General features: G+C 43.2%; 5 protein-coding genes and 1 pseudogene across 10 annotated transcripts; 4 read left to right on the top strand and 2 right to left on the bottom strand.

The window, feature by feature from the left end:
- The first annotated feature begins 2,167 nt into the window (after window positions 1–2,167).
- On the top strand, window positions 2,168–3,344 carry LOC136546688 (uncharacterized). The gene is made up of 2 exons (XM_066538647.1): window positions 2,168–2,928; window positions 3,032–3,344. Exons 1-2 carry the CDS (start codon window positions 2,200–2,202, stop codon window positions 3,122–3,124), a joined length of 822 nt encoding a protein of 273 aa, XP_066394744.1. The 5' UTR covers window positions 2,168–2,199; the 3' UTR covers window positions 3,125–3,344.
- A 1,135-nt stretch (window positions 3,345–4,479) lies between these two features.
- LOC136542219 (putative gamma-glutamylcyclotransferase At3g02910) lies at window positions 4,480–5,397 on the top strand. Its single transcript, XM_066534556.1, has 2 exons — window positions 4,480–4,795; window positions 4,883–5,397. The coding sequence occupies exons 1-2, from the start codon at window positions 4,541–4,543 to the stop codon at window positions 5,144–5,146; spliced, it is 519 nt and encodes a 172-aa protein (XP_066390653.1). The 5' UTR covers window positions 4,480–4,540; the 3' UTR covers window positions 5,147–5,397.
- A 909-nt stretch (window positions 5,398–6,306) lies between these two features.
- LOC136542217 (uncharacterized) lies at window positions 6,307–10,979 on the top strand. The gene is made up of 9 exons (XM_066534555.1): window positions 6,307–6,921; window positions 7,032–7,238; window positions 7,395–7,610; window positions 8,229–8,295; window positions 8,383–8,529; window positions 8,616–8,707; window positions 9,195–9,380; window positions 9,450–9,586; window positions 10,404–10,979. The coding sequence occupies exons 1-9, from the start codon at window positions 6,391–6,393 to the stop codon at window positions 10,708–10,710; spliced, it is 1,890 nt and encodes a 629-aa protein (XP_066390652.1). The 5' UTR covers window positions 6,307–6,390; the 3' UTR covers window positions 10,711–10,979.
- A 657-nt stretch (window positions 10,980–11,636) lies between these two features.
- LOC136544289 (uncharacterized) lies at window positions 11,637–13,152 on the top strand. The gene is made up of 6 exons (XM_066536507.1): window positions 11,637–11,687; window positions 11,838–12,260; window positions 12,346–12,426; window positions 12,507–12,572; window positions 12,734–12,888; window positions 12,959–13,152. Exons 1-6 carry the CDS (start codon window positions 11,637–11,639, stop codon window positions 12,978–12,980), a joined length of 798 nt encoding a protein of 265 aa, XP_066392604.1. The 3' UTR covers window positions 12,981–13,152.
- An 8,711-nt stretch (window positions 13,153–21,863) lies between these two features.
- On the bottom strand, window positions 21,864–37,473 carry LOC136542216 (uncharacterized). Of its 6 annotated transcripts, none has more exons than XM_066534549.1 (16): window positions 37,250–37,473; window positions 37,093–37,144; window positions 29,899–35,202; window positions 29,298–29,795; window positions 28,781–29,197; window positions 28,340–28,711; window positions 27,856–28,200; window positions 27,161–27,748; window positions 26,732–26,863; window positions 26,109–26,624; window positions 25,578–26,003; window positions 24,895–25,470; window positions 24,364–24,789; window positions 23,694–24,257; window positions 22,983–23,588; window positions 21,864–22,634 (listed from the first exon to the last, which is right to left on the bottom strand). In XM_066534549.1, the coding sequence occupies exons 1-16, from the start codon at window positions 37,403–37,405 to the stop codon at window positions 22,192–22,194; spliced, it is 11,421 nt and encodes a 3,806-aa protein (XP_066390646.1). In that variant the 5' UTR covers window positions 37,406–37,473; the 3' UTR covers window positions 21,864–22,191. The 6 variants fall into 6 exon arrangements, with proteins under 6 accessions (XP_066390646.1, XP_066390649.1, XP_066390648.1 ...); XM_066534552.1 differs by having other exon boundaries at window positions 24,907–25,470; XM_066534551.1 differs by having other exon boundaries at window positions 26,121–26,624.
- Window positions 37,474–38,818: 1,345 nt separating this feature from the next.
- Window positions 38,819–40,248, bottom strand: LOC136546686 (uncharacterized; annotated as a pseudogene).
- Window positions 40,249–60,948: the final 20,700 nt, after the last annotated feature.

The following is a 60,948-nucleotide window of genomic DNA, read 5'->3' as shown; positions in this document are numbered from 1 at the left end:
AGTTGGCCGGGTCTGGAGACCGACCACGAAGCCGAGTAGCTCACCTCAGGTCGGGAGTCGATAAGTATAAAGTACATCTCGGAAGGGAGCCATAGGCGTGAGTCCAAGGGCAGGTGATTTAAAAGTCCTGATCGTCCTGGCAGAAGGGTAATCCCTGAGAGTGCTGGCGCTGATCGAACCCGCGAATTTGGTTCCTGAGTTGTACCAAATGTGACCCACGGCTACCCTTGCAAAGTATGCCAGGGTGAGAGTTAGGAATACCCCCTCAGCTGAGTTGTAATTCGATTCGAGTCGTCGTCTCTCCTGGTTAGTGAGAACTTGACGGGCTTATCTCCAAAGTAGATACACTAAATAACATAATGGTTCAGAAATGATGATATGATGATGACAACCTTATTATACCTGCTATGGTTAATATTGTTTGCTCCTAATAAGTGAGTGCTCTAGTACAGGTGCTAATCTAGTGGACAGGTAAATGATGATAAACTTGATGCTAAGTTTAAATTGGTCACTATATTCATAAGCTCTTTTATGCAACTGTGTCAAGCTAGCCCACCTCATAAGCCTTGCATGGCCTTGGTGTCTATTAATTCTGGTTTTGACGGGTAAATCTAGCTGAGTACCTTCTCGTACTCAGGGTTTATCCCACCATGTTGCAGGTGAAGTTCTCGGCCTGTGAAGATGGTGGCTAACCGCCGGTGGCTCGGTGATTCTATAGTTACTTCTCATCTATATACTTTTGTCGGATGATGTCGCTTATACTAGCAATGTATTTGGAACATATAGTAATGTAATCTTTTGAAAGATATGTTGTTTTCACTAATCGATTTTGAAACCCAAACTGGTACTTTTAATTGTGAACCCATTTGTAATATTATTTCTGCTGCAACCCTGTGTATGTGATGTGTATTTGCTTAATCACACGATCTTGGTTGTGATGTTGATTTACCGAGGTCTTTCGGGACACTCGGTGGACTACCGGGTTTATATGAGTGAATGTATGTGTGTGTCAACGTGTTAGCAGGGACAGTCATACCTGATCTTATATAAATTGAGCGGTTCTGTTACAGTAGGGTCTCTTCGGAGCATTCAACGCGCCACCGGAGGGCCGCCTTTCTTCGGCGAGAAAAGAAAATCTGTGTGTACAACAATAAATTACTCATCTGCATGCATGCGAATGGCTATCGCACTAAATTCCTGAAACTCAACGCAAACCATCCTAATTAATGGCACCCCATGATAATAATAATTATTCCGATGCCTGATCTTCAGCTGCCTGTTAGTTTTTTTTATATGCATGTTGATGAATTTGATCGGGTCCTCTTTATTGCTTAGACTGACTCCAATAAGAAGACCCAAAGTTAAAATGGGTAGCGAGAGACCCAAAATCAGCCTCCAACAGACTACCTATACGTGAGACCTATTTTGGGTTGCCTGAGAGACCCAACCCAAATATGGGTATACTCTCTCCTGAAAACCCATTTGCAGAAAGGATTCTCTTTGGGTCTTGTCGTTGGAGAAGATGTCGAATATGTATTGAACTTTTTGTCTGTAACGCTACCCAAAGGACGAATGAGTCTTGTATTTTGGGTGTCGTTGCTGGAGATAGCCTTACTACCGGTGTATTGAGAGTTGCTGAGCCAGTTCCTCCGCGGTCCATCTGCCAGTGAGCCAGCTGCACAGCAGTCGACTTCAGAGAGGCGATGACCTAGCTGACTCACATGTTGCTCGTTCACTGGTGCTTTTAGCATCCAGATGAGATCTAGATGTGTCAAATGATAAATTGGCACACTATTTGTTCATGCGGGTAATCAAATCCAGCTGACAAATAGTCAGATCTCTTCTCTCTCTTTGCTCTGCACTGCAAGTCTGCAAATGGTCGGAGTACTATCTAATCTCCAGCTTCTGCGTGGAGGGAGTAAAGGACGCCTTGTTCCAGATTCTTACGGCAACGTTACCAAACCCTCAGGTGAAAGCAGCATGCTTCAACGACAGATATACCAAGCCGCCTCCCTTCGTCTCCGATCACCTCCAGAGTCCATACGGAGCATCATCTTTCTTCTCCTTCCACGGCAAGTTTGGCAACCGGACAGAGACAGTGCACAGTATAAGTATCTTGGCCGCGGCCACGTACAACACAAGCAAAGAAGCTCTGCAGTTCTCCACATCAAACAGACCAAGCCAGCACCAGCCGCGGCAATGGCGTCCACGACGGCACCTACAGACGCGAAGCCGGCGCCGGCCGCTGGCGGTCCGCAGCTGAAGCTGCTGGTGGACCGGCGTTCGCGGCGCGTGCTGTACGCGGAGGCCCGCAAGGACGCGGTGGACTTCCTGATCGGCCTGCTGCGCGTGCCCGCGGGCCTGGCGGCGCGCGCGCTGGCCAAGCATGACGAGCCCGCGCCGGGCTCCCTGGGCTCGCTCTACGCGGGCGCGCTGGCGCTGGACGACGCGTTCTTCGCTTCCGGTTCGCCCAACCGTGACGCGCTGCTCAGCCCCGCGGCGCTGCCCTCCGCCGCGCTCCCGCTGCTGCTCGGCGGCGACGGCGCGGTCTCGGCGCAGCCGGCGCCGGCGCCTCCGCCGCCGCAGCGGTACTTCCGGTGCAGCGCGTACATGAACCCGTGCCGCGGGAACCCGACGAGCGTGACGGACGTGTCGGGCCTGCCGTGCCCGGGGTGCCGGCAGCCGATGACCGTGGAGATGCGGCTGGCGCCCGGGGACGCGCACGGCAAGCTGGCGCTTGCGAAGGCGCAGGAGGCCGCGGGGCTCGGCGCCGGCGGGTACGTGAGGGAGGTGGTGACGTACCTGGTGATGGACGACCTCACCGTGGCGCCCATGTCCACCATCTCCGCCGTCATGCTGCTCAAGAAGTTCGACGTCAAGGACTGCTCCACGTTGGAGGAGATGACCGTCGAGCTGGGCACAAAAGAGGTGAACGCTAGCTCATGCACTAGTACTGCTGCTATTCAAACTCGCAAGCATGCGCGCAGACATGTACCTGACGAGTCGTTCTCAACTCTTGATCGCCGGACAGGCCGTGATGCTCCTCAAGGCGTCGCTGCAGTCGTCGACGGCGCTGACGGACGTCTTCAGTGGTGGCGTCTCCATTGACAGGATTGGCGGTTAACGAGCGAGTCGTCGAACAGGAACATCGGCTCACCTTGGATTGGAAGGACTCGTCATGATCAGTCAACCCAATAGAACCCATATATAGCCACGGCACACGGGTATCAATGTGTACATAAGTCATGGGAACGAATCAAAGCAACCATGATCTCCTAATCTGGAACTCGGTGTTTATGTGTAACGGTGTATGGATGACTATCATTGCCAACAAAATAATGCAGTAAAATGGATCAATGGCTCATGTCCGATGCGTGAATGCTGAGATGGCTCGACATGGCCATGGCGGGCAGAAACGATGCATCAATAGTGATGTGCTGGACGCAGTGGTGAGAACCGCATGTGTAAAAAATCAAAATGTTTTATTTGTCACTTAAGAACCTCCTATGTGTAAATATAAACAAGTGATGTATTCCTTTTGTATTCACTAATACATTTGAGACCCTAAATGAAAAAAGTTTGAACTAGATCTCTGCGAGTATTACATCGGTTTAGGTCATTTCTCCATCCGATGTTATTTGAAAAACTATAAAAAATATTAATTTCAAAATCATTAATCTCAAAACAGAATTCTAGACTCTAATAAAATTTAATAGAAAATTATTGTTGGGGACGCCTTACCCTTTCGCACCCCCTTCTCTATTGGCGAAAGGGCAAACCAAGATGTTCGCGCAGACGGGGTCACGTGTCATCAAAATCGACAAAGAGGTGACAGCTAAAACCAAGTCTAGTGTGAAAGGAGGTCACCTGTTTATAGTTCTCGTAGTATGGATTGCTTACGCTATTCGAGCAGTTTCCTTTTCACTTGTAGGAGCGAAAGGGAGGTGAAGGATTCGTCACCAAAGGAGCGCTGGTCTCCATTCTCCGGTGCGGGTGGCCCAATGCCGGCACGGGGGGACCACACGACCGCAAGAGGGCAGCTTCAACCGGAGGAGGCCGTGTGCATAAGGACCAGAAGGCCCCCAGCAAACAGGAATATTCTCTAGGGTTGAAGTAGTTGGAGAGGCAAACACGTCCATGTAAAAGATACGACAGAGTATAAATAGTGTCGCATCCATGATGTAAGGGGGAGGAGGAATGAAAAACCTAATTCTTCCAAGTGAAATGAGTTTGTTGTTGCGTTGATTATCCTTTCGCTACCCCATTTTCTTCCGTTCGTGAACTTGAGGAGCATTCGGTGTTCGAAGGCTGAGGCCTAGAACAACATTGGCGATTATAAACTAATAAAATGTTGTAGATCTTTTCGAGTGCTATGACTTCAGTTTTGATCATTTTTCTATCTGAGTTCCTTTGATACCTTTTTAAAAATAAATTCCTTATTATTTGTACTGATCGTTTATTCTAGCTTTAAGATAACTGCCCGTGCCACACAGAGGCGGTAGGTTTGGGTCTGCTCTAATCCCGGAAGCCGGAAGCAACGATGGCGGAGGCGACGCCGACGATGGTGTTCGTCTACGGCACACTGAAGCGCGGGTTCCCTAACCACCCGCTCCTCGTCGCCTCCGCCACCCCCTTCGTCGGAGCCGCCTCTACGGCCGGCTCGGCCTCCCTCGTCATCGGCCCCTACTCGGTCCCCTTCCTCCTCCCCACTCCCTCCGCCTCCTCCGGTCGCGTCGTCTCCGGCGAGCTCTACGCCCCATCCCCCGCTGCTCTCGCCGAGCTCGACGCCTTCGAGGCAAGCGCGCCGTCTCCTCATTAGACTCGTTGTCCCATGTCGACTGGTTTGGTTTTCCCCCAATCTCAGCCTCCCATTTTGTCGCAGGGCACCCACATCGGTGTCTACGAGCGGCGCCCGATCACCGTCGTGGCCGACGGGTCGGGCGAGGCGGTGCAGGCGGAGGCGTACTTCGCGCACCCGAGCTACGCGGAGGCGCTCTGGCGGCGCTGCGGCGGTGAGGCGGCCGAGATTGGGGAGTACACCGTGGACCATGCCGGCGGGTACGTCCCGAAGAGTGAGCGTGCTGCCGGCGTTGCTGGGCTCATTGACGCCGTCCATAGGTTCCTCGCCACTGCCCCGGACAACTGACGTGGTGCGCACGGATTGCTACCATAGTTCAGTGAATTTGTCACCTGTCGTTTCCTGGGCTAGTGCTTCGGTATTCATGCTGCAAATTTGCAGACACTGCTTTTAGGCTATGCAAGTCATCGTATTCAGCATGACTGGATCCAATTTTTTCGAATAATCATTCAAGGTTTGCATACCGAGCCATTTTGTCTTGTTCAGTGTACATTGCATACAGCGCCATTCAAGTTTATCTAAGCATCGCAGTTGTAAAATCCTGAATTCTTTTGTAGTTTGGATAAATAAATGTACTTGCTGTTGGACAAGAAAATTTTCACAAGTGCTAATCCCATCCGCTGTTCAATGCAAAATGCATCCTTGCATTTGCATTCTCAAATGAGATGCTGACTATAATATAGCAACGGCTATTAGAAGAACACAATGATCTTGGTGTCAGTTAAATAATATATGGTGACAGTTAGAAGAACGCAATTAATTAGCCCTTTTTTTGTGACGATGGCCATGTTCCATAGGGAAATTTTCAGAAACCTGAAAGAAGGAGTTCTGTGCAACCTTTAGAGATGAGGATATTTTGACAGCTGAGTTGCTAGTAAGAGTTCTTGGACTGCATAGATGCATTTCCGGTAAGGGCCGTGTTGTTATTAGCAGACTCTGCTGTCCTTTTAGTTAGATGGGTTCGGAGAATTTATGCTCACTATTTTCAACAAACTGAGATTTGTTTCCTTGGTGGTCAGCACACAGTTCTTGAATTTCATCTGTTCCATCTAGTTTCGATGGACTGGACCAGCAGACTGGGAAATCGTCGAGTATTGGCCCCCTGTTTCATTTCATATCATGCTGTGCAGGGCAACAAACCTGAACCTGGCAATGGAGTTGGTATTCTTTTCTTCTTCTTTTGGTTTCTTTTGATAAATAGAATGTTTTTTTTTAAAAAAAAACAGGAGTTGGATATATGCTTGGCTTGCTGAAAGGAAACAGGGACGTGTCGAGAAGCCATGCTGAATCCTTGAATCTCAGCCATTCTAAAAATAAATAAATAAAATTCTCAGCCTGTGCTTTCCTCGTACATTGTTTTGTTTGGGCCAATGCAGCCCATCACATCTCATTTCTCTATCTTTGGGCTGGGCCCGGATGGACTTAGGCACCCGTGACTGGTGGACTAGACAGGGAAATCCCAAGTCACGACGACTTCCCCGAGACGACGGCGAAACAAGGGGAAGGGGAAGAAAGGAAGGAAGGGGATCGCCATGGCGGCGTCGCCGCAGCAGCAAGGCCAGGGCGGCCCCGGCGGCGGCGGCGGCGGCGGGTGGACTCCCGAGCAGTTCTGGTCGCTGCTGGACAAGGCGGACCGCCGCTTCGCCCGGGTGCGGGACCTGCCCCCTCTCGGCCGCCAGGAGCCCGACGCGTTCGCCAAGGCCTTCCGCGCCTACACCCAGCTCTGGCGGATGCAGCAGGAGCACAGGCACCGCCTCCTCGACGCGGGCCTCCGCCGCTGGCAGGTCGGCGAGATCGCCGCCCGCATCGCCCACCTCTACTACGCCCAATACCAGCGCACCGCCGACACCGCGCTCCTCTCCGAGGCGTTCGTCTTCTACCACGCCGTCCTCGACCGCGCCTACTTCCAGGACGCCGACCACCACCTCTCCCCAGCTAAGCACCTCCGCTTCCTCGCCAGGTTCCTCCTCGTCGCGCTCCTGCTCGCCAGGCGCTCCCACACCGTCCCGCGCCTCGCCTCGGACATACGCACGCTCCTCGATGACTCCAAAAAGTCCTTCCAGGTGCGTCCCACTGCAATTCCAGTTTCCACACTCAAATTCGATTGATCCAGTTGACCTGATCGTCATATTAATTCAATCTTCACTCTCGTATCTCATGCTGCACTGTGCAGGATGCCGAATACAAGGAGTGGAAGCATGTCGTGCAAGAGATCGCGAGGTTCCTGCGAGTTGACTCACCGTTTATGAACATGAGGCCGCTCAGGTACAGCTACGCATTCGATCCGCCCCCAGATACACTTCGTACTGTACCACCTACTGTCAAGAAGCGAGGTCTCGTCTTAAGTGACACCATACTTTGCAGCTACTATCCTAACGAGGTAATGCTTCCACATCTGCCTTGCATACATCAACTTATGCTTGTGCTTCATTGTTCTATTTTTTGGTTGGGGGGTGGGGAGGGGGGGGGGGGGGGGGGGGGGGGGGGGGGGAGTTAGTATAGTACCGAGGAAATAATTTCACTGTGGTTCATCCAGGTCAAATTTACAGACCTCTCCATAGATGTATTCAGAATGGTTCAGTGCCTCGAATGGGAACCATGTGGTTCATTTGCGCTAAACAATGGTTACAGCGCCCATGATGAAAGTGGACAAAATCAACCCAATCTATTGAAAGATTTAAGAGATGCTGCACTGCCTCCGAATCCACTTAAGACAATTCTCTATCGCCCTTCAGTGACACATTTCCTAACGGTAAGTTCATCTTTCAGTTTTTGTTTCTCATTTGGCATTGCCTTTCTCCTATTTTTCTAGAATTAATCTGTATCCACTAGTGCACATATCTTGCATCTGAGTAAAAGAAAACTACTATGATCACTACCATATTTGGAAGCTCTGTGGTATATGCAATTTGTTAGTCCTGAGAATACTATCACAGTATGTGTTTGTGCGTCAATCTAGTGTAACCTGTGTAACAGTTAATCTGTGTTGCTTGTAAATATGCAATTGGTTAGTTGGAGGGTTAAAACTGCAGGGATCTGCAATTTATCGTACGAACTTAGTGATCTGAATTATCTGACAAGGAAGCATGATGCTAAGGGACACTGCGTAACTCCACTTTTCTGGTCCACCATTTGTGCACCCATTAGTTCATGGCATGAGTGGCTGCAAATTTTCTTAGAAAGTGTGATAACACAGAAGCTTGAACATGGAACTTAAGTTGGTCTGTGTTTGCGATTTTGCTTAGCAATACTAATTCAACTCTACCCATGGTTTCAAAATTTCAAGAGAAAATAGTTATATGCAGCTGTTATTATTTGTCCATTTAATCATATAAAATATTTTTTCTAAAATGTGTTTGTTTAAATCCAGGTCCTCGCCACAAAATGCGAGGAGCTTCCTTCAAATGGTATCATGTTAATATATCTTTCAGCTACAGGTTAGTGCCCCAGGGTTGTTTGCTTCAATGTTGTAACATTTCTGTGTATGTCAAGGACATTTCAGTTAATATTAAAAAATCTTTCAGGGGAGATCGGAACTTCTGGATTTTGTCCTGATACTGGTGAAAAAGTTTTGAGCAACTTTAATAAGTTTGACATATCCAGTGCTAGTCATGCTAGTTCAAAGGAAAACAAAGAACCTTGTCTATGGTTAGGCTGCCGTGAAACTGAAGGTATTGTCTTTTCATTTTTATTATAAGTTGCCTTTTGATCTCCTTTTCAATAAGAGTATTGTTTCTGCCATATCTGAAATATCTAGGTTCAAATTGCATATACCCTGGTGATCTAATCCCATTTACAAGACGACCCTTATTTTTGGTGATTGACAGTAGCACCAGCTATGCTTTCAAGGCAGGTTTGATCTTTTTTCCCTCCGAGCAACCACTATCTGGACAACGAGGGTTGGTGATCTTTTCCTTTTCTTTTCTGGCCTACCTCAACTTTGCTTGGGACTAAAGGGCTGGTCGCTGGTATTCACTGTCTAATGCTTTGTACTGAATTGTGTAGTTTTTAGGCAAAGCACAAGTACACTTGTCATATGCAAATAAGCCATATTATGTGGCAATTTTTTTTTTGTATTTTGTTCAGTTTTGAAGTTTTTGAATCTGTTCGTCTATCTTAAAAGCTTAGTTCAAATGTGACCTGTGGTTCGTATTTCCATCTTGACAGGACAGTTTCTTCTGTGCCCTTATTTTGCGGTGGTACCTTGTGCTTTGTGTAATTTTGTTCATTCAATTTCTTTCTGCGTATTGAGATATCTGGACTATTTGTTTTATTTTCCTATAGTCTTGACTATCTCGCATCTACTGTCAAACATAACGTTCCTTTATAACTGCAGTCTATTCATGGTACTGAAAGGGGGGAGACTGCTGCCATGCTACTTTCACCAAGTTCTCGATCTTCAGCTGCGGGATTCAGTGGTGATTCTACTCGGCACAGTGGTAGCCAATTTACTATGTTCCTCACAGCTCCATTGCAAGCTTTCTGCCTTCTGATTGGCAACAACGGGACAGATATCGACAGGGTAACCATATTTTTAATGAATTTCTTCAGACATTAGAGTATATTTAAAGCCTTGACATGAGTTTTGTAGGATGCATATAACAAAGCTGAGGAGTTATTGTTATTGTCCCTAAATGAATGGGCCACGACTTTAGTTTCATCGTCTTCACTTCATCCTGTTTGGGTTGAAGTTTTAGGCGACCCACTCCTAAGAAGGCTACTTCTCAGGTGAACTTGTCAAATCTTGTCATGAATCTCTACTCTGTCAAAAGTAGTCCTTTTTGTCTGGAACTATGAATGATTGATTTTGGGCTGCCTTTGCTTTATGAACATCACTATACTGTGCTCGCTTGTAAGTGGTTTCTTGTTACTCCCTCTGTTCCAAAATGTAGATCGTTTTAGTTTTGTCCTATTCAGTCAAAGTTCTCTAATTTTTGCAAAGTTTATAGAAAAGTACACCTACATCTACAAAATCAATTTAGTAAATCCAACCTGAAGTATATCTTGATAGTGCATTTATTTGGTATTGTAGATGTTAATGTACTTCTCTATAAACTTGATGAAAGTTAATTTGGCTTGGGACAAAACTAAAGCGACTACTCCATGTTCTTAAAGAAAGTCGTTTTGAGGTTGTCTTAAGTCAAATATTTTAAGTTTTGACTATAAATAAATTCTTTTGAGTTGAGTTTGAAAATATGAAAGTGATGTAAATAGATTCATCTCGAAATGTAGTTTTATAAAAGTATATATTGACTATATTCTATAAATATTTTAAAGCAAAAAGTAGTGGTCAAAGTCTTTTTGGAGACCGTGTCAATGTCCAAAACGACTTTCTTTAGGGACATGGAGGGAGTACAATTTAGAACGGAAGGAGTAGGTTATTAATTAGTTCACATCTGCAGGAATGCAATATGTTGAACTGGCCTTCCAAAATTCTACTAATTGTATCTTCCAGTCTGCTCCATAGATGAGGCCCTGATACACATATATTTGATACAGTCCAACTATTTTATTGGCTGAAAGTTTAGTTCGACTGTTTCTGCAGGTTCATCTTCTGCCGAGCAACCCATTCCCTGTTCAAACCAACAAACCATAAGGCAGAGTTCCTTCCGACCTGCATGCCTCCTCTGCCTGAGTCTGTTGATGCTGAGAGCATGCTCTCCCAAAGCTGTGTGATGCGAGTCGCATCATACTTTGGTGCTGTCAGCCAGTTCTCATTTGCTGAGGTTACGACATGGCCTGATGTTGACCCTGAGGAGACTGTTGTCACCAGTTCATCTGGCAGTGCCAACAAAGGAGTGCCTGAGACAGCCAGAGATTCAGACATTTCAAACTCATCTTCATCTTTTTGATTGATGATTAGGTTGCTGCGGTGACCATCGGGCTACCTTCGTCCGCTTGTGTTATGTTACTCATCTGCATATGCGGATCCATTTTGTAATTACTTGTGCTCCTTAATGCTTGATATTACACACATCAAGCAGGACTGCCTTGCCTCTTATTTTTCTTTTTTACTTACTGAATTGTTAGTCACTAGAACATTTTGTTATCCCTTACTCAGTTTGGAGACGTGGTGCTGTGTGAGAAAGTTAGTATGGTATAAGAATCTTTTGTTCCGTTACTCTCCATAGCTCGATAGAATATACTCTCTCCATTTCAAATTGGAAGTCATTTTGGCTTTCGTAGATACATAGTTTTCTATACATCTAGATATGCATTATGCATTATGCCTAATATATAGTAAAATCTATATATCTATCTATATTATAAAGGAGTGAAGGAATTGAAAATATTTTTCACCCAAAAAATTTTGTACCCACATGATGTCTAAACCGTTGATGTCTTAATTTCTTCAGATCTAATGGTTAGTGTTAACCTGAGAGTGGGCCCACAGAAAGATCTTACGTGTAAGATCTTACACGCAAGTTCGTGTTTCTGCCTCGACGTGGTTTTTTTAGTTTGTCTAGTGCATAACCATGTGTTTTATATAATTTCAACACATGAATTTTTTTGCATCATATGATTAAGATCCAACAGCCTTCATCTTTTTTTTACCTCTAGCCTTCTTCTACCTTCAAATAATTATAAAATCACAGATTCATATATCACAAATTACATATCATAGAAAATATTTTTTTTTCTATGGAAGGATAAAATACAGAGGGTTGGTTTCATTGCCTTTCCATTCGTCATTCGCCGGTGACGGTCTCTCCTATGTGCCAGCTACGGCGAGGAGGACACAACACGACACACACCGGCGTAATGGCGCTGTAAAGAAATGCAACAGAGGGATGAGCAGCAGCAGCAGCAGAAGCAAGGCAATAATCCGGTGGGCTAAAATCTATGTGTTTTTTATTACTAAAACACACGTCATTTCTGTTTTTTTTTCACCGACAGCGGCTCTTACCCGCCCGCTATACCCGCCTTAGATTCGCGCCACGCTCTTTCCACCGTGAAACGTCGCATCCCGCTGCCGTAGTGTCATACGGAGGATAGGCCGTATAGGCGCCGGCGGCACCGTCTCCTCCAGGACGTCCACATCGCTTTCCCGCGCCGCCTCGCGGTTTTTTTTCCCTTTCACCAAGTAAACGCCCGCTCCCGTAGCGCTGCCCCATATTCTCCCGCGTCGCGCCGAGAAGATCACGCTGTTCCGGAGGATCCCGCGCGTCGTGGAGTCTTCTTCCCGCGCGCCGAGAAGATCACGTTCTTCCACGTCCTGGAGGATCCCGCGCGTAGTGCACTCGTCTTCCCCGCGCCGCCTGCAAGTTTCGCGTCCTCCCTTGTCGCGCCGAGAAGATCACGTTCTTCCCGGAGGACTGCTCTCCCGCGCGGCGTGGATAGGCCGTATAGGCGCGGCGAGCAAATCTTTCGTAGAGCAATTCAGGAGCAAGGGCGAGGAAGGGTACTAATTCTTTCAGCCTATATAACTGCAAGAATTTCAGCCTGGATGCTGACAAAGCTGGATGGTGAATTTCTCGCATTTGCAGGTACTGGACACACTGCAGGAGATCCAGGAGCGCCATGACACGGTGAAAGAGATCGAGAGGAAGCTTCTTGATCTGCAGCAGGTAATGAATTGTCAATCTCCCAAGATTCAGGTTTCTAGGACTCCACACTTGTTCCTCGTATTAAATTCTCCTTAATGCAGATCTTCCTCGACTTGGCTGTATTGGTTGAAGCCCAAGGTGAGATGGTGGACAACATTGAGACGCAGGTATGATGATTGATGCTTTGTCACTCAATTGTTATTTTTCTTGATACCTGCAATCACATATTTCATTAAACATTAAAAGAAGGGAACTGGCCACATAATTATTAGCACTGTATTTATTGAAGGATTCAATTTTTTCTGACTTTTGATATATCTATACTCAGGTCACAGGTGCACTTGAACATAGTGTCATACGGAGGATAGGCGCCGGTGGCCCCGTCTCCTCCAGGACGTCCACAGGCGAGAGTCCATGGCAAGCATCCTCGACGTGTCCAGTGTCCTCCATCCGCGTCTTCGCCTGCAGAAACTCTACCGATAGGTAATCCTTGACGACAAGTTCACACTTCATAGCTAGCACTCTTGCCTGTGCCCGAACAACTGCATTGCAGGAGGCCACCACGGCGACGCTAGCCTGTAGAAGCACGCACAGCCGTCCACCGCACCGTCTGCAGCAGGCGAGAGCAACAGGCGCCTGAAACTTAAGCAACCCATAATTCCTTGCATGTGCAGAAGAATTTAAATTGGAAATTCGTTTGGAGAATCGTGCCAATGGGATTTTATTGAAGATATTTGACACCGCACCTGTTTATCACCTGTCGCACGGCATATTTCTTTCTTCAATACAGTGTCCATTTGTGTCTATTTGACCTGTAAACATAATGTCAAGACAGTAACTTTAAGAGTTTTATATTCCTTGATTGCAGTGCTCCAACCTAAATATTATTATGACTTCGACCACGAGATCAGATGGTAATCTGCCCACAAAACCACATGGCGATATGTCATCGGCTAAAAGGAAATTTGAAGCACAAACTACTAATTTAAAGACTTGTGATAAAGATGATGAAAGACGGGCTAGAAATCAAGAATATCAGCGTAATTACCTTGCAAGGCTACAGGCCAAGGTTGATGGTATAATAAAAAAAATAGCCTGATGCAAGCACTATAATAGCAAAGCAACCAGGTTTGATAATAAGCAATGTTACTACAATACTATTTATATGTTATATATACCGAACATACTTGTTTTAAATTTTAATCTTTGATCTTTACATATTTACAGGTGAGGCCACAGAAAAAACTCCAATGATGAATAATCTAGAGAATCTAGATTCTACTGATGTAATGACTTGTGAAAAGGATGATAAAAGACGGGCTAGAAACCGAGAATATCAATTCAAGTACCGTGCAAGGTTACCGGCAAAAGCTGATGATAACCAAAAAGAACAGCCTGATCCACACACATCAAAGCAACAAGGTTTAATTATAAATAATGTTACTACATTACTATTATATGTTATAGATGTTGAACATACTGGTTTACACGTGATGACATAGAAAAGCACATAATGAGTACTTGAAGAATATTAATCCAGTAAAATATAAGAGGCAACGTCAAACAAAACATGCTGGTGTGCTCTTTAATGATAAAGAGGCCGAAAGACGGGCTAGAAATCGAAAATATCAGCGTAACTATTGTGCAAAGTTTAGCCATTCTAAAAAATTGGCATCAAGTGGTATGTTTATTTCCACCAAGTTCATAAGCTATCTATTGTGTTGGTTCACTTAACATTATAGATATAAAATTTAACAGCGCAAGTTGGCAATGCTATTGAAGACTATGATTCTAGTATTTGGGAACCAGAAGATCCAATGCATGTAATAGAAGGTAAAAAACACATTAAATTTTCATTATCAATATTTTTTATTGTAAATAACTTTTTGCAACAGAAAATGATTTAGATCAACATAACCCTGAAGAAGATCTATCAAACACTTATGAGGATGATGAAGCTAGAGTGTTTCACGATAGAGGTAATCTCTTTTGCAATCCATGATAGACAAGTAATACTTCATCAAAGATGAATTTCCATGATAAATGAATAATGCTTCATCATGCAGATTTTCAATACGAGTATTCTATAGAACTGTCAGTGTTTTCGGACCACCGATAAGTAAATTTGTATTTGCGCGTCTGGCTCGGATGGTGTGCTCGGAGGACACAAGGGTCTATACTGGTTCGGGCGGAACGTCCCTACGTCCAGTTTGATACTGCTCGTGTTACCAGCACTTGGTTTGCAGTAGGGGTTACAAACAGGCGAGAGAGGGAAAGGATCTCAAGTCTCTGACGGAAGGAGTGAACAGGTGCTGAGAGCTCGATCGTTGCTCAGCCGTGTGTTCGTGTCATAGTCTTGTGTTTTTATCTCATGGTTTGGTCCCCCTCTCCTGGGACACCCTGCTTTCCTTTTTATAAGCGAAGGAAAAGCGTGGGTTACAGTGGAGGAAAAGGAGAAGAACGAGAGAGAAGAAGGCTTCTAGGATCGCTGGGTCCTTCTTCTCCTTCATGCGGGTCCCGCTGATCCTGCAGATGTCAACAGTGATAGCTCCACGCCGTGGCCCTATTTGTCACTAGCGCCATGCGCAGGCGTCATCCACCGGTCATGGCGTTCCATTCCGTCCCAGCGAACATCGTGGTGATCTGACGCGCCTGTCAGCGTTCGTATGAGGGTTAGGTAGAATAGCACCGACACGTCCGACACTGTTCTTAACGTGAATCCTCAAGTATGGCCCATCATGGCCATGGGTTATATCGAGGCGTGTCAGTCTCTTCCCTAGTGTCAGAGTTTTGACCTAGGCCCATATGTTTGGACCCAGAGTGGTTGGCGGCGGTATGGGTCCCCGTCGGGCGAGACGAAGCCCGCGGCCTTGGGGTCGGGCGAGACGGAGCACGAATCCAAGGGGTCGGGCGAGATGGAGCCCATGGCCTTGGGCGAGACCCCCGCGGCCTCGAAGTCAGGCGAGACAGAAACCGCGTCCTTGGGGTCGGGCGAGATGGAGCCCGCTCCCAAGGGGTCGGGCAAGACGGATCCCGCGGCCTTGGGCGAGACCCCCGCGGCCTCGAGGTCGGGCAAGATGGAAACCGCGTCCTTGGGGTCGGACGAGACAGAAACCGCGTCCAAGGGGTCGGGCGAGACCTCTTTAATATGTCTTGCTCTATCTGGGGAAGTCAGCATGGGCGCTAACTTTCTTGCTTTGGGTATCCCTACTATCGATACCCAACAAGAACCCATGACAAAAATGAATGGTCATGATCCTTATGAGTTTGTGTATGCGGATCTTCCAAAGACCCATCATGTATTGAAAAAAGTGCAGAATTGTTTTTATTGTCGTGCAAAGAGATTTGAAGGTGAAGGTCCTGCATTTTGTTGTCAGAACGGACGTGTTAGTATATTTATACCAAAGGTGCCAAATGAGCTCCATCGATTGTTCACAAGTCAAACTGATAGGGATGCAAAGTATTTCAGAAGGAACATTCGTTACTTCAATTCACACATTTCTTTCACCAGTATGGGGTTTCCATTGATCGTAGTTTGGCAACAGCGAAAGGTACTAGCATTTATACATTTAAAGCTCATGGCCAAATATATCACAAGTTGGATCAACTTGTACCTGATAAACGGGGACCATGCCATATGCAATTATACTTTTATGACACAGATGAGACTATGCGTCATAGGATCAAAAGGTCTCCACACCTTGACACTCATGTGATCTGCCCTATATTGAACATCATGCGAGACAATCCATATGTTCAAGTATTTAAGAGTCTTGGCACTCTTTCCAACTTGGATAGCTACAATATTGCGCTAAATACAAGTATTTCTGTTGACCAGAGAAGATATAATGCACCTGCAATGGAACAAGTTGCTGCTATATGGTTTGATGGAAATGACCCACAACAAAGGTTTGAGCGAAGCATAGTCATTTACAATAAAGAAAATCAACCTTATTATATAAGGCCGTACTATGGATGCTATGATCTATTAGCATACCCTATGTTCAACCCTAATGGTGAAACTAGTTGGGAGGATAAGAAGATTTTATATCAAGACTCACCTCCATCAAAACCAAAGTGGAAATATACTAAACGTATACTAAAAGGTGACTTTATCTGTTATTTGCATACACAATTTTTACCCTCAAAATCTCGTTAACAACCACTCACAAAAATTCTTACTTTTCTACAGGCCCAACACTTGTTGACCTCAATGATATCTCAGAGAAGAATGTACATAAAGAACAAGGTTTTTTCTTTGCAAATTATTTTGTATTTAAAGCATATTTATTTGTTCTCAACTTGATAATGTTACTTTTTAGTAGGAACTCTTCCAAAGGACAAGAATATAAATGACAATGAAGATGTAACTGATGGACAGGGTATAATATTTTTTTAGCAATTCAAAAAGCTCAAAACAAAATGGAATTTAATCTATTTGTTCTTATGAACAGAAATTACGGAGTCACGACAATATGTCAGCGCTAGGGAATATCTATGTTTCAAGCTACAAATTCATGAGGGAGAATTTAATGTCATGTTTCATGGTGGGAGGCTTTTCCAGCAATGGGTCGTTGATAGCTATGTGAAGGTGGAGTCAATGCGGTTAGACTAGTACTCAAAACCGGCGCATCAAGATCTAATTCGTGCTGATCTATACCAGGTTAAATGTATTTGAGTTTAAAAGTTGATTTTCTATTTTCAAACCCAAGGAAATACTAATAATCTTTTAACACATATTCACCAAGGCCTTCTAGACATTCTCGCTGCTGGAGAAACCCGTGCGTCACAAACTGGTCGTAGAATTATACTATAAAAAGATTTTCTAGGAAGTGATCATGATGTCCACTCAAGATATATGGATGCCATGGCTTCGATTACTTGATATGGAAAGCAAGATTTTTTTTTTGTGACAATGACATCCAACCCATATTGGAATGAGATAGAGATCGTCCAGATATAGTGGCAAGGGTTTATAGAGCAAAACTACAAGACCTCGAAGATTTCCTTCTTAAAAGGCATCATTTGGGCAGGGACACTGCATGGGCACATGTCACTGAGTTTTAGAAAAGGAGATTACCACATGAACGCTTCCTTTTGGTTATGCAAGACGAGAGCAAGGTACGTACTCCCGATGATTATGACAAGTACATATCAACAGAGCTTCCTAATCAGAAGAAATATCCAGAATTGCATAGACTTGTGTGCAAACATATGATGCATGGGCCATGTGGCGTCCTCAACTGTAAGTGCCCATGTATGATAGATGGTAATTGTCACTTTCATTATCCCCATGACTTTTGTGAAACCACCCAGCAAGGAAAAAACTCATATCCTATTTATAGAAGGAGAGATGATGGACAAAAAGTGAAAATGAGAAGGGAATGGTTGGACAACATATGGGTTGTGCCGTACAATCTAATCCTTCTAATGAGGTATAATTGTCATATTAATGTAGAGGTTTGCAACAGCATAAAGTGTACCAAGTATCTATACAAGTATGTCTTTAAGGGCCATGACCGTGTTTTCGTTTCCATAGATCAAGCTCGGGCAAATATGGATGGGCAACCACTTGTTATTAATGATATTAAGCAGTATAGAGATGGAAGGTGTATAACAGCTATAGAGGCAATCTATAGATTATACGGGTTTTCTTTGTATGATATGTCACCTTCTGTGTTACAAATGCAAGTTCACCTTCCAGGAAAACATATGGTTGCCTACAAAGCTAGGGATGATCTGAACAATGTTGTGCAAAATCCTAATTCTCAGAGGTCCATGCTTACAGAGTATTTCAGCACAAACATGTATAATCCTGATGCACAAAAGTATTTCTATTGAGAGTTCCCTGAGCACTTCACTTGAATAAAGTCAAAAAAAGTTTTGGAAGCCAAGAGAAAAAGGTTGTCAGATTGGAAGACTGGTGTATGCCCATCTTGCTGAAGGTGAGCGATACTATCTCCGTGTGCTTCTAAACCATGTGAGTGGTGCAACTTCATTCGAGCATCTTAGAAGTCGACATGGAACTACATATGCAACATTTAGAGATGCTTGTGAGGCCTTGGGCTATGTGGAAACTGATAAGAGCCTTGATGATTGCCTCACTGAATCTGCACAATTTAAGATGCCTTGTGCTGTGAGGAGGCTATTTGCAACTATCATACTTTTCTACGAGTGTAATAACGTCCGAGCACTATGTGACAAACATATTGATTCAATGTCTGACAATTATCGTCGCTCAAATGGCAACTCCAAAATGGTTGAACAAATGGTGCTTAGAGATATATCTATATATGTTAAAGATATGGGTAGAGACATTACAAACTATGGACTCCCTGAGCTAGATGCCTCAGGTAATTGATAAATATAAAAAATCCCAAAAGCTTTTTTTTTCATTCATAAACATTGTATTTACCTTAACATCACAAACGCCAATTTGATATGTCACTAAACATTATAAAAAAAAATTAATGCTTCTTATTCATCATTTTGACATGACCCCTAACACTTTATTTGATTAGATGAGATGTCAAGAGACCATTATAGAGAGCTTATAGAAGAATTGAATATTGGATATGAAGAAGAACATCTAAAAATGATACAAACACTGAATGTTGAGCAGAGAGCTGAGTTCGATTTGATTATGAATCATGTGAATAAGAAAGTTGGCCAGGTATTTTTTGTTGATGGACCAAGAGGAACCGGCAAGACATATCTGTATAAAGCTTTGCTTGCAAAGGTGTGCTCCATAAATCTTATAGCAATTGCTCCAACCACATCTGGTATTGCTGCAAGTATCATGCCCGATGGACGTACTGCACACTCCTGCTTCAAGATTCCCATCAAGCTAGATAATAACACTATGTGCAGCTTTACCAAGCAGGGTGGTACTGTAGAATTGCTTCATAGGGCTGCCTTGGTAATGTGTGATGAAGTAGCCATGACAAAGAGACAAGCAGTAGAAACACTCGATAGAACATTACAATATATAATGGGTTGCAATCAACCTTTTGGTGGTAAGGTCATGTTGTTCGAAGGTGACTTCAGGCAAGTTCTTCCCGTTGTGGTACGAGGAACAAGAGCACATATCACGGATGCTACTTTACTGAAGTCATATATATGGGACAATGTACAAAGGATTCGGCTCACCCAAAACATGCGAGCTCAAAATGATATTTGGTTCGCGGAGTATCTGTTAAGAATTGAGAACGGAACTAAAAAACATTTGGTGATGATTATGTTCAATTGCCTGATGATATTATCGTGGAATGGAGCCAAGATTCCACTAAGAATGCAAATAAAATAAGTTCAAGAGATAATTCAATTGCCAACCTTATTAGACAGGTGTTTCCCAAACTCGAGGCAAATTGCACCTCTGCAGATTATATGCGGGAACGTGCGATTCTTTCAACTACAAATGAGCATGTTGATGCAGTGAACGCAATAATGATCGAGAGGTTTCTTGGAAATGAGAAGGTATACTATAGCTTTGACTCAGCGGATGATGCTACAAGGAATAATTACCGTCTTGATTTTCTAAATTCTATTACACCTAATGGGTTGCCGCCTCATGAACTTAAGGTAAAAAAAGACTGCCCTATTATCCTACTGCGTAATCTTGATCCTCACAACGGTCTTTGCAACGACACTAGGTTGGTCATTAGAGGATTCATAACAATACAATTGATGCTGAAATAGTTAATGGGCAGCATGCAGGAACCAGAGTATTCGTACCCAGGATTCCCATGTCCCTCTCCGAAGACCTTTCATTGCAATTCAAGTTTAAGCGAAAGGAGCTCCCGACAAGATTGAGTTTCGCAATGATAATAAATAAAGCCCAAGGTTAGACCATACCAAATATTGGTGTTTATCTCCCTAAACCAGTTTTCTCTCATGGCCAGTTATATATAGCATTGTCAAGAGGTGTTTCTCGTGAGAGTACACGGGTCTTTGCCAACACAAATAAGGACGTTGACCCCACCGGAAAGAGAAAAAAAATATTGTCTTCAGATATGTTTTTTTAATATGTGACAGTACTATTTTATATTTTTGCCGGGATGGCCTGGCCCTGGCGCAACGTACAGGTGTTCAGAAGGTTTGGTTGGAAACTGATTGTCAAGAGCTTGGGCGCCTGTGAAACAAAGGTACCGATCAGAGATCAGCTGTGGTTTCAGTCTTGCGGGAGATCCGGGATTTGAGCTTATGCTTTCAAGCTTTTAAATTTTCTTTCATTAGTCGGAAATGTAATATAGTAGCTCACAGGTCACAGGTGATGCAAAGTCTGGGTCGTGGCATGGTAGCCCGACTTGCATTGCGAACCTGATGATCGCAGATTGTAATCCTGGAACTATTTGATGAATGAATCTCCCCGGTCGAAAAAAAAAACTATTATATATTTAGATTAAACTGGCTTCATGTGTCTCTGCTATTTAATAGATCATATTGCTTTTATTAATCGGTAGATTAGATTGCTTTTAATCAGGAAACTTAAGTCTTCACATGTCTCAGCTATTTAATTAATTTAATTAAATAATATATTATTAGATTGCTTTTGGTTGGGCCATTCATGCAAACAGATGGTGTACGATCCGTCTTGCTTTTAATTTAATTAATTAATTAATTAATATATTACATTACTTTTGGTGGGACCACGCATGCAAACGAATGATGTACGATCCGTATATAGGAACGAAGGATCGAAAAATAAATGAACTTATATTCAACATGAAATAAAACTTACAAATACAAGTAGTCCCCTGCCCTGACTAAATTTACACTTAGTGGCTACATTCACTCTACCACACATCCAAGCTAGATAACGCTCCACTAGCACTTGAACATAGTTCCAAATAATGAAAAAAATGTTGGTTTCAAATAAACTTGAAAATACTAGGATAAGATGATAACTACAAACAAGCTAGAAAATGACAAATGTTGGTTTAAAAAAACCTTGAAAATACTAGGATAAGATGATAACTACAAACAAGCTAGAAAATGACAACAAAAACAACAATTTTTTTTGAGGCACGTGCGTGTCGCACGTGCATATTAACTAGTCTAAAAAAAAAGCTAAAATGACTTATGATTTAGAATGGAGGGAGTATTATGCTAGAGGCCAAGACTTAAAAGAGAAGATGCATGAGGCGCATGCAGCAATTAAACGATACCTGAAGTTTGCAGTTTCCAAAGGGTAGAGTGCAGATGAATTGCATGGATGCCATACCCCCCCCCCCCCCCCCCCCCCCCCCCCCCCCCCCACACCCCAACCCACTTCATCTCACTGCAAGAGCCACAAGCACAATTTTTCTGCGAATATGCCTTGGCACATATTTCATAGAGAAGGAAGCACGAGGACACGCACATCCAAACTAGAGAAGGGCTTGGACAACTATACTTCATAACCGAAAGCATCATTATTTTCAAATGACAGCTACAGAACTACTAGCAGTTGCAGAGAACAGTGTGAATACACACTGATTATTGGGCTGTTAAAAACATAAGTGCTAATATACAAGAATGGCGACATCATTGCATTCTCACTCATTGTTCAAAATCAGGGTAAAAATGTACTTGGACAGGAACAACACAAGAATATATATGTAAAGTACAATACAGGGGCATCAACCCAAGGATGGCAGCAGAGCTGACCTTATTAGACTCACTCACTCACAACGGATAAGCACATAAGGAAAAAGGATAAATTGAAAAAAGATGAATTCACAAAACACTTGCTCTTGCTTGGCCTTTATTAACACAGAGGTTTACCAATTACCAGGGCTTAGCTTTTCAAGTCTCAGGCTTGGTGGGATCAGTTGAGTCATCCAATCTGCTGGAGTCACCGTCCTTGTTCCGAATACCAGGAGAAGATTGCTCGATAGATTTATTTGAAGCTTCTGCCTGAGATTGGCTACTGTTGTTCTGATAGCTATTTGCTGGAAGGCCACCGTTGCTAGGATGGTCAGTTTCTAAGCTTGGTGCATCAGTTCCATGACCTTGGGTATTGTCTTCAGACTGTAGCTGCACCTTGGATTCTTCATTGGTTGATGCTCCTTCGAGGTTCCTTCCGGAGTTTACTCCTTTGGAGTCTAGACTCTCAGATTGCTCAACTACTTGGTTGGATGAAAGATCACCATTTGGTAGGGTGTTGACTTGATCTTGAGTCATAGTAGTTTTCTCATTACTCAAAACATCAAATGAAGCTCCTTTTGAAAGCTGAACAGAATGCATACCTATCATTTCAATGAAGTGTTCTTGTAAGTGGTAAGGATCAACACTTTCCCCAAATTATATATAATATATAGCTCAATGCTTCAGATGGAATGGATTCAGGGAGAAGGAATTTGTTATTTAGGAGCCTGAACAAGCAAGATCCTTACATGATCACTAGGTCTGTCTGGGCAAATTTCTAGAAAGATTTTGTTGCGGATGATCTAAAATGATTCGGGAAGGTGCAATGACAGTCAATACAAACACAAAACTTGTGGCGGAAGTAGTTCCTTTTTAGTATTCCTTTTTTCACTAAGTCAGAAAAACAATGCACCTCTAGTCAACTAAGAGGAAACAGACCAAGATATTACCTGATACAGGAAGTTTTTCTTCTGCTGGGGCAGCTTCGCCTTGTGTTTGCGAGGAACCAAGTTGAGTGTCTGGAGAAGATGCTAGGTACCCTGTCGGTGCCTTGGCTGCTTGACCAGTCGATTTAGCCTTGCTCGAGGCATCAAATGATACATCTTGAACTGCTGCAGGTAATTGTGTTTGTGCCCCAGGCTTAGGAGAATAATTTTCTGCTGGCCCTTCAACAATTGAAGGGACAACATCACCAAGGGTTCGTGCTAAATCAGACCCAGAATCTGAAATATTTGCTTGGCTAGATGCAAATGTGGTCGTCTTTTCATCAACGTTAGTTCGATAAGGACCAAAAGTTTGTCCTTCACGTGGTTCAGAAGAACTTCCCCGAGGAGCCTCATCAATGTGACCATCATCAGGAGTACTTTCCTGAAATTTCCTTGACGCATCCTGAGCACCTGAGAATGGAGGTTTATCTGTGTCTGGAGCAGGTGTAATGGCTTGTTGATGAGTTATTGTTTGCATGTCCTCGGCTTGATCAGCTGCAGTAACAATAGTGTCTTCTTTTGTTGGCTCAGTAGAGAAAGGGGTCTGTACGGATCGAGAAGAATCTGGACCTGTAATAATGAGGAACGACCTTATTAGCAGCAGAACTATGCATACTGAATATTAACCTGAAATTAATAGTCGGGTGAATTTCTGTTCATCGGGAATTGCCTCACCTGGTTCAGTACCTTCAGGAGCATCGGATGGTGCTGCTGAGTTCATCGCAGGTGTCACGGTTGGATCAGTTGGTGACTCGATATTTCCAGAATCTTGCAGACCCTTAGAAGTTGGTGCTTGTGTTGCTGCAGCAGGTTCTGCCTCTTGCTTCTCCATAGAGCTTGTGGCTGGCGTACCAGAACCACTAAGACGAGCATCACCACCAATTTGTGCTGAATCAGGCCCAGTGCTTGAAGTTTGTGCCTGGCTAGATGGAAGTGTCCTCTTCTCATCTACAATGGCACTATGCACTTTGGGAGTAGATCCTTCAGAAGCACGTCCAGCACGAGAGGCTTCTTCTTGGCTAGCAATAAGTGGGCTTCCCAAATTTCTGATCTGACCATCGTCAGTAGAAGATTCCTGATCTCTTGATAAAGCGTCACTAGCATCTGGTGTTGAGCTTGTGACCTGACGGGTAACATTTGTCGGTGGTACACTCGTTTGATCAGCAGTGGCAGCATCCGTATCTTCTTCCCTTGGTTCAGCAGAGGCAACTGATTTTGAGGCATTGACAGATTTTTCATCTGAAATGAAAAGAGTAGTTCTATTTTAGTATCCCCTTTTTTTCTACTAAACTGGAAAAAAAGGTGCACCTTTAGTTAACCAACAGGAAACGTACTAAAACATTACCTGATACAGCAAATTTTTGTTCTGCTGGGGCAGCTTCGCCTTGTGTTTGTGAGGAACCAAGGTGAGTTTCCGGAGAAGATGCTTGGTACCCTGTTGGTGGCTTGGCTCCTTGCCCAGTTGATTTAGCCTTGCTCGAGGCATACGGTGGTGATACATCTAGAGTTGCTGCAGGGGGCTGTGTATGTGCTGCAGGCTTAGGAGAATAATCTTCCACTGGCCCATCATCAGGAGTACTTTCCTGAAATTTCCTTGACGCATCCCGAGCACCTGGGAATGGAGGTTTAGCTGTGTCTGGAGCAGGTGTAATGGCTTGTTGATGAGTTATTGTTTGCATGTCCTCGGCTTGATCAGCTGCAGTAACAATAGTGTCTTCTTTTGTTGGCTCAGTAGAGAAAGGGGTCTGTACGGATCGAGAAGAATCTGGACCTGTAATAATGAGGAACGACCTTATTAGCAGCAGAACTATGCATACTGAATATTAACCTGAAATTAATAGTCGGGTGAATTTCTGTTCATCAGGAATTGCCTCACCTGGTTCAGTACCTTCAGGAGCATCGGATGGTGCTGCTGAGTTCATCGCAGGTGTCACGGTTGGATCAGTTGAGGCTTGTCTTGGTGACTCAATATTTCCAGAATCTTGCAGACCCTTAGAAGTTGGTGCTTGTGTTGCTGCAGCAGGTTCTGCCTCTTGCTTCTCCATAGAGCTTGTGGCTGGCGTACCAGCACCACTAAGACGAGCATCACCACCAATTTGTGCTGAATCAGGCCCAGTGCTTGAAGTTTGTGCCTGGCTAGATGGAAGTGTCCTCTTCTCATCTACAATGGCACTATGCACTTTGGGAGTAGATCCTTCAGAAGCATGTCCAGCACGAGAGGCTTCTTCTTGGCTAGCAGTAAGTGGGCTTCCCAAATTTCTGATCTGACCATCGTCAGGAGAAGATTCCTGATCTCTTGATAAAGCGTCACTAGCATCTGGTGTTGAGCTTGTGACCTGACGGGTAACATTTGTCGGTGGTACACTCGTTTGATCAGCAGTGGCAGCATCCGTATCTTCTTCCCTTGGTTCAGCAGAGGCAACTGATTTTGAGGCATTGACAGATTTTTCATCTGAAATGAAAAGAGTAGTTCTATTTTAGTATCCCCTTTTTTCTACTAAACCGGAAAAAAAAAGGTGCACCTTTAGTTAAGCAACAGGAAACGTACTAAAACATTACCTGATACAGCAAATTTTTGTTCTGCTGGGGCAGCTTCGCCTTGTGTTTGTGAGGAACCAAGGTGAGTTTCCGGAGAAGATGCTTGGTACCCTGTTGGTGGCTTGGCTCCTTGCTCAGTTGATTTAGTCTTGCTCGAGGCATACGGTGGTGATACATCTAGAGTTGCTGCAGGGGGCTGTGTATGTGCTGCAGGCTTAGGAGAATAATCTTCCACTGGCCCATCATCAGGAGTACTTTCCTGAAATTTCCTTGACGCATCCCGAGCACCTGGGAATGGAGGTTTAGCTGTGTCTGGAGCAGGTGTAATGGCTTGTTGATGAGTTATTGTTTGCATGTCCTCGGCTTGATCAGCTGCAGTAACAACAGTGTCTTCTTTTGTTGGCTCAGTAGAGAAAGGGGACTGTACATATTGAGAAGAATCTGGACCTGTAATGTGAGAAACAACCCTATTATTAACAGAAGAACTATGCACACCGAATCTTGAGCTGAAATAATCGCTGGGTAATTTCTGTTCATCTGGGATTGCCTCACCTGGTTCATTACCTTGTGGAGCACCTGTTGGTGCTGCAGAGTTTATCGCAGGTGCCACAATTTGATCAGTTGAGGCTTGTCTTGGTGACTTTATATTTCCAGAGGAATCATTCTGGGAAAATGCAGAGTCTTGTAGACCCTGAGAAGTTGGTGCTTGAGTTGCTGGAGGAGGCTGTGCTTCTTGATTCTGTACAGATCTTGTAGGCAGCACATCCCCACGGGTTGGTGTTGAGTTAGGCTCATTGACTGAAGTTTGTGTTGTCTCCTTATCAACAATGGCACTGCGCACTCCAGGAGTATGTTCGTCACGTATGTCAGAAGGAAGCACAGCATGAGAGGGTTGCTGATATTTCTGTAAAGCCTCTCTTGAATCTGGTGGTGGTGCTTTGGCTTGATGTCGAACAGTTGTCTCTGGACCTTGTGTTACATTTGGTTGATCACCTGCAGCGGTATTTGCTTCTTCTTTCCTTGGTTCAGTGGAGGAAGGGTGTTCTGTAGTATGTGCGGGTTCTTGATCTGAAATAAAGGAAATTGACCTCAGAGTATGCACAGAACTATTTCTCTTGGCCACGAAGAAGGTAAAGTTTTAGTTAATTCTAAAGAGAAAACAACAACAGCATTACCAGATATACCAGATTTCTGTTCACCTGGGGTGGCTTTGCCCTGTGGGATACCATTCTGGGTGTCTGGAACAGATTCTAGGTCCACTGTAGATGTTGTGGAAGCTTGCCGTGGCGGCTGGACTGAATTTGTACCTGTAATTTGAAGACAGTGGCCTCACCAGTTGTATCAATTTCAAAAACTTAAGCTCTATGGCTCAGATAGTGTGGGTTCAAATCGTTGAATGAGAAGGGTATCAGTGTATCACCACTTAGGAGTCAGAACAGTGAATCTCTTACACGATGACTATCTATAGTTTAACGTTATTTCACAAATGATTTTGCCCACAGGTCCACAACAGAATGCTAAAGAATTATGAAGTAAACTTTTTGCCTATAATAATGAAGCACACTTATGTGGATTCAATTATTGCTAATTAGAGATTTCCTCACCTGGTACAGTACCTAGGGGAGCAACTGAAGGTAAAGATGGGCTCATTGTAGGTGCCATGGCTTGATCAGTTGAAACGTGTCCTGGCGACTCGATTTTTCCTAAGGAATCAGTAAGTACATTCTGGGCAGATGCAGAGTCCTGCAGATCCTGTGTTTCTGGCAAAGAACCTGCTGCTCGCATGTCGCTGCTGCTAAGACGACCATCAGCACTGATTGATGTTGAACCAGGTCCAGTTCTTGAAGTTTCTGCTTCGCTAGATCCAAGCGTTGTCTCCTTATCAACAACATCACTGTGGGCTTCAGGGCTACGTCCTTGGGGTGACTCAGAAACATGCCTATCAGGAGAAACTTGCCCCTGGCTTGGAAGTTTCTCATCAATGTGATCATCCTCGATACTTTTCTGAGTTTTACTTGAAGCATCAGGAGTACCCGAGAAGGGAGTTTTTGCTTTGTCTGCAGCAGTTGTCATGTAATTTTGATCAACTGTTCTTTCAAGTGTGCTGGTTTGATCTGTTGGAGCAACAACAGTGTCTTCTTTTGTTGGTTCAGTAGAGAAAGACGTCTGCACAGAATGGACAGAATCTTGACCTGAAATGGAAGATAAACTTTACTAGTGACAGGACAGTTGGTTTGAAGGGTATAACTACTAGAATGCGCACTGTTTGTCCAGTCAGTACTGGAAAGAACTTCATTACCTGACGGAGAAAACTTTTGTTCAACCGCAACTTGATCTGGTGCAGCACCATGTTGTGTGTCCGGAGCTGATACTGGGACTGCTGCAGCAGGTTTGCCTTCTCGAACAACAGAGGGTGGTTTGGAAGACTTTTTCTCACCTGAGTCATCAGCAGGTTCATCTTCCTGAAGTTTCCCTAAAGGACCCTGAGAGGTTGGTGCAGAAAATTTTACTTGTCTCCCAGGAGTTGTTTGGGAGTCCGTGGTTTGATCTGGTGCAGCAACAATGACATCTTTATTTCTCGGATCAGTAGTGGAATCTAACTGTGTGGAAGGAGCTAAATCTCCAATCTCCTTGCTCCTTGGCTCTGAAATATGGGAAACAAACTTACAAGTGGATTAACTGTGTTTTTAAGGGTATTCCTGCTGCAGTTAATTAACTATAACTATGTCCTACTAGAGTATGCATCATTTGTCAAAACTCCATATGTGAAAGAACTTCATTACCTGGTGGAGCAAACTTCTGTTCATCAACGGATAATTCATTTGGTACACTACCAAGCTGTATGCCCGAAGCTGATGCTTTTGAAGGTTTGCCTTCTTGAATAGCAGAGGATGGTCTTGAAGGTTTAGCTTTGCCCAAGTTATCACCAGGTATATTTTCCTGAACCTTCCCTGAAGGATGTTCGGTAGACAATATGTCTTGTTGGCCAGGAGTTGTTTGCGAATCCTTGGCTTGATCACGTACAGCAACCATAGGATCTCCTTTACTTGGATCAGTAGAGGAAATGAGCATAGCTGAAGGAGACAAATCTCTAATCTCCTCATTCCTTGGACCAAGAGAGAAAGCTGGTTGTGCAGGATCAGCAGAACCTTGACCTGAAAGTTTGATATTAATAGTGAGTTTTGTCACGGCCTATAGCTAGTGCACTATACGGCGATAGTTACCTGATGAGGCAGATTTTTGCTCAGCAAGCGCTGCTTCACCAGGTGCACTACTAGGTGTGATGTCATGAGCATCTGGAGTTGCTGATGGTTTCACTGACTGAACATTTTCCAGCTCAGTGTAGAAGGAGTCTCTAGCCACACTAGGTGATGGTGCTTGAGTTGCGGGCGTTAGTTCTTCCCCTTCAACTGATAAAGGTCTTCTGGCAGGTTCAATGGTACCAGTACGGTGAACATCGTCATGGGTAGCAGTCTTATTAAGTGTGTCTTCTGATGTCAGAGCCTGTTTTCTGTCTGGTATGTCTTGTCGACCAATGATTGTTGGTTGTGCCGTGGTCTGTTCAGCAGAGGGAATAACAGTTTTCTCTTTCCTAGGTTCACCAGAGATTGACTCTTCTGAAGAATGAGGTGATTCTTCATCTAAAATAGAGAAAGCAATGTAAGGTGTAGCAGGATTTGTTTTTTTGGTGGAATGGAATCAACAATATGTTTTTCTCTCATGTAAAGAGAAACTAATTACCTGACGGGACAAATTTCTTTTCAGCAGGACCTACTTCACCTGGTTTGAAAGGAGATCTGACATGAGAACCTTGTTTTCCACTTGAAACCAATGGAGTAATTGACTCAACAGTCAGTTGGCCATCGGGGGTGACTTCATGAACATCTGCCGAGGAAAGTTGGGTATCTGACGTTGGAAAAACTCTTGCGCCTTGTGGAGATGTCATTTCTTCTTGACCAGGGATTGCTTCTGATGCATGTGAAACATGTTCTTGATTTGGAACAAATGGTTTTCCTGAGTCATCAGTGCCGCGGTTATCAGGAGTTACCTCCTGGATTTTCCCTATAACACCCTGGGTATCTGGGGTTCGAATTGCTATTGTGCTCGGTGCAGGTGGTCTGGCCTGTTGCCGAAAAATCATTTGCGGCGCATTAGTATAATTAGCTGCAGAAACATTACTGTCTGCCTTTATTGGTTCAACAGGGGAAGGATGTTGTGCAGCACGAGCTGATCCTTTATCTAAAATCCACAAAGCAAACTGTCACTTTTGAGGAACTATTCATGATGCAAATTTTCTCTAGGCTAGTCAGCAGTTACTTTTTATACAAAAGAAATCAGTTACCTGACGGAGTGGATTTCTGTTCAGAATGGGCTACTCCAGCTGGTATGATGTCAGCACGTTGGGGATCCGCTGATGTTGGGCCAGCTGCAGGCACTGTTGCTTCTTGATCAGTTACAGTTGGTTTTGCCAATTCAGCTTTTCCCGAGTCACCAGTATGTACATATTGGAATGAATCAGAGTCATGTGGAGTCTCAACAGTTGGTTGTACTTGAATTGATGCAGGTCGCGGTGTCTGGTGATCATGTAAAGATCCTGTGACAACCTCATCACCACTAGCATGATCCGTTGCTGTCTTTTCATCAATAGCTGCATCATGAGTTGACAAACTGGCATCATAAACATCTTCGTGGATTGTGGCAGGATCTCGAGTAGCTTTTGCACCCTCTAATCTTTGGCCCTCAGGTGCGCTGACAAACTCACCGGCTTCATGACTATCAGGAGTTCTTCTCAGGGTAGGTGCTGAATCAGGACGAGCAGCTGTAATTGGTGCTTGCATTTGTTTTGGTTTCCCCACTCTTTCATCAATGTGGGACTGCTCAGTAAACTTGTCACTGATAGTGGCACCATCAGCCCTGGCAGCTTCTGGGAGTGGCGGTGCAGCACGTGCAACATCAGATGCTTCTGCAACAATTGGTACAGGTGGTTCGACGCTTTGCTCACCAGATTGTTTGGCCATCTGATTGACACTCTGTGAACTTGGAGTTGCTTCTTGACTCATCGGTCTTGCCTTTTGATCATTGTTAGAAGACTTGGCTGCCTCATCATCACCAGAATCAGTAATTACACCATGTAATGGAGCAGCCGTGCGTTGCCATTGATCAATGGTGAATGGTTTGCTAGGCAAATCCCCATCAGGAACTGCTCTTTGTAATGGTTCAGAGGCAGGTTGCACTTGGGATGTTGGTTCTTTGCTTGATAGAGATAAAGCCACTTTCTGATCATCGACAGTGTATTTTTTATATTGCTCTTCTGCACTATGACCATCATGAATATCTGCTCTGGCTGGATCATCTCTAGCTTTTTTTGCTTCTGATATTTGTCCACCAGGTGTACTGACAAGCTCTAAATGACCAATTTCATGACCTTCAGGAGTTCCTCTCTTAGTAGGTTCTGAAGCAGGATGAGCATCTGGACTTGATGTTTGCATTTGTGTTGGTTCTCCAACTCTTTGATCAATAATTGACTGCATGGCAAACTCATCATCGATAGTGGCACGATCATCCATGGAAGCTCCTGGAAATGATGGTGAAGCTTGTTGAACATCAGGTATTTCTGCTTCTATTGGTACGGGTGGTTCTGCTCTTTGCTCATCAGATTTTTGCTGACTCATTGGTGTTGGCTTCTCATCAACGGTCGACTTGGCCACCTCATCACCGGAACTACTAGTCACATCATGTAATGGCACAGATGAAAGTTGCCATTGATAAATGGTGGATGGTTTGCTAGACAAATCTCTGTGGAGAGCTGCATCATACGATGGTTCAGAGGGAGGTTGGACTTGGGAAGTTAGTTCTCTAGTCGAAAGAGGCGGTGCCACTTTCTGGTCATCAGTGGTGTCTTTTCTAGATGGCTGTTCAGCACTGAAGTCACCATGAGTTTTTACTCTTGCTGGTTCTGAAGCATCTAATTTCTCAACAAAAGTAGTTGGAGCATCAGAAGCTTGTTGATGCTTTCGTATAGAACCATCTGCTTTCTCACCAGCTGGGATGGTTTGAGCTTGCTCCTGACTGTCTTGTGCCACCAGAGGCTTCTTCTGGTAAATAGAGGACGTCTTCTCCTCCTTAACAGAGCCAGGGCCTTTAGCTTCTTCAAAGGCACCTCTAGATTTCTTGGAAGGGTCAAGAACATCTGGAGACTGTATTGTATCACCAGTTGCACCACGAACATCTTCAGCTGCTGCCTGTCTTGATGGAGCACTTGCTTTCCAACGATCAGAAACTTGCTCTCCGGCTGTACCTGCCCATTTTTCCAACATTTGTTGTCGGTCAGGAACAGCTTCTCTACCTTTCATCCCTTTGTCCCAAGTATCTTCCATTTCTGCATGCCTTGGAGTAGGAGCAGGCTGTTGAGAGTACATAGGTTTTGCACTAGATGGTGTAGACTCAGCAACCTTTGCTTCTTTGAAGGTATCTTTAGCCACATCATGAGCTGACAAATTGTCGTCATGAACATCTTCATGGACTGTGGCTTGATCCTGTCTAATTTTTGCAACCTCTGATATATGTCTGTCAGGTGTGCTGACAAGCTCTGAATCAACAATTTCATGACCATCAGGAGTTTCTCTCTTGGTATGTGCTGGAGCAGAATATGGAGTTGGTAGTATTTTTGTTGGTTCTCCAACTCTTTCATCAATAATCGACTGCCTACCAAACTTATCATCACTAGTGGCATGGCGAGCTGTGGAAGCTCCTGGGAATGATGGTGAAGCACTTTGGACACCAGGTGTCTCTGCTCCAATTTCACCATCACCAGAACTAGAACTTATGTCATTTAGTGGCACAGTTGCACGCTGCCATTGTTCAATGGTGGATGGTTTGGTAGACAAACCTCCACGGGAAGCTACTTCTTGCAAGGATTCAGAGGCAGGTTGAACTCGAGATGATGGTTCATTGCTCAATAGAGGTGGCACCACTGTCTGTTCATTGGTTATTTCTTCTTTGGTAGACAAACCTTTAGCTGCTGGTGGCCTTGATTGAGGAATAGCTTGCAGACGATCTGAAGATTGCTCTCCAGGTGTACCAGTCTTCCTTTCTCCATGTGTGGTTTGGGCATCCTCTGACACCATTTTCTGTGATTCAGGAATGGTTACTCTACTTTGTCTGCCTTTGTCCTTAGCATCTTTAACTTCTGCTTGCCTTGGAGGAGGATAAGGAGCTCGCGGTGTGTACACGGGTTTTGCACTTGTTGGTGTAGAGTCAGGAACTTTTGTTTCTTCAAAGATATTTTTATCACCATCAGGTGCAATTTGCCATGACACAGAAGCAGTGTTGGCAACTTGTATGTCTTCTTCATCATAAGGATATCTCTTTTGGAATGATGTATCTGACCTAGAAGAATCCTCGACCTTTTGTCTTCGTGGAGAAACAGGTGATCTCCAAGCATCTAAAGGCTGCTCAGTTGATGCTACTTCATCGGCAGTCTTTGATTCTTCAGAGGTGTCATTATCATCTTGGGCAACTTGCTTCTTAGGTGTTGGCGCAGTCCCTCTTGGTTGCTTGCTGGCATCTTCAGCAGTTGGATATCTTGCTTTGGATGGAGGAGTCTGATATCTTGTTTGGGAAGGTGGGGCCACACTGTGATATCTTGTTTCTTTGAAGGTGTCATCAATTGTTTCTTGCTTCCATGAAGGAGTATCGGCCCTCTCAAAATATGAAGGTTCCACTTGGAATGATGAAGACTCAGAATCTTTTGTTTCTTCTTTGACATCTCCAGCATCATGGTCTGTCATTTGCCATGGGGTAGAAATTTTGTCTTTAGCTTGCTTGGAAGTATCTTCAGCTCCAGGATATCTTGTTTCAAATGGTGCAGTAGCATGACGAGCACCATCTAAATCTTGTCTTGGGAGAGAAGATTGAGAAGTATATGAAAATCTCTCACTGGATATAGTGGAATCTGGAGACTGTGATTCATCAAATATCTCCCTAGCATCTTGTGGTTCTCCTTGCCTTGGTACAAAACCATGGTCTCTAGGTTGCTTGCTGGTATCTTGACCACCTGGATACGCTGCTTGGGATGAAATTCTCCTGTGAGCATCTTTAGCTGCTGCTTCCCTTGATGGAGTAACACCATGTTCTTGTGTAGAAGGGGGCATTAAAGCACCTCTCTGATCAGAAGATGCATGATCCTCAAGTTGAGACAAGACATCTCGACTCATTGGTTCTTGAGGAACAGAATGTGAGGTTGCCTGTTCTGAATCTTGTGATGGATACTGCTGCACATCTTTTCTTGGTTTTCCTTGTTGAGTAGACACTAAATGATCAGCATCATCATGCTTTAGGTCATTTAATTCAGTTTTAGCAGAATGCCACTGCTCAACCTGCAGCCTACGATGAACATCAGTTGTGTGGAGCTTGCTAGCAGAAGTATCTGTAGGTTCAAGTTCTGGTGGAGTACGGCCAGAATATGGAACTGATTCTTTGAACCTAGAATCAACACTGGTGCCTGTGCTGTCACTCTTGTAGAAATCAGATGCAGTGGGTTGGTCAGGCTCTTCTCTGGCTGATATAGAACTGGTTTTAGTATAACCAGTGCCAATGTTGGACCCAGGGAATGCATCCAATGTTTCTGAAGTTTTTCGTGTAGTAGGTTCAATATATGGTGTATCTACATCAGTATGGCTTGGGTAGTGATCAAACACATCAAGGTCACTAGAAACATCCTTGGATGAACTTGATTCGAGGATCGAAGCATCTTTGGTCCTGGACTTGGCTGCATCAGTTATTGGGGGCTTCTTGGCAGTGGTTGGGGAAGTAGCATGTTTAGTGCTTTGGACAGGAATAGAGTGTTTTTTAGAAGTGACAGGAGTACTTTGAACTGAGGTTGGTGGTGTTTCTTGAGGGTTAGTAAAGATGGTAGTTTCCTTGCTTTGGACAGCTGAAGTTTTATCAGCAGCAGGAGTACTATGGCTTGAGGATATCAGTAATTCATCAGGGGAAGTATCACTAGGAAGAGGCTTCGTTGTTCGAGGAACTATGGAAGATGATGACATGGTATCAATAGGAGGAACCAATATTGTCCGAGGCTCTGTTCTGATCTGCTTTCTAGGGTCTAGCCGAATTGAGTCAGCAGAGGTTCTAGGATCCTCCTCCTCCTCCTGCTGCTGCTGCTGCTGCTTCTTGAGTTCTTGTTTGTTCTGCTCCTCCACCCTCTTCATATACCTCAGTACTTTCTTCCAAGAATCCCGATCAGAAATAGCATCCCACCACCTCCTTACATTTTTCCTCGAATCATAAAGGTAAAGAAACTTGTTAGACGCTTTGATATAGTGGGAGTTTGGCAGGTGAACAAGGTCGGCAAGAGTGAACTTGTTTCCAACTAGGAATTCACTGTCACTGAGCCTTTGCTCATAAACTTCCAGAACCTCTTCTAGCTTCCTTGTATGAATGTCAATATCATCATCTTCTTCTTCACCCAGGGGAAAGGCCAAATGACAAAACAAGGCCCGGCTTGGAGGGTTGAAAGCATGCTCCTCGTTGTGGAGCCATTGCTCAACTGAAGCCCTCTCAAGGGCATCCTTCCCAAGGAGGAACGGATATCCTTGATGTTCGTACTTTTCTGCTATATAACGGCAGATTTCTCTGGATTCTGAAAATAGAAGGCAGAACCATCAGCTTTAAGTGAAGCAAATGTTTACATTTTTTATGAAGGCTGACCTTCAATATTGCAAGTAAAGTACAGAGTGGTTCTTATCACTTGAAGAATGTATTAGAACTCTCAAAAGAAGTTTGAATAAATGAGCGCATAAAATTTAAATTCCATTTCAGTACTGCTGATTTTCTGAACCCGCTTTTCTGTTGACTGGCAAGAAATGGATCCCTAACACTTCATGTATATCATTATCACCTAATAAGAGCTAACTATTATGAGCAGTTCATCATGAATTCATTCCCTCCCCTATTTTGTATGTTTACAACTATAGTTTTGTTTCTAAAATCCTGAGTGCTGTCAAATTAACTGCATTCGCAACTGGAGAATACTGCTAAAAGTTTCCTTCTGACTTCAGCAAATGAAGACTCAACTTTTACAGCATTCGTGGGGATGTGCACGTTGTTACTGAAAACATATTGTGTCCTGGGATGTCAAAGAGTAACATGTTGCTAGTCTAAGTCTATCCATAACTCCACACACTAAAAGCAATATCCTAACATTTGCATGTTAATCGAAAAAGGAAGATACAATGTTTTACATTTTGTGACAAGGAAACAGTATCATATTAGTTATACACTTTGTTGGCACATATTTTATTTTAATCCTACAGCATCCAACTGCATGTCTGCATATAAGACAACAAAAATGATTTTGAATATAATATATTTTTACCTTTTAGGAAATTGTAGAGCTAAGTTAATGCAAACTTGCCAGTTGTTCTACATGATCAAAACGTATTAAGCTATTGTCATTCAGCTGCTATTCACAAATATATGCCCAAATTTGAAATCTCGAAAGAACAATAATCAGGCAATATTATCTACTCACTCCGTTTCAAATTGTAAGTCATTTTAGCTTTGTCCTAGGTCAAACTTGTTTAACTTTAACCAAGTATATTAATACATTAACATCTACAATATCATAGATGCACTATCAAGATATATTTCATAATGTATCTAATGAAACTAGTTTGACATTATAGATGTTTTTGTATTTTTCTATAAACTTGGTCAAAGTTAGAGAAATTTGACTTAGGACATAATTTGGAATGGAGTATATATAGGATATATAAATGTATTGTCAAATTTCATTCACAACTGAAGGCCAATTCTTATTCCCTCTCAGAGTTGCATCCATGTGTTTACACGTTACTGATTTCATTGCTGGCCAATGTTTGCCGCAAAGGAACATTTAAGTAAAGCTTGCACGGATCCAGCTTATAAACAAGTTCAGTAAAGCTTTTTATGGACAAATGCTAGTTACTGCTAGTGACTTAGTGCATTGGCTAATTTGCTGCCACCAAGCATTATTTTAGAGAACTGACTGGCACACACTTTGAACAAGCAGGATACTAGCTACAATATCAAAATGATTGGCACACACTTCGTACATAAAGGGGCGTACCCAGTGCAGAGAGCTCCCGCTCTGTGCGGGGTCTGGGGAAGGGTGTTAGTGGCAAGCCTTACCCTCGCCTGTGCAATGCGAGGAGACATGATATGATGAAAAACCCTCTCCTTTTTTGGTGAACAAGAAGGCTCAAGAATATATTTTTAAGTGAGAAATGCCAATAAGTTAATAGATTGGTCTAAATTTATGCCAGGCAAGCCATATATACAACCTTCTGACAATTTCCTAGCGATAACTAATAAACAACCTACCTCCTAGTACCAAGCTAACTTGCCATTTTTAACGAATGCAAACTTGAATATTACCCAGCTGTAGAAAATATAAGCTCAAGTGTTCGAGAAAAAAAAAGAAAATATAAGCTCCAAGGAATGAAGGTCCGACATGGAATCGTAAGTCATTTTGCCAAAAATGAAGTATTACCTTCTAGAAATGTAGGGCCATCATAGAATGGAACTGGAGCATGTGATGATGCCTGCAGTAAGCAGAGAATGAAAATACAATAAGAAGATTAATTGCTCACATCTTCGAACATATTCTTCCTGCCACAAAAATTACTAGAATTGGAGACTCCAAATACCTGCAGTCTGAGTAAGCTCTTGTAAGAGGCTGTGTGAGTCTCAAACTTGACATCCTTCTCATAAAGGCATGCAAGCACCCTTGAAACATCAGGTAAGATAAAAGATTTCTCATGATAAACCTGCACAATTGGTGCTCCAATACCGAGCACCACCATGGTGGCATGAACATAGGTTACAATGCAGAAATGGTGTGAAAGTAAACATATAACTTCCTCGTTCTCAAATATATTAGGTTCCCTGCCTCTCTTGTCAAGCAAAGAGAAGATGCTTAAAGTGTGAACAGAAAAGGAAACCAATGGAGGATGAGAACAGAACAGAATTATATAGATAAAAGAGGTAAGAAAAATAAAGAGAAAAGCAAAAGCTAAAGCAAACAAAATCTGAGTGGGTAGCAGTTGACCTTTAAGCTATGGCACAACCCCTCTTCTTAATATGTTCTGTAGCATCGAATTTTACCACTAAGAAATTTATATATGGTCAATATTTTCAGGAACCTGATCATAGGGCACCTTATAATTAACTAATTACTGTCAAAATATGTAAAGATCGATGAAGTAATAGAAAAGCTGCATCATATCTAAAAATATTAGTTTGGTAAACCAAAGGAGTGTATTAGAGCACACACTAAATGAGATTGGGCACTTATGGACGATGTAATGTTTCTTCTATGAAATAAAAAGAGTGCTCTATTTCATCAATTAAAAAGAACTATTAGCGGCCTCACAAGATTGGGCGTACCCAGTGCAGAGAGCTCCCACTCTGTGCGGGGTCTGGGGAAGGGTGTCAGTGGCAAGCCTTACCCTCGCCTGTGCAATGCGAGGAGGCCGCGACTCGAACCCAGGACCTTCCGGTCACAGGCGGTAAGACTCTACCGCTTGCACCAGGCCCGCCCTTCAGCGGCCTCACAAGATTATAGAACAATAAATGTATGTTGTGTCATCATCTACAAGAAGTTTTATCTGAAATTCGGGCAGCATGCACAACCTCAGCAGTAAAGTGTAGAGAACTATAATAAAATCCTGGAGGCATACCTTATAAACAATGCAATCAGAGGACAGATGCGAAGAGCTAAAGCTTAAAGGCACTGATCTCTCAGCTGCATAACCACTTTATTCATTCCTTGGACCTTTCATTAGAGGACAAGGACTATTATGGGAGCAGAAAAGTAATGCTAATAATGCAAGTTTAGTATCAGGAGCATACATCTAAGAATACAACAACCCATCGAACAAGATGGATGAGAGTCATTTCACGCCAATACAAAAATATATCATGTATCTAGATTCTCAAAGCAGTGCAGGAACAAAATCTGGGCACAAGAGAGCTTGCAACTTTACTCATCTTCATTCAGAGTAGAATTGAGCAGCAGGTGCCTTGTTCAGCATGAGGGACTAAGGTATTGCAGCCTTTTCCTTCTCAAAAGCAAATGAATGAGAAAGAACAACATAACGTGGGCATCTCAAACAGTACAATTAATAGCATGCCCAGAACGAATGCAGAGCATTCAAATTTGTAGACAGCATGTTAAAAAATAAATGGACTCCGGAAGAATCATAACACACCCAGAATTAAGATTATTCTTTCAGCTATGAAAGATCACAACCTGCTAAAAAAACAATTGTTTACAATTTACAAGAACAAGAATTATGTTCCTATATTACATATACTATGAAACCCAGAAGTAACAAGTACAAAAAAATTATGACAATTTCTGATGTACACGAGTTATTACAGCCCTAAAACTTGTCCGTTTAAGTAAACTGCAGCAGTTCTTAATCAATATTGTACTGGCATTGGAGCCTGGAATACCAAGGAACTGGCACTGATCATTGCTCAAAACATCATGTCAATCAGGGTGAGTGGAACTGTTGACATTTTCACCATTACAGTGTCTCCTCGTTACAGAATGACCCCCAGTATTTTTCTCAGTATGCTATCCCTCATTTTTCATCAACCTGTCCCATTGGCTGACAAGAAGAGAAAATCTCCATTCTTTTATGTTAGTTAGCCTTAGTTCATTAACATGAACCTCCCCTCCAACCTTGATATGAGTCTACAACATTTTCAGAGAAGTTGATTCACTTGATCAGGATTTTCCGGTGATTAATTCTTCGGAAGTGCAGCAAACTCTGCATGGGTATTGGTAGCTGTTGTAAAAGCCATAGACCCTCAGTCCCTGCAAAGTTAACCACGGATCAAAAAAAAAGTTCCTGCAAAGGATGCTCGCTATATATATGGTCATTGGTGTACAGTACCAGTGTACCTGGATCAGCCCAGGAATCACAAAATCATACATAGACAAAAACCTTCATGCTTCCTGATCCCCAGAGGAAACAAGCCCATGCCGTGCCCCAGTAGGCAGCACCAACCCCCAAAGAAAAACATAAAGCACCTTTCGAACCATTTCCATGGAAGTATGGAACCAGTGAGGATAAAAGACATTCGATCCCAAAGACAGCAGTGAGCCAGAAACTAACCCCCACAAATTATCAGTATCAATAGAGTGTAGAGGAGCCGCTGTCTAGGCAGAGCACGAGAGTATACCTCGCTCAGCTTGTCGGAGTAGTCGCCGGGGCGCATGCGGGGCCACGCCCATGTACAGGAGCCCCATTGGACGGCGCCGCGGCGTCCACGGAGCGGATCAGCGTTTCACGAGCTGCGAATCAAACCAGGAGCAGCACAGTATGGCGGCGACGCGAGAAGCGAGCCCGAGCCTCGCAGGCGACGAGCGGTCCGAACACCTCTGCCATGGGCGCACGGCATCGTGGCGGCAGGGGGGAGAGGGTTAAGAGAGCAAGCTGGGGAGCTCGCTGGAGACGAGGCACAGGAATCACAGAAGAACATCGTGTATCGCAGAGGCCGGAGACGGGCGAGGAGGAACCGAGGAAGTAGTCTACGGTTGATTAAATCGCCGGAGACGACGACGAGATTAGGGGGGATTGACCGGAGTGGGGCGACAGGTGGGTCCAGACGTAACCGGTCCGGCGGGCCCGGCCGACTGCTGCCCACGGCCCTGCGGGGTAGTTTTGAGTTTTTGACAACAGAAGAACATTCTCAGCCAAAGCAGAATCCTAGCACCTGTTCCAACAACAAAAAAAGCAGAATCCTAGCAGAACTTTGTTAGAAGTATAGGACAATGGCGTGTTTTTTTTTTCATCTACTGGAGCTGGTCGTGATTGCTTCTACTAGAGTTGCACGTGATGAACAAAAGGAACGAACCAAAGAAACTGTGGTCCCACATGACTTTATTCGTTTCTTGGGCCCTTTCATCAGGCAAAAGAGAAGAAAAGCATCGCGGATGGTGCAAGTATGGCATCACAAGTCTTTAACTCTTTCTAGTGCCACTCCTCGAATCATTAGTGTCGAACTGTCGATGAAGACTATACACATGTTTTTCCATTTATTAAGAATAAATTAATACAATTTGTTCTCACGGCAACTGGGGAACAAAAACTTGGCACAGGAGAACCCAACTTTGTTCTGAGCAGACACAGCCCATGCAGATGCAGGTGCCTTGTTCTGTTGTTCACCTACTAAGTTTACCACGTTGTTTAACTCCATACCACACCATGCAGGGATGGAACATGTCGGTGCAGAAAGTGACTAACTAGCGAATATTTGTTGTTTTGCTGTACGTTGTGATCGGAGATAGCCTAGCACTCAATGACACAGGATTTATACTAGTTCGGGCAACGTGCCCTACGTCCAGTCGGGGTCGGTCGGTGACTTTATTCCTGAACCTAGGTGCTCGAAGTCTGTAGTGGGGTTACAAACGAGAAGGAGAAAGGAGGGGCGTTCAAGAGGCCCGGTCGGGTCCGACCGGAAGGGCCGAGGGCGACCGGAACTCCACTATGAGCTAGAAGTCCAAGCGTGTGCTTGAGGGGTTGTGAGCTATCGATCTAGTGAGTCTGAGCTTGAAGAAGTCCGTCTAAGAAACTCTGGGATCCCTTTTCTAGGAGGGAGCGCATCCCCTTTTATAGATAAGGGGGTGGCTTTACAGGTGAGAGGGAGAGAGCATGGATGTTTCTAAGCCTTGTTGCCCACACTGATAAAGACTAGATAATGGTAGGCGCTCCCAACACTGTTATGTCGCTATAGAATGTCGGATGCGCACGGGTGGTCGTGTTATCTTCTTCAGGAAGGATGGACGCCGGTACCTGCAAACATTATTTGATGCCTAGTGGCATGCAAGGAATGGCGCTATGTTCACCCAGTACGGTAAATCCGGGTGCCCATACCACGATCGATGTCCAGAGACACGCGGGGGGGGCTTACCGTATGGGAGTTTTAGCGGCCTCTACAATACTGTAGGAGGAGATGGTGGCTGCAGAGTACTGTTTCGTGCAGGGTATGGTCCCTGGTATAGTGGTTTTAACTTGTGAGCCTTGCCTTGCCTTTCTTCGTACGTCTTCTGGTTCCTACCGAACGGGGCGCTCCTGGTCGGATGGCTCCAGTCGGCTCTAAGTGTGCCGGTCGGGGAAGAGCGGTGAGCAGGGTTCCCACGAGCCCCGGTCGCGGGGTCAGAGTCGCGGGGTCGGAGTAGGAAGCAGCGTTTTGGGCCAGGCCTTTCGATTGGAGAGACTGCTCGGAGACGGCTGGTGCCTGAAGCGAGTGCTCCGGTCGAAGAGGTGGGCCGAAGAAGTTGATGAGCGGGCGCTTGTTCTTTTGGGTAGACCTTCTGGTCGGCGACCGGACTGCCCTTCCGACCCGTTGTGTTTTAGACTCTTGGGCCGGCCTATGAACTACATGTTGTTTTCCTAGGCCGAGCCCGGGCGTGGAAGCCGGTCCCCGAGGGACCCTGGGTTTATGAACCCAACAGGCGCCCCCGAGCCTCTAGGCGATTTGAGCCGAATCGTCCGATGGATTTTTTGTCTTGCCGGCGGGTATGCGCGAGCGCACCCGTGGGTGTAGCCCCCGAGCCCCCGGGTGGTTTGGGTGGAACCGGCTGGGGGGTTTTGTGTTGTGTCGGTGGGTGCGCGCGAGCGGACCCGTGGGTGTGCGTGTTCTTAGTTTTGAGACAGAATTTTGTTTTACCACGGTGTCGTTGTGCAGCCGAGGCGTTTTTAGGTGCGGGGATTGGATCGAGACAGAACTTGCTGATCCCGACGTTGGTGCGCGCCTGAAAGCTCTAGTTTGGTTTTGGTGAATTGATGATACCCTAAGTGCTAATCTAGTTTATCAAGTGATCATGAGATAGGTAGCACACCCCAAGTGATGAGGCAAATGAAGATCATAGCATGATGATGATGATACCATAATGATGATCAAGTGCTTGGACTTAGAAAGAAGAAAGAGAAAAATAAAAAGCTCAAGGCAAAGGTATAAACCATAGGAGCTATTTTGTTTTGGTGATCAAGACACTTAGAGAATGTGATCACATTTAGAATTGATAGCCGTACTATTAAGAGGGGTGAAACTCGTATCGGAATACGGTTATCAAAGTGTCACTAGATGCTCTAACTCATTGCATATGCATTTAGGATCTAGTGGAGTGCTAACACCCTTGAAAATATTTGTGAAAATATGCTAACACCTATGCACAAGGTGATACACTTGGTGGTTGGCACATTTGAGCAAGGGTAAAGAAGTTAGAGGTGAAATGAAGGTGGTCGCAATGATGCTGGCGTCGATCAACTGACCGGATGCTGGGTCACTCAGCGACCGGACGCTGGAGGGATGCGTCCGGTCATGTTGTCGGTCAGCATAGTAAGAAGTCATAGTGTGACTGAACACTGGCAGGGTCCGGTCAAGCATGACCAGACGCGTCCGGTCGACAAAAGTTGATTTTGGAACCTTACTGTAAACAACGGGACGCTGGGTGTTCAGCGTCCGGTCAACTCAGGCACAGTGTCTGGTCAAGACTGATAACCGTTGAAGTCAGGACACGTGGCTGACTACAAGTGACCGGATGCTGGGGGCTCAGCGTCCGGTCAACTGACTGGACGGTCCGATCAACCCATGTTATGCCCAGTGAAGAGGTATAACGGCTCTATTTTGTGAGGGCTTCTATTTAAGCCCTATGGCCAGCTGTAGCTCACACCTTTGGCTATTTTCATTGACATAGCAACCTTGTGAGCTTAGCCAAAGCCCTCCCACTCATCTCCATCATTGATTCATCATCTTTGTAAGATTGGGAGATAATCCAAGTGCATTGCTTGAGTGTTTGCATCTAGAGGCACTTGGTGTTCGTGTTTCGCTACGAATTTTGCTTGTTACTCTTGGTGGTTGCCGCCACCTAGACGGCTTGGAGCAGCGAGGATCATCGAGCGGAGGTTGGTGATTATCTCCGGCTCCAATCGTGGTGATTGTGAGGGGTTCTTGACCTTTCCTCGGCGGAGCGCCAAAAGGTACTCTAGTGGATTGCTCATGACTTGTGTGATCCTCATCTTGTGTTGGTTGTGCGGCACCCTATTGAGGGTTTGGCATGTGATGCCAATTAGCGCGTGAACCTCCAAGTGAGTGAATCACCACAACGAGGAGTAGCTTGCCGGCTAGCAAGTGAACCTCAGTAAAAATCATTGTGTTCATCCTTTGATTCCGAGGTGATTGGTCTTCATTGTTATTCACTCTTGTGATTGATTGATTGCTTCATCTACTCGGTGGTATAATCTTCTTAATCACTCTCTTTACATTACCGCAAACTAGTTGTCAAGCTCTTTAGTGTAGCTAGTTGTGAGAGCTTGCATACTTGGTTGGTGTGGCTCTTTAGTTAGCCTTTGAGAGCACACTAACATAGAGTAGTGTCATAGCTATTGTGTGAATAGATATTATCTAAACTAGAATTATGGTAGGTGGCTTGCATTTTGAGTATGCTAGCGCAACATTTGCTTCACCTTATAATTGTCTAACCATCTTGTTAAGTGTTGTTGTAGAAATTTTTATTAGGCTATTCACCCTCCCTCTAGCCATTAGGACCTTTCAATTGCTATCGAAGCTGAGGTCACCGTGATTTGAGGCTTAACAACCTTCGGTGTAAAAATGGCTCAAATCAACAACATAAAGAAGCCACCCCAATTTGATGGCTCCAACTATCCCTATTGGAAGGCTAAGATGACAACTTATATCAAGTCAATCAATAGGAAGGTTTGGAAGATGGTAGAAACCAAAATTGAGATTGAAGATCTAGAGAATCCCACCATGGCCAAAGAAGTACCTCTCTAAAACAATGACATTGCTCTAAGTGCTATTCATGATGCAATTGATGAAAGAACATTTGAGCAAGTCAAAAATATTGAGATGGCTCATAAGGTATGGAAGAAGTTGGAAGAATCATTTGAGGGCACTCAAGCCATAAAGGGTGCTAAGGCATATATCCTTAAAGAGAAGTTTGCAAGCTTCAAGATGAAGGATAATGAGAGTGTGCCGGAGATGTTCCATAGGCTTCCAGTGCTTATCAATGATCTCAAAGCACTTGGAGAAGAAGTGAAGGACAAGGACTTCTCCCACAAGTTCTTGAGATGCTTACCTTCAAGATTTGGCACATTGGTCACTATTCTAGTAAGGAGCGGTTTGGACACCATGACACTAAACCAAGTATTGGGAGATATAATGACCGATGATACTTATAGAGATGATGATGAGAAGGAAGAAAAGAAGGAGAAGAAAGATGACAAGAAGAAGAGCATGGCATTCAAAGCCACATCATCCAAGGGCAAAGCTAAGCAAGAGACATCAAGTGAAGAAGATAAATCTTGGGATGATGATGATGATGATGATGAAAAGATGGCTCTCTTTGTGAAGAGATTTAGCAAGTTTATGGTGAAGAAGGGTTATCGTGCTAGAAGAAAGAAGTCTTCATCCAAGAACAAAGAAGAGTCAAGAAGGTGCTTCAAGTATGGAAGCAAAGATCATCTTGTTGCTCAATGCCCATACAATAGTGACAATGATGATGACAACAAGAAGAACAAGAAGAAGGACAAGAAAGAAAAGAAAGAGAAGAAGGACAAGATGGCATTCAAGAAGAAGAAGGGTGGTTCATATGTAGTCACTTGGAATAGTGATGTCTCCTCAGGTGATGATGATGATGATGATAGTGATGATAACAAGACCACCAAGAAGAAGGTTCTTGCAAGCATTGTCATCAATGAGAAGCCTTCTCTCTTCGAATCTTCATCATGCTTCATGGCTAAGGCCACAAAGGTACAATCTTATGATAATGAAAGTGATGAAGAACATGATGATGAAAATGAACATGAAAATGAAAATGATAGTGATAGTGATAATGATGAACCCACTAAAGATGAATTATTTGACATGCTAGAAGATGCTAGAGAACACTTTGACATCAAGAGAAGAGAATGCCAAAGCTTGCATAAGGAACTAAAAGACCTTAAGCAAACCTTTGATGAGCTCAATGCATCTCATGAGAGGCTAGAGGAAGCCAATGAGAAGCTTGGCAAAGCTCACAAAAAGCTTAAAAAGGCTCATTCATCTTTGCTTGATGAGCAAAATAAAAAGAAGCATGTTGAAACTTGTAATGTAGGTTTAACTTGTGATATAATTGATGAATCACTATCTATGTCTATCATTGTTCCTCCCACTAACCCTTTTTGTAGCACTTTCACTTCTACCTTATCTAGTAGTGATGGCCTCACTTGTGATGCCTCACTAATGGTTGAGAATGAGAACCTCAAGAAGGAGGTCAATAAGCTCACTTACACCTTAGCTAAAGCTTATAGTGGTGAGGACCGCTTGCTTATGTACTTGGGTAGTCAAAGAGCTTCTCTCTACAAAGAGGGATTGGGCTATACCCCTAAGAAAGGCAAAGCGGCCTTTACTCCTCACAAGACTAGTTTTGTGAAGAACAATGATCGGTTTTCCACTAGTTGCAAGCAAGTAGGTCACAAAGAGCAAGAATGCAAAAACAAGAGCAAAAATGCTAATGTATCCTCCATTAAGCTTGATTCATGCTATATGCTTACTAAGGGTACAAATGGTGTGAAGTCTAAGTTCATTGGTAAACTATGGATGGGCTCAAAGAAGAAAGTCATTTGGGTACCAAAGAGCTTAGTAACTAACCTTCAAGGACCCAAGCAAGTTTGGGTACCTAAAAAGAATTGATCTTCTTTTGTAGGTCAATTATAAAGCCAGAAGAAGGCATTGGGTTCTTGATAGTGGGTGCACTCAACACTTGACCAGTGATGCAAGAATGTTCAACTTAATCAACACCAATGGCAATGATGGTTATGATAGTATCACATTTGGTGACAATGGCAAAGGTAAGGTCAAAGGGCTTGGTAAGATTGCAATATCAAATGACATGAGCATATCCAATGTGTTGTTAGTAGAGAGCTTGAACTTCAATTTGCTATTCGTGGCACAATTGTGTGATCTTGGATTCAAATGCATATTTGGGGTAGATGATGTAGAAATCATAAGTGTAGATGGGTCTAATTTGATCTTCAAAGGCTTTAGATATGAGAATCTATACTTGGTTGATTTTAATGCTAGTGAAGCTAGATTATCTACATGCTTGTTCACTAAGTCTAGCATGGGCTGGTTATGGCATAGAAGGCTTGGTCATATTGGAATGAAACAATTGAACAAATTGGTTAAGCATGACTTAGTTAAAGGCTTGAAAGATGTTGTGTTTGAAAAGGATAAGCTTTGTAGCTCTTGTCAAGCCGGCAAACAAGTTGGAAACACCCATCCTAAGAAAAGCATGATGAGCACTAGTAAAGCATTTGAGTTATTGCACATGGATTTGTTTGGGCCGACACAATACACTAGCATTGGTGGAAATAAATATGGTTTTGTGATAGTGGATGATTATACTAGATACACATGGGTATTCTTTTTAGTGGACAAAAGTGATGTGTTTGCAACATTCAAATCATTTGTCAAGGGCATTCACAATGAGTTTGAAACAACCATCAAGAGAGTTAGAAGTAACAATGGTAGTGAGTTCAAGAACACTAGAATTGATGAGTTATATGATGAATTTAGAATTAGACATCAATTCTCGGCCAAGTACACTCCACAATCAAATGGCCTTGTTGAGTGGAAGAATAGAACTATCATTGATATGGCAAGGTCTATGCTTAGTGAGTACAATGTGAGTCAATCTTTTTGGGCCGAAGCTATCAACATGGCTTGCTATTATAGCAACCGCCTCTATTGTCACCGATTGAAAGAGAAGACACCATATAAGCTCTTGAATGGTAGAAAGCCCAACATTGCATATTTTCAGATCTTTGGTTGCAAATGCTATATCTTGAAGAAAGGCATAAGATTGGGCAAGTTTGACAAGAAATGTGATGAAGGATTCCTACTTGGTTATTCCACTACAAGCAAAGCATATAGAGTTTGGAATTTAGATAGTGGTACTCTTGAGGAAGTTCATGTAACACCTCGGGTGTTTAAATATTAAAATCTGACATGTCATCATATGCATTGCAAAGCATTTGGCATTTGGTAAAAACTTTGATGTGCATTTACTAAAACAAGTTTATATTTATGTGGTATGTGTTGCAATATATTGTTTGACTTAAGTTCAATGTTTGTTTGGATTTGGAATTTTTCCAGAAAACCCCGCTTTTCAACATTTAAACCCTACCCTAAAAATCCATTTCAAAATCTAGGCATATTTTGGGGTTGGGCCCAAAAGCAAAAGTGTAGAGCTTGGTAAGTTATACAAAGTTTGTTTTTGGAGTTTTTCAAGTTGTTTAGAAAATTTTTGAGTAAATCAAAAAGGCGTAATTCGGTAAATTTCCCTATTCAAATTCAAAAGTTCATTTCAAAATCTAGATTGAATTAGGAGATGGTTATAAAAGCAAAGTTGTAGAACTTTTGATTTTGAACAACTTTTATGTTTGGAGATTTTTGAGTTATTATGAAAATTTGGGAGTAATTTGTGAATTTTGGCGAATGGCAAACTTGTAATTTTGATGAACAGTGTTCACCGCTCAAAGCTACACCGGCGGCGACCTTCGGTTTGCTTCCAGGCGCGGCCGTGGCCGTCTTTGGCGTCGCGCTGGCGTGGTGAAGGCCACAGCGCAGCTTCCTTGCGCTTCTGAGCTGCTCTATTTAGCCCAGGCCATCGCCGTTGGCCCCGTTCTCTTGCTCTGTTTTCCCGACACCACCGCCATAGCTCCGGCGAGCCCGCACCGTCTCCCTAGCGCCGCGGTCGTCTTGGTAAAGGCTGTTCCAGTTCCGTCTTTCTCTTGCGCATCCACCCAGCCAACTGTGGTCGGCTTATTTCACCGGGAACTCGCTGACCACACTCTTCTTCCTCGCGGCCGGCAGAGTCCCCGTCGAGCGAGCGCCGTCGTGGCCAGTACTCTACGGTGAGCTTCTGATCTCGGGAAGCATTGTTTCAGCTTCTCCGTGATGCCGTGGTGCTTAATATCTTGTTGATTGCTCGTTTTGTCCACCACAGCCACTGGAACACCGTCGTCGCTATTGCTCGCACCGCCGTGATCGCTGTGAACGCCGCCCCCGCTTCACCGTTGCTTCTCCGGCCTTAATTCTTGCTTGAACGTGTTCGTGGTGAGCTACTGGATCTTCCCATGCCCTCTGTTTCCCTATTTTCGGCTTCGTTTCGCCGGCGTAACGTCGCTGAGCTACCGCATCCGCCATGGCCGACGCAAGCTCGTAACTCGTAGTAATTCGTCTAGCTAGCGCCTTCAGTCGATGCGCCGGGATGATGTGGTCATTTTGGTGCCTTGACCGTCGCCTTTCGACTCGCCGTCGGTGAGTTTGCGCCGGTCAGCACCGTCGTCGTCGTAGTCAACACGTGGGAGGTAGAAGATGACAGGTGGGGTCACCATGTCAGTGACTCAACGTTCAAAATGAATTTTTCTATTTTTAGATTTGAATGAATAGTGTCTGTTTTTGTTATTTTTGTGTAGATTTATTTAGAGCTCCAAAAATTATGAAGATTTTTGAGTGACTTCTCTGTGAGGTATAGTATTTAAGAAAAATATGAAATAATGTTTTTCAGTAATTTTTAAATGTGATAAAAATTTCTCAATTTATTCATAAATGGATTTCCATGATTTTTCTAGGCTTATTTATTTATCCAAAAATTATGAAATTTGTTTTGCCACTTAGTTAACATGTAATGAACATGTACTAAAATTTTGAGCTCAAATAGAGTAAGTTGATTTATTTCATAATTTTGAATTAAATAATTAATTCATAAAAACAAATAGTAACCTTTAATGATTTAGGTTTATGTTTGGACTTTTGGATTGAGTGATGACCTCGGGTCGTTTGTTGTTAATGATCCTTGGCAGTTAATGTATGTGTTACGAAAAAGATATAGTTTGTTTGACTTGCAATTGTACCGCGAAGGAAAGTTGTATTCAAATTATTAACTTTGCATCCATCATCGAGCATCATATTTCATATTCCGCATCATGTTAAACATGGCATTGCTATTACGTGTAGTGAACGAAGGTGAACACGTGGTAGTTAATCAAGTCGTGGAAGAAGTTTATCCGTCTGTTGAGGTCGGATCGAATACTTGTGAAACGTCGCAGGAATCGGACTTTTCCGTCAACGAAGGCAAGCCCTAGATGCATACAACCCTACCTTGTGTTTTACAAATTAATTTCGCTTTTGCTTTCCGTTACTGCATTAAGTGATTAAGAGTTAAGTAAAAGCCTAATTGGTGCATTACCACCCTTGTTATTCTATATTTACCATATTACATGTTTTAAACTCGTATATGCCTAGTTTTGCTTAGCTATGCGTAGAACGATGAAAGTCGGGTGACTACCTGCCATCTGCTAGTTTTAAATGGAACATTGGTTAATTATGTTAGCATGTGATATGGGATTGTGGAGTAATAAATCTAGACCGGGCGGACTCGGTGTGTGTGAGCCACAAGACATGGAGGTCTTGTGAGCGGGTTCTTTCCGCCTGTGTCGATTAAGGCACGTCCGTTGTTGAATTGCATGAGGTGAGAATTTGTAGTACTAACCACATACTCCGGTAAGCCTGAACTTGGAAATTCTATTAAGAGAATGGCTACTCGCGCACTGGGAGTGGAGAGATGGCGGGAATAGCGTGTACCCTTGTGGCTGGAATGTGGCCGGATTTGAGGTGTGCTGTATTCTCGGGTGGCGCGGACCCGTTCTTGTTTTAGAGGATCCGAGGGTAGGTTGATATATGTAAGTCGGGGACCTGCATATGTCGTGTGGTCTGGAATCCCCAGCTGGGCTTAATCGGTTCGAATCGTTGTTGCTCCTCGGTTATGGAGACTCAACTCACTGTTCATCATCGTAGAATTAATAACCGGAACTTGAATAAGGCTTGTGAAGGTGCTGAATATGAAGTTTCATGATCTTAGTGCGGATCGTGTCAGCTTTGTATATAATTCTTGAGAAGTTTTCTATATAAAGAATGTTGTTAAAAGAGCTTTTACGCAAAAGAACTTTGATCATTGTTAAAGCTATACCTTGAATCCCTGAGCCTGCATTACTGAGTTTATCAGTTAATATTTCGGATAAGTCTTGTTGAGTACTTTCATACTCAGGGTTCGTTGACCCCTTGTTGCAGGTGAGCCTCATGAGCAGATCTGTTTTGGATCGTGCTGCATGACTATCGTTCGTTCTGATGATGAGAAGTAATGTGTGATCCTTGGGCAGGATGTTTATTTTAGGTGTTATGTATGTATTAATTATGCCACTCCACTACTACTATGGTTTGTAATAATTAAAGAACTTAGTTTGTAAGGTTTGAAATAACTGGTTTGTAAACTATGTTATCGTAAGACTTCCGCTGTTTTTACTCTGGTTTTGATATTTGAATAAATGTTGTAATACTGCAATGACTCTGTAACGTGATCCTGCTCAGAAATCGTGGATGATTCGGGGTTCCCCGAGGACACCCGATAGTCTTTTTAAGTTATTGGAAACATATGCATAAATGTCAAAGGTCGTCGGACAGTGACAGGTGCATGTGGGCCCTATAACTTAGGAGGTTCTGCCACAGAATGGTATGAGAGCCATCGTTACAAGGTTTTTGTTGTGTTGTTTTACAAAAACTTCAAAATGATTTGGATGACTAAATTTAACTTGATAATTTGGTCCAAATTGCTTCTGACTTATCTTATTTCTTTCTCACCATTCCCTATTTGATTAAAAGGTTTTTGTGTGGTGGAGTAGTAATCATACTATGCCCTATATAAAAATAAATGTTGTTTATGTGCATTATAAACTTTGATGTTTTTGTTCGTAAGAACAATGCATGCATCATGAATAATTCACTTGTTACTTCCTTCACCTCTTAGTCTGGAATTAAGTAGTGAGTCTGGTTGGAGGAATGTAATCCATCTTAGCTACTTTTTGGATTTTGATCAGATGGTCTTACTTGGATTATATTGGCTTCCTACAGTATGGCTCGTGCTAAGATGACGCCCCGTAAGTCCACCGGACCCAAAGGAGTTCCTCGTCACCAACTTGCCCCTAGAAATGATAGTGCTAGCAGTAGCAGCTCTAGGCCTGATCCCCAAGCAGAGATACTGAGGGTTTCTATGGAGTTAGCACAATCTACTAGAGATAGGGCTTTGGATGTTATACAAATAGGAGAATTACAGGGTCAATTGAGGCAGCTCACCACCACGCATAGGAACTGCGAAAGTATGTTAGTTCGTACGGTGGAAGGAAGAAATGAAGCTTGGCATAGGGAAAATGTAGCTAGAGCTAGAACTCATGAGCTAGAATTCTATGTGGAAGATTTAGAAGAACATAATACTTATCTACATGAGGAAGTTCATAGGCTTAGCAATCTACTAAATCCAAATCATGAGCCTCAAGCTGATGCCATGGACCCCGGTGTCATCCTTGCCGATGATGATGAATCGGGGGAGGAAGAAGAAGAAGATCCTGAAGAATTAGTGATGATCGATGAAAGTGATGATGAAGGCGGTAATAATTCCGGAATGGATACCGAACCTGAAGTTTGAAGAAATTGAGGAAAAGAATAGAGTTGTATAATAGTAGCTCTAGTTTAAGTTATGTAGTTCTATTTTAGTACTCGTGGGTTGTTTGTACATTAGTAAACTCTATGTAAGGTGTCTAGAGTAAGCTTTGGTACAATTCAATAAAGGCATGTGAATAAAGTTTGGTTTGTTATGAGCAGATGCGTCGTACACGGGGTTTGTTTATTCCGGAAACTTCACAAGATGAGGACGGTATTCCAGATCCACCACCAATTCTAACCAATTTAGCTGATGCTATAACTGCACTTGTCAATGTGACGGCTGAAAATTCTCGTTTGCTTCATGAGATGGCTCAGAGTAATCAGAATCAGATATACGGAAACCGTGGACGCCACCATAACCGACAGGAGGCTACATATGTTGATTTTACAGACACAAGACCCCTGGTGTTCACCAAGGCAGATGAACCATTGGAGGCTGATGACTGGCTTCGAACCATGGAACAGAAATTTGACCTTATCCCATGCATGGAGTATCAGAAACCTATGTTTGCCGCCCAACAACTTAGAGGAGCAGCAAGTGCTTGGTGGGCAAACTTAGTGGCTATGCAACCTGCTGGTATTCCAATAACTTGGGCTGAGTTCCGTACAGCCTTCAGAGCCCACTATATCCCTAAAGGAGTGATGGCTATGAAGCTAGAGGAATTCCTTGCTTTGAAACAAGGAGATCAAAGCATGATGCAGTATGTGGGAAGATTTAATCATCTGTCCCAATATGCATCCGAACATGTCAATACTGATGCCAAGAAGAAGAGGTGGTTTATGAGAGGCCTGAATACCAAGTTACAGACTATGATGACCACTTGCACCAATGTTACTTACCATGAGGCAGTAAATATTGCAATTGCTTCAGAATCAAAGTATCGGCAGCATAAGGAGCTCAAAAAGAAAAAGAGTGTGCCGTCTAGATCTTTTGGGGGAAATCCGAAGAGGCAGAGGGTGATTTATCATCTAGTACATCATAATCGTCCTCCTTATCATCCGCCATAGTTCCAAGCTGGGCAACAGTCAAATGTTCATCCTGCTATAACCTATCCGAGTTCACAGTCAACCAATGCTCCTGGTGGCAGTGCTCCAACATCCCAGGGTCATAACTATCCATGCTACAATTATGGAAGGACTGGTCATTTCTCCAGGGAATGTCCATATCCTAGGCAGGTTAATCAAAATTATCAGAAGGCTCCTGCCAATCAACAACAGGGTCAGGCACCAAACAAGAACCCCAGTCAGAATGCTCAGAAGGGCAAAGATGAGAGGAAGACAGGATGGGTGTTCTATATTCAAGCTGGAGAAATTCCGGAAGGGGAGCCAGTGATGATGGGTATGTTTCCTATTGCCAATCACCCTGCAGTTATACTTTTTGATTCCGACGCATCACATTCATTCATCAATAGAACATTTGTCGTGAAGCATGAAATTTCAATTGGGGCAACAAAGGAAAGTTTCTTTATACAGTCGCCCGGGGGACGTCTGTGTACTAAGGAAATGGTATACCAGGTACCCGTAAACCTGGGTGGGCATATTTTTCCCACTACCATGATTATCCTTAAGGATCAGGATATAGATGTAATCTTGGGAATGAATTGGATGTATCAGCATAAGGCTGTTATAGATGCTTTGAATAGGACCTTAAGAGTGAGTTTGCCTGATAGTAATTCTCAACTTCTTATCCAACTTCCAACCCTAAGAAGATCAGTGGGCAAAATTTGTGCAACTGCTGTCAAAGAGATTAGAGATATTCCGGTAGTGTGTGAATTTTTGGATGTGTTTCCTGAGGATTTACCTGGTCTACCACCTGATAGGGATGTACAGTTCAATATAGAGTTACAACCTGGAACAGCTCCAATTTCTAGGAGAGCTTATAGGATGCCACCTAAGGAATTGGCCGAGCTGAAAACTCAGTTACAAGAATTGATTGAGAAAGGGTTTATCCAACCTAGTTCTTCACCTTGGGGATGTCCGACAATTTTTGTGAAAAAGAAAGATGAGACTTTGAGGTTATGTGTCGACTATCGTCCATTGAATGAAGTGACCATCAAGAATAAGTATCCATTACCTCGGATAGATCTGCTTTTTGATCAATTGGCCGGAGCCAAAGTTTTCTCCAAGATAGATTTGAGATCAGGATATTACCAAATCAAGATAAAGCCTGAAGATATTCCCAAAACAGCATTTACCACAAGATATGGATTATATGAATACTTGGTAATGTCTTTTGGTTTGACAAATGCTCCAGCTCATTTCATGTATCTAATGAACTCAGTATTCATGCCTGAGCTAGACAAGTTTGTAGTGGTGTTTATTGATGACATTTTAGTATATTCCAAGAATAAGAAAGAACATGCGGAACATCTCAGAATTGTTCTGACCCGCTTGAGAGAACATCAACTATATGCCAAGTTCAGCAAGTGTGATTTTTGGCTTAAGGAAGTGCAATTTCTTGGACATATCTTGTCAGCCGAAGGAGTTGCAGTTGATCCCAGCAAAGTGAAAGATGTGCTTGATTGGAAACTGCCAGCCACAGTTCATCAAGTTCGGAGTTTTCTGGGTCTGGCAGGGTATTACCGTCGGTTTATTCTAGATTTCTCAAAGATATCAAAGTCCATAACTGAATTGTTGAAGAACCAAGTTAAGTTTGTCTGGTCATCAGATTGTGAGGAGGCTTTCCAGACTTTGAAGAGACTGTTAACCACTGCACCAGTATTAGCCCAACCTAACATCGAGAAACCGTTTGATGTTTTTTGTGATGCTTCAGGTATTGGTATTGGATGTGTGTTGATGCAAGAAGGCCGAGTCATTGCTTATGCATCCTGACAACTTAAGCAACATGAAGAACACTATCCGACCCATGACTTGGAGTTAGCAGCTGTGGTTCATGCTCTGAAGATTTGGCGGCATTACCTGCTTGGTAATACATGTCATATGTATACAGACCACAAAAGCCTAAAGTATATCTTTACTCAGTCAGAGTTGAACATGCGACAAAGAAGATGGTTAGAACTGATTAAGGATTATGACTTGGAAGTACATTATCACTCCGGTAATGCAAATGTAGTTGCAGATGCCCTCAGTCGTAAAGGTTATTACAATTGTCTGACAGTGAGGACAATGGATTTGAATTTATGTCAAGAAATGGAAAAGTGGAATGTAGAAGTAATTCAACAAGGAAGTTTGACCAACATAATTGTTGAAGCCACTATTCAAGATCAAGTTATTGCTGCTCAGAAGGAAAACAAGGGTATAGCCCATATTAAGGAAAGAGTCAAGAATGGAAAAGCGGAATGCTTTAGCATTGACAATGAAGATGTGTTGTGGTTCAAGGATCGCCTAGTGGTACCAAAAGTTCTTGAGTTGCGACAGTCAATTCTAGATGAGGCACATGCTACTAGGTTATCTATCCATCCAAGAAGCAACAAGATGTACCATGATTTGAAGCAAAGATTTTGGTGGACTAAAATGAAAATAGAGATTGCCAGATATATAGCGAAGTGTGATACTTGTCAAAAGGTGAAAGCTATACATTTGAGGTCTGCTGGTGAATTACAACCATTGTCTATTCCATCTTGGAAGTGGGAGGACATAAGTATGGATTTTATTGTTGGTCTACCCAAAACATCAAAAGGATTTGACTCAGTATGGGTTATTGTAGATCGACTCACTAAATCAGCACATTTTCTTTCAGTTAAGATAATATATCCTACGATCCAATATGCTAAGATGTACTTAGCAAGAATCATGAGTTTGCATGGAATACCCAAGACTATTGTGTCAGATAGAGGTACACAGTTTGTCTCCAACTTTTGGAAACAATTGCATTCTTCATTGAGTACTAAACTTCTGTATAGTACAGCTTATCATCCATAGACTGATGGACAGACTGAAAGAGTTAATCAAGTGCTTGAAGATATGTTAAGGTGTTGTGTCCTTAACTATTCCAATAAGTGGGATGAATGCTTACCTTTGGCTGAGTTCTCATACAACAATAGTTATCAAGAAAGCATTAGAATGGCTCCATTTGAAGCACTCTATGGTCGTAGATGCAGAACATCATTAAGTTGGTCTGAGCCTGGAGAAAGAAGATTCTTTGGAGTTGACCTTGTGAAAGAAACAGAAGACAAGGTTAGGCAAATACAGAGTAATTTGAAGATAGCTCAGTCCCGCCAAAAGAGTTATGCAGATAGACGACGGAGACTATTGGTATTCAACGAAGGAGATTTTGTATATCTAAAAGTATCACCAATGAAGGGAGTTAACCGTTTTGGTGTTAAAGGAAAGTTGGCACCCCGATACATTGGACCCTATCAAATTTTGGAAAGGTATGGAAAAGTGGCATATTGCTTGCAATTACCTGAACATCTTGCAGCTGTGCATGATGTGTTCCATGTTTCTCAATTGAAGAAGTGTCTCCGAGTGCCTGAACAGAATATTGAAGTTGAAGGAGTGGAACTAGAACCGGATTTAACTTATTCCGAATATCCTATCCGAGTGTTAGATCAGAAAGATCATGTTACTCGAAGACGGACAATCAAGTTCTATAAAATACAATGGAATCAACATTCAGAAGAGGAAGCTACTTGGGAATCAGAAGATTACTTGTTAGAAAAGTTTCCTGAATTTTTTAGCGTCAATATAAAATCGAGTAATGTTAGTTGAGCTCGGTAGTACATGTTGTGTTTTGTAAAAGGGACCTCAGCTGTTTTATGGATAGAGTTTGTATGTATTCTCGCAACACATTTCCTTTTCCATTACTTACCCTATGGCTTTGAATCTCGGGGCGAGATTTCTTTTAGGGGGAAGGATTGTAACACCTCGGGTGTTTAAATATTAAAATCTGACATGTCATCATATGCATTGCAAAGCATTCGGCATTTGGTGAAAACTTTGATGTGCATTTACTAAAACAAGTTTATATTTATGTGGTATGTGTTGCAATGTATTGTTTGACTTAAGTTCAATGTTTGTTTGGATTTGGAATTTTTCCAGAAAACCCCGCTTTTCAACATTTAAACCCTACCCTGAAAATCCATTTCAAAATCTAGACATATTTTGGGGTTGGGCCCAAAAGAAAAAGTGTAGAGCTTGGTAAGTTATACAAAGTTTGTTTTTGGAGTTTTTCAAGTTGTTTAGAAAATTTTTGAGTAAATCAAAAAGGCGTAATTTGGTAAATTTCCCTATTCAAATTCAAAAGTTCATTTCAAAATCTAGACCGAATTAGGAGATGGTTATAAAAGCAAAGTTGTAGAACTTTTGATTTTGAACAACTTTTATGTTTCGAGATTTTTGAGTTGTTATGAAAATTTGGGAGTAATTTGTGAATTTTGGTGAATGGCAAACTTGTAATTTCGATGAACAGTGTTCGCCGCTCAAAGCTACACCGGCGGCGACCTTTGGTTTGCTTCCAGGCGCGGTCGTGGTCGTCTTTGGCGTCGCGCTGGCGCGGTGAAGGCCACAGCGCAGCTTCCTTGCGCTTCTGAGCTGCTCTATTTAGCCCAGGCCGTCGCCGTTGGCCCCGTTCTCTTGCTCTGTTTTCCCGACACCACCGCCATAGCTCCGGCGAGCCCGCACCGTCTCCCTAGCGCCGCGGTCGTCTTGGTAAAGGCCATTCCAGTTCCGTATTTCTCTTGCGCATCCACCCAGCCAACTGTGGTCGGCTGATTTCGCCGGGAACTCGCTGACCACGCTCTTCTTCCTCGCGGCCGGCAGAGTCCCCATCGAGCGAGCGCCGTCGTGGCCAGTACTCTACGGTGAGCTTCTGATCTCGGGAAGCATTGTTTCAGCTTCTCCGTGATGCCGTGGTGCTTAATATCTTGTTGATTGCTCGTTTTGTCCACCACAGCCACTGGAACACCATCGTCGCTATTGCTCGCACCGCCATGATCGCTGTGAACGCCGCCCTGCTTCACCGTTGCTTCTCCGGCCTTAATTCTTGCTTGAACGTGTTCGTGGTGAGCTACTGGATCTTCCCATGCCCTCTATTTCCCCGTTTTCGGCTTCGTTTCGCCGGCGTAACGTCGCCGAGCCACCGCATCCGCCATGGCCAACGCCAAGCTCGTAACTCGTAGTAATTCGTCTAGCTAGCGCCTTCAGTCGATGCGCCGGGATGATGTGGTCATTTTGGTGCCTTGACCGTCGCCTTTGGACTCGCCGTCGGTGAGTTTGCGCCGGTCAGCGCTGTCGTCGTCATAGTCAACATGCAGGAGGTAGAAGATGACAGGTGGGGTCACCATGTCAGTGACTCAACGTTCAAACTGAATTTTTCTATTTTTAGATTTGAATGAATAGTGTCTGTTTTTGTTATTTTTGTGTAGATTTATTTAGAGCTCCAAAAATTATGAAGATTTTTGAGTGACTTCTCTGTGAGGTATAGTATTTAAGAAAAATATGAAATAATGTTTTTCAGTAATTTTTAAATGTGATAAAAATTGCTCAATTTATTCATAAATGGATTTCCATGATTTTTCTAGGCTTATTTATTTATCCAAAAATTATGAAATTTGTTTTGCCACTTAGTTAACATGTAATGAACATGTACTAAAATTTTGAGCTCAAATAGAGTAAGTTGATTTATTTCATAATTTTGAATTAAATAATTAATTCATAAAAACAAATAGTAACCTTTAATGATTTAGGTTTATGTTTGGACTTTTGGATTGAGTGATGACCTCGGGTCGTTTGTTGTTAATGATCCTTGGCAGTTAATGTATGTGTTACGAAAAAGATATAGTTTGTTTGACTTGCAACTGTACCGCGAAGGAAAGTTGTATTCAAATTATTAACTTTGCATCCATCATCGAGCATCATATTTCGTATTCCGCATCATGTTAAACATGGCATTGCTATTATGTGTAGTGAACGAAGGTGAACACATGGTAGTTAATCAAGTCATGGAAGAAGTTTATCCGTCTGTTGAGGTCGGATCGAATACTTGTGAAACGTCGCAGGAATCAAACTTTTCTGTCAACGAAGGCAAGCCCCGGATGCATACAACCCTACCTTGTGTTTTACAAATTAATTTCGCTTTTGCTTTCCGTTACTGCATTAAGTGATTAAGAGTTAAGTAAAAGCCTAATTGGTGCATTACCACCCTTGTTATTCCATATTTACCATATTACCTGTTTTAAACTCGTATATGCCTAGTTTTGCTTAGCTATGCGTAGAACGATGAAAGTCGGGTGACTACCTGCCATCTGCTAGTTTTAAATGGAACATTGGTTAATTATGTTAGCATGTGATATGGGATTGTGGAGTAATAAATCTAGACCGGGCGGACTCGGTGTGTGTGAGCCACAAGACATGGAGGTCTTGTGAGCGGGTTCTTTCCGCCTGTGTCGATTAAGGCACGTCCGTTGTTGAATTGCATGAGGTGAGAATTTGTAGTACTAACCACATACTCCGGTAAGCCTGAACTTGGAAATTCTATTAAGAGAATGGCTACTCGCGCACTGGGAGTGGAGAGATGGCGGGAATAGCGTGTACCCTCGTGGCTGGAATGTGGCCGGATTTGAGGTGTGCTGTATTCTCGGGTGGTGCGGACCCGTTCTTGTTTTAGAGGATCCGAGGGTAGGTTGATATATGTGAGTCGGGGACCTACATATGTCGTGTGGTCTGGAATCCCCAGCTGGGCTTAATCGGTTCGAATCGTCGTTGCTCCTCGGTTATGGAGACCTAACTCACTGTTCATCATCGTAGAATTAATAACCGGAACTTGAATAAGGCTTGTGAAGGTGCTGAATATGAAGTTTCATGATCTCAGTGCGGATCGTGTCAGCTTCGTATATAATTCTTGAGAAGTTTTCTATATAAAGAATGTTGTTAAAAGAGCTTTTACGTAAAAGAACTTTGATCATTGTTAAAGCTATACCTTGAATCCCTGAGCCTGCATTACTGAGTTTATCAGTTAATATTTCGGATAAGTCTTGTTGAGTACTTTCATACTCAGGGTTCGTTGACCCCTTGTTGCAGGTGAGCCTCATGAGCAGATCTGTTTTGGATCGTGCTGCATGACTATCGTTCGTTCTGACGATGAGAAGTAATGTGTGATCCTTGGGCAGGATGTTTATTTTGGGTGTTATGTATGTATTAATTATGCCACTCTACTACTACTATGATTTGTAATAATTAAAGAACTTAGTTTGTAAGGTTTGAAATAACTGGTTTGTAAACTATGTTATCGTAAGACTTCCGCTGTTTTTACTCTGGTTTTGATATTTGAATAAATGTTGTAATACTGCAATGACTCTGTAACGTGATCCTGCTCGGAAATCATGGATGATTTGGGGTTCCTCGAGGACACCCGACAGTCTTTTTAAGTTATTGGAAACATATGCATAAATGTCAAAGGTCGTCGGACAGTGACAGGTGCATGTGGGCCCTATAACTTAGGAGGTTCTGCCACAGTTCATGATGTTGAATTTGATGAAACCAAGGGTTCACAAGTAAAGAATGAGAACTTGAAAGATGTTAGAGGCATTCAACTTTCAAATGCCATGAAGAACATGGATATTGGTGAATTGAGGCCTAGGCAAGTGAATGATGATGAAGATGATCAAGTGCAAGTGCTCTCTAACTCAAATATGCAAGATGATACAAATCAAGTTAGTACAAGTGGCTCCCATGACAATGAACAAGATCAAGTGGCTAGTACATCATCTCAACCCAATGATCAAGCAAGTGCAAGCAATCGAGTTCCAATGCTCCAACCAACCAATATTGCAAGAGATCATCCTTTGGACACTATCATTGGTGATATTTC

This window comes from Miscanthus floridulus, chromosome 3 (assembly GCF_019320115.1).
Source record: "Miscanthus floridulus cultivar M001 chromosome 3, ASM1932011v1, whole genome shotgun sequence".
NCBI lineage: Eukaryota > Viridiplantae > Streptophyta > Magnoliopsida > Poales > Poaceae > Miscanthus > Miscanthus floridulus.
Note: the sequence above shows the minus strand (reverse complement) of the source record. Positions and strands in the feature narration are given on the sequence as shown.

Bases quoted from the DNA above. Each gene is read 5' to 3' on its own strand.
- LOC136546688 (XM_066538647.1), top strand. From the start codon at position 2,200: ATGGCGTCCACGACGGCACCTACAGACGCGAAGCCGGCGCCGGCCGCT. The intron at 2,929-3,031 runs GTGAACGCTAGC...ATCGCCGGACAG, and splicing joins TCGAGCTGGGCACAAAAGAG to GCCGTGATGCTCCTCAAGGC.
- LOC136542217 (XM_066534555.1), top strand. From the start codon at position 6,391: ATGGCGGCGTCGCCGCAGCAGCAAGGCCAGGGCGGCCCCGGCGGCGGC. The intron at 8,296-8,382 runs GTTAGTGCCCCA...AAAATCTTTCAG, and splicing joins AATATATCTTTCAGCTACAG to GGGAGATCGGAACTTCTGGA. The intron at 8,530-8,615 runs GTATTGTCTTTT...TGAAATATCTAG, and splicing joins AGGCTGCCGTGAAACTGAAG to GTTCAAATTGCATATACCCT.
- LOC136544289 (XM_066536507.1), top strand. From the start codon at position 11,637: ATGCAACAGAGGGATGAGCAGCAGCAGCAGCAGAAGCAAGGCAATAAT. The intron at 12,573-12,733 runs GTATGATGATTG...ATCTATACTCAG, and splicing joins TGGACAACATTGAGACGCAG to GTCACAGGTGCACTTGAACA. The intron at 12,889-12,958 runs GTAATCCTTGAC...ACTGCATTGCAG, and splicing joins TGCAGAAACTCTACCGATAG to GAGGCCACCACGGCGACGCT.
- LOC136542219 (XM_066534556.1), top strand. From the start codon at position 4,541: ATGGCGGAGGCGACGCCGACGATGGTGTTCGTCTACGGCACACTGAAG. The intron at 4,796-4,882 runs GCAAGCGCGCCG...ATTTTGTCGCAG, and splicing joins CCGAGCTCGACGCCTTCGAG to GGCACCCACATCGGTGTCTA.
- LOC136542216 (XM_066534549.1), bottom strand. From the start codon at position 37,405: ATGGTGGTGCTCGGTATTGGAGCACCAATTGTGCAGGTTTATCATGAG. The intron at 27,749-27,855 runs GTAATGAAGTTC...CTTCCATTTCAG, and splicing joins ACAAAAGTTTTCTCCGTCAG to GTCAAGATTCTGTCCATTCT. The intron at 26,004-26,108 runs GTGAGGCAATCC...CTCACATTACAG, and splicing joins TCCACAAGGTAATGAACCAG to GTCCAGATTCTTCTCAATAT.